Genomic DNA, 72089 nt, shown 5'->3' with positions numbered 1-72089 from the left:
GGGTCCAAACTCAGACAAGCACCGCTGATTCATGTGCTTAATTTGTCTTTATAATTCATCTCGTACTCAGCGGTGAAGGAAAACATCGTGAGGAAACATGCATGTGGCAAATTTCATAGGAATTCTGCCACATGCGTATTCCACCAACCTGCATTGGAACAGCGTCGTGGAATATGCCCAACGCTCTCCTTAGTGGAAGGAGAGGCCTTATCCCAGCAGTGGGAAATTTAAAAGCTGTTACTAATTAACATACGATATAATGCACAATTCGTTATTTTTCAATAATTATTATTTATGTTCTAAGTTCAAACATCATCTATTTATTTATTAATACCAGGAAAAAGCATAAGCTAGTTCAGTCTGTTGCGACTGGCCCGGTTCATTAATTCTTTATTGTTCAATGTATTCGCTTTCACAACAGGAAGCGTTCAAAAATGTACAACTGTAAAATTAAAAAGAGATCGTAAATCTACTGAATTTTGAATAAGATACGTTTGGGAATGAACGATCGAGTCAGAGTAAATTAATAATATAAAAACAATGGTTGATTTCGTTGGTTCTTCTGATGTTGGCGTATTTCTTTCCATTGAATAAAGGCTGACGATAGATGAGAGATCATTAATGAGAAAGTTTTTGACCTTGCAGAATAGCCTTAATTTGACGATACGTTTTGTAGAGTAATTTTCCCATATTGCGGGATTTTTCCAAATGAAAACAGGATACCCAATCATTGAGCATGTTATAATCAATGTATTGAGTATCAACGACGATATAAAGGATGTGGACGACCAAAGAAATGATGGATGGATTGTGTGAAAGACTGGAAAGGCTGGGAATAATGTTTATTATGATGTGACGTCAGACAGAGACGTTTGGAAGAAGAGGATATGAAGGTAAGGTAAGAATTTCACATGTTATTCTTATAATTATAGCTTCTTGAAATTTATATAAGTTATGAATCAAATATGTATATCATATTAAAGACTTAATTAGAATGTAGTACTTGTTATAAAATATAATATTAATTATTATTGTCTGTAGATTACAGGCGAGTATCTGTATTTTATGTGTTATTTATTGTTATATTAATATTTTAATCTGGCAACATGAACACTGACACTTACACCATGGCGAGAAAATTGACGAATATATTGTTAATTATATATTTGTACATTGAGTAAAACATACTTTGTAATTCTTATACAATTATACATAAAAACATAAAACAGCATCGTTTTATTTCTAATTTAAGACCAAGTTCTTACACATATGATTAATTATTACCACACATGTGCATTGTGCATACCTCAGTTATCATATCAAGAATAATATTGATGACTATTAGATTACAATCGCTTATAGTAAATTATTATTATTCATAGTATTCATGTATATAATGTAATATGGACCCCTTCACGGGTAAAGACCTCCTGCAGTTTATAAATAAATAATAAATATATAAATATGAGACAACATCACATACATTACTCTGATCCCAGTGTAAGTAGCTAAAGCACTTGTGTTATGGAAAATCAGAAGTAACGACGGTACCACAAACACTAAGACTCAAGACAACATAGAAAAACTAATGATAATCTACATTGACTCTGCCGGGAATCGAACCCGGGACCTCGGAATGGCGTACCCATGAAAACCGGTGTACACACCACTCGACCACGGAGGTCTGATTTTGATCTATCATGTGCCTTTTTTAAAATCCAATATAAATATTGATCAAAAAATTATTTATATAATAGCTTAAGGGAACTAGATTTTTAATCTACATAAATATGTCATCACAAGCATGTTTCCCTCATAAGTAACGAGCCATGACATACATCTTCGAAATTCCAAGGGTTCATCCCTTTTCATGGGCGACAGTGTAGCAGCTCAAGCGTTGATAATACCCGTATTTGGCCAGTTGAAGGTGTTGCCATTTTCACGGTTAGTTGGGCTCGTTAAAGCGGCGTGAAATCATAGGAAATGCTCGTAAGTGGGCCTTGTTACGAAGTTTATTTTGCATTTTTACACTTAGGTATACTTTGAAAATAACTTTTCTAGCGTCTTTAGTAAAAATATGAGAATGGAATTTCATATTTCTGTAGTTTTATTTGAATGTCGTTTCAAATTTTACAAGTGGTCCTTTTTTATTTTAGTCATTTGTGTCTTTCATCATATGCATTATATTCACGACTACACATGTAATTAAATTTAGTTTGATTCTCAATTATAATATTTTTCCATGCATAAACATGTGTTGATTTATGTATAATATTAGTCTGTTTACGCGCCACTCTTGGCCAAAAGCCTCTATTAAAGAGAAGATTGGAGCTTACTCCATAATGCTGATCCAGTCCGGATTGCTAATTTTTCCATTGTGTAGCAGTTTTAGTCCTAAAAATTCTTTTTCTCTAATTTTTAAAAATGATTTATCAAAAATTATACCATTGTACTTAGTCTCACTGTCAGCGTTTCGGATAAACGGAAACCGGATAATTGAAGGTGTGTGCAGTGGCGTAAATAGGTGCCACCGATGCCCAGGACCAGGGCGTAGACCCTCGGGGGCGCAAGAATAGACAGACTGGGCAGGACTATTGTTTTTTCGTTTTGCTCTTGTAACGATTCCGCTGAGCCCCTAGTACTCGATTCCAATACAAACGTACTTACAGGCAACTATCATTAAAAACATATATCGCGTTCATTTTTTTGGCAGCGCATGAGCGTATTTGTGTTTAGTGTATATCGTTAATGGGCAACGCATTTGCATCAGTGAACCAGCGTTTAAGTTTAGTGAGTGAGACAGTAAAAAAGGCAAAGAGTGTACTAAAATAGGGCGCAGAAAAGGTTATTTACGACACTGGGTGTGTGTATAACTTATACATATTTCAGTAAATATTGTTTAGTTGATAATCCGATTTTATTATTCTCTAAATAAAATTATTGTAAATGTTTGCGTGAAGTCGATATCTTAAAGTTGCTTTTCAGTATAAATGTTAAATTATAATAGCAGAGCCGATGACCAGAACGAGGTCAGTGGTTCTGCGTATTTTAAAAAACAACTACCAAAATTCGATATTTACATTTCGATTTAAAATTTTCTCTGTGACGTAATATTGCAACATTCGCAGATCTGCCATTGTACTGTCCATCCTTTATTCTAGAAAAAACACCCTAGGGTCACATGCAATGGTCGTTATCTGTTTTAGTGATCTCTTCGGACGCAAGAAACTTTAAATGTTTTTTTTTTGTAGATATTTCTTTCGGTCCATTGTAAAAATATAAAAGCGAGATTTTTGATGGCTACATGTTGAAGTTTCTCGCAGAGATTCCAATTAAGTTTCAGGTCACTCGAAATAGACACCTTGCCATATTTAAAAAATGTTTATTTTTAGCACCTAATGTTGTAATATCTTGTACCAATTAAAAAAAAAAACATGTGATTGCCTGTCACAGAGGTTTGAGTTTATTTTTGGCGCGAATCTTGGATACTTCAGATACACTATTTGGAAGCCATAGAAAATTTGTTTTAATTAAATTTATGTCCGTTTTAACTTGTTTTTGTTATTAATTATGATTGTTATAAAGTCAGGTCGTTATTTGTCTGGTTGGTAATATTATTTATTATAATGATAATTATTATTTTAGTACTAAATATAATTTATGCAAAAGTAGAACTTCTCACGCGCGAACGAATGTTATTTAAAAATCTCGACTACCGAATATTACCTTGAACAATAAGACATAACTCAAATTAATTTAAAAATTTGAGTAGCAAGCAATTTTTTGTAGTCATAAGACTGGCATTATTTGCCAAAGACTGCCACTAGACGAGAGAATCTGTTACAATTAACCAGTGTAGTATTAGCCTCATCATTTATTGATTGGAATACCGTAGCTCAGACAGAAGGCGTCTTTGAGCTGCAGCAACGTAATTAATTTGTCTCTGGCATACGGAGACCTTCTGTGAAGCTTTGACTATATTTTGGAATAGTTTTCAAAATTAATGCCGTTATAGGACGTCGTTTCAACTTAATAATACTTTTATTGTTTTTATACAAAAATGCAGACAATCTTGACCAAAGCGGCTGACGTAGGAAATTACGCAAGATTACAGGAAGCGCAAAGTTCCATGATGTTTCTTTATTATTTATATTCAGTTAAAATTAAATGTAAATATAAAAGAGCATGTATGTATATAGTAAATTTGTGGTGAGGATGATGGTGAATACGATGGACAGTTATTACTAAAGATAGATAGTTAATAATTGCCATTACCTCAGCTATGTAATGCAATGGGATAGCGATCCTAACCAATGGTAAACAACTTTTGGATTGCCAGTGTAATTATTTTTGTAGAAAAATCCTCTGATATTGTTAAGTAACGATGTGAGGAGATAATAAGGGTTCCTTTTTTAAATCTAAAGCCCTTCTTGGCTTCGCATACACGAACATACCGCCTAGGTTAAGGATACATTATAATGATACAAAAATAATATATTGTTGTAGATTCCTTTAGTTAAGAGTGGGATTACGGTGACGACTGCTAGATAAGCGGCTGAATACCATCGCCTCTTTCTACTGGGTTTGCATCTGTCGGGCGAGATAGACGTGTGTTGTAATTTACGTCTTTGCATATCTTTATCATTTTTACTTGTTTTAATGTTTAAAGAATTTGTCTCATTTAATTTTAAATAATTTGTTCTCTTGTAATTATAAATTTTAGTTTTTAGGTAATAAATTGTATTTTTTTTTAATTTAAACCGCTTCTGATTTCTAATAATATATAATATAACTAACTAAAAATATATACTTTTAATAACTTAAAAGTATCTTAATTAATTACAGGTCTTTCACATAATTTGGATCACACTTTGGGGAGATTTGACATTGGAACAAGGATTTAAATAAAGTCTAAATTAATTTAACCTCTCTTGATACAGCAGGCGATGGTGATTTATAAACGTCTCTTGAGTTCTACATTGACAGTATAAAGGCACATTTGATTATTCACCTACTCTTAAAGTAAAAGTAAAGTAAAGTAACAGCCTGTACATTTCCCACTGCTGATATAAGGCCTCCTCTGCCATTAAGGAGAGGGTTTGGAACATATTCCACCACGCTGTTTCCAATGCGCGTTGGTGGAGTTCACATGTGGCAGAATTTCGATGAAATTAGACACATGCAAGTTTCCTCACCATGTTTTTCTTCACCGCCGAGCACGAGATGAATTATAAACACAAATTAAGCACATATATATAGTGGTGCTTGTCTGGGTTTGAACCGGTAATCATCGGTTAAAACGCACGCGTTCTAACCACTAGGTTATCTCAGCTCACTGGGCCATCTCAGCTCCACCTACTCTTGAGCATTGGTATACTAAGAGCATGGCGTTGTACCAAGCGATTGCTGAATCCTTGGTATTATGTTCCATCGACGGAAGGTCGTATCTACGATTATGTTTAGTTTGTGTTGGGCTGTTTTCGTTGTTTATTTATATAAATATTATACCGAGAATATTGTTAGACACTGTTAGCTGCTGAATTATAATTCTGGTCAAAAAATAATTATAATTGACCCTGCTGTAACTTTGGAGATAAAATATTCTCATTCATGGATATTTTAACTTTTATTTGTATAGTAAGTAATGTACAACGATCTTTCTATATTCCAACCCATATATATGTTAAATTTTATTTTCAAAAAAAAGAATATTATTTACTTGATTACATTTTGATACTTCCATATTTATAATTGATCTTGGCCTTTTAATAGTATATAACTGTGAATCTTGCTGCAATGAGAAAAAAGCCTTCTCATCAAACATGAAAATTTTCAGTCATTAGTTAAACGGTGTCAAAATAAATTGTCTCCAAGCGATCATTAATAAAATCAATTTCTATATATCCATAGAAAAAAGTTATTTTAAATTCCAAATTCATGTTTCTAATTAAATAAACGCTTGGCTTCTGTTTCAGTATACCGCAGTGCGTATTCATCACAGATTCGATGTAGGCTAGATATCGCAAGCGGACAAAGTGCGCTCGGTATTTGCGCTATGCACAATCTACTACTTACTATGCCGCTTTTTGCTAAATGCATATGTATACATACGTGTGGTATCTATCTAGATATACACATGTTTAGTGCCATCATAATATAAAACCCACACCAGTAACGTTAATAAAGCAGTCTTATATCAACATTCGGGCGTTTCATTTCCCTCGTCCTTATACACGTTTCATATACCAAACTAATACTTTTTACAATTTTTTCGCCTTTTTATTCCAGCCAATCTCTGGAACAGCTGGATCGATTTTGATTGGACGGTCACTGGAAAATAACAGATAAAGAGTAACTAAGGCTACCTTTTTTTATGGTGTAGGTTGGCGGACGAGCATATGGGCCACCTGATGGTAAGTGGTCACCATCACCCATAGACAATGACGCTGTAAGAAATGTTAACTATTCCTTACATCGTCAATGTGCCACCAACCTTGGGAACTAAGATGTTATGAAAACAAGACATTCGTAGACAATGTCGAAATATCGAGCTCCACCAAACAAAAATAAAAAACATGGTAAATATCCCGAAATTAATAACTTTAATAATAAAAATAACCATGTTAATTTAAAATCCTATATAAGATGTTATGTCCCTTGTGTCTGTAATTACACTGGCTCACTCCTCCTTCAAACCGGAACATAACATTACATAGTACTGTTATTTGGCGGTTGAATAACTGATGAGGGGGTGGTATCTACCCAATAGTTTATTTTAGAATTGCATAAAAAGTCATGCGGTAATGTCCAAACACTGTCCAGTTCTGTGCGGCCATCACGCTTGCCCCCACCGACATGTCGATTGCATCGCACCAACGCCTTAATATCACAAATGCTTCTCTCGAAGTCACGGTTACTGTTTAAAATATGGCTGTACTGAGATCATAGTTATAAAAAAAAATAAAGCCTCGTTTTTATACTATCTCACGAACATGCGGTATCTAGTGTTCTATAAATCTGTGGTATTTATAGTTCATTTTGTATAACCATCTGGTGGACACGATTGAGAACAGAAACTAGATTACTGAATTTTATGATCTGGCAATGATCACGTTAAATTTATGTATTAGATTTTTCCTTTTTAAAAGTTAATTCTAAAATACTGGATTTTAAATGCACGTCCTATCATTATTAAGTACTAGCTGTGCCCGCGACCTTGTACGCCTTTGAATATAACAAATACCAGTTATCTGCCAGCGAATGTCCCGTCAAAATCGGTCTAGCCGGTCCAGAGATTAGCCGGAACAAACAGACAGACAGGCAGACTGACCGACAGAAATTGTAAAATATTTTATTTTGGTATATGTACCGTGTATAAATACATATGCATTGAGTAAAAAAGGGCTAATTTAATATTACAAACAGACAATCCAATTTTATTATATGTAATAATAAGTATTATAAAACGAATAAAAGTGACCTTCAAAAATCAGAGACGAGTTCATTCATTTTAGGTTATATTAAACTGAGTTAAACTTTCTCACTGTTGGTCAAAAAATTTCCAAACCGCTATTAATTTGTATCAACAGTTTGGAAAACAAATTTTGTACGCAAAATATGGTCCATTTCTTAGTGATATTGCTTACAAGTAGTCTCCCGACGTTCAGCTTGTATTTTAGGGTGATGGTCATATATCAGGAAAAAAGTAGCCTATGTTCTTTCTTGGAGTTTAAGTTTGCTTCTATCAAATTTCATCAAAAACAGCTGTTTGGTCGTGAAAGATTGACAGATAGACAGCGTTACTTTCACATTTATAATTTATCACAGCATCGTATAATTAAATACTTTAATTGAAATCACTTAGTTTAGAGATTTGATTCTGGATGGCTATTTAGAATTATGTTAGAAAAACAAGGAATGTCAGCGGTCAAGAAGAATATGACAGAGGGTGTCGTGGCTTATATAATACTAGCTACTCACCCCGGCTTCGCGTGGGTACAATACTAATACTAAATGTACTACAGAATTTGTTTATTTACGACACCAATTACAGACATCTAAAATTCTCAGCTTTCTTTACTATATTGTCCATGTATATACAAAAACCTTCCAGTGGAATCACTCTATCTATTAAAAAAAACGCATCAAAATGTTTTGCGTAATTTCAAAGATACTAAGCAAGTTTTATACAATGTAATGATAATGATTAATGAATGCTGAAGCAAACAAACAACCATATATTCTTCTTTTATATCAAATTAATTTGAGTCCCATTTCCTATTACAACACGCCACACAACCGCATTGCTTCCGATGGTTTCCGATTCAACGGCAAAAAATGCCACTAGTAGGATTCTTGCCACCATTTCACGCAATCACGTTTTATAGAATAACTATTATTAATATTTATATATAGTCTAAATGATAATAATTCTTATAGTACAACATAATAATCATAAGTTTATGAATTTATTTTCTTACATGCGAATGAGAAATTTTCAAATTTTCTATTTAGTAATAAAAAAAACCTGTAGCAGAAAGCATCACTCTTTATACGATAAATTTATATTAACATTAATACAAACAAATAAAAGAAAAAGTTGCGTAGTTTTAAAGATTCAAGCATACATAGGGATATGTAGACAGAGAAAGCGACTGTGTTTTATACTATGTAGAGATTGTAAAAATCAATATATAAATCCAGCTATAGATTTACTGTATTATTTCGTGAATATGCATATTGTAAATGATGACTCTAAACCAAACACTTTGTCGGCTACCCGTCATATTAATATAGATAGAGCAGAATTCATACGAGGTTATGTGAAGTAGCACACAGTAAGTGGGGCAGTTCCTTCCTTACAAATACTTTAAAGGAAAGATCCGTAGCAGCGACAGTTGTAATCTCCGCGTGACCGCTCATGCGTGATAACGTATGCCGTGCAAAGGGCTCCTTTGCTATTGTCTTTTGGTATACGGACTTCGTACCTAAGGGAGGGCAGCAGCTTAAGGCAAGAGAGATAATGGGAGTATGGAGTCTTTAACTTAAAAGCTATGATGTATATATTTTATATATGTTTCATATTATATATATTTAGCAGACAGAAGTGAAATAGATTTAACAAAAGACAAGAACATAAATAACTTTAATCAGAATATAAACAACTTCAATCATTTACAAATAAACCAAAAATAGTTCAAACTTCGAAAATATATTAACATAAATAAATCACCAAATCATACATATCGAAGTAAATTACTTACTCAGTTGAGATTACAAATCCAAATAAGTTACGAATAACACTTATAACAAAATACAAGTCGCGCCAATATTGACCTTACTGTTCGCACCCAAAAAGAAAGAATAATGACGGCTTGATACGGTTTCGCGCGCTTTTTTTTTTTTTATTTTATTCTTTCCAGCCAGTTATATAGTTAAAGGAATCTCCTAAATAAACATATTTATTAATTAATGTTACACCTGATGGTATGTGATCAAAAGCATTAATTATATTCAATGTACATATATACCAAAAACTGTCAAAACTAAGTTGATCCTTACCTGTAGTTTCACTCGTAGTTTATCCGCCCTTGTAATGTAACTCAATAGTAAAGACCTAATAACAAGTATTATTACTATTTTTATTTATAACTTTTAATTTAAGTATATATATTATCTTATGTAATTCGTTATATAATTTTGAGTTATTTACAAATGTATTATCACAAATGTCCTTCATTGTTTTTCACATAATTTTCGAATCTCTATAAAATACAATATAATGATGTGACTTGATTTTTTTTATTGAAGAGAAGTAGGCAGACTAGTACAGAATGAATTCAAACCATTCGTAATAATTTAATTTAATTTATAGAATAGTAAATAGAATGTTGAATCATTCTTTGTTTTATGCTCATGTAGGACTTTGAGCCAAATTTTACACATAAATTCGGATTAACTTAGACTTACCTCCTCTCATCGGTGCATAAAGCCTTTTGAAACGCATTAATTCTCCAGTTTTAAACGCGCTAAAGAGAAACGTCACTTTAAATTATTTCTTTTCATTTATTTGTAAGCTGAGATGGCTCAGTGGTTAGAACGCGTGCATCTTAACCGATGATTTTGGGTTTAAACCCAGGCAAGCACCACTATATACATGTACTTAATTTGTGTTTATAATTCATCTCAAATTCTGCCACATGTGCATTCCACCAACCCGCATTGGAACAGCGTGGTGGAATATATTCCAAACCCTCTCCTTAATGGAAGAGGAGGCCTTATCCTAGCAGTAGGAAATTTACAGGCTGTTGCTTTACTTTTACTTATTTATTTGTAAGCTATTATCCTATACGAAATGATCGAAAGTATACTTAATTCTCCAATATGTATTATTAATAATTTAACGTGGATGAAATAATTTTGATAGAGAAAAAATGTAAACATATACTATGCAATTTGTACCCACTTTCGTAGTGATCGGCTATACAATATCAAAGTCTAATTTTCTTAAAGAATATTTAATCGAACGAAGAATAGATGTTGCCACATCAAAATATTATAATTAAAAACATCTTTCTTATGAATAGTGTAACACAGTCCAAAATTTATTAGCCCAAAAAAACTTAACAGCTAAATACATATAAATTTAACAATTGTTTTTTTATTTAGTGTTTTAATATCATTTTATATAATTTGTTTTTGTTTATCATTCTTGGAGTTTATCATGTATGCGTATGAAGCGATTAATATTATAATGTCTATATGTTGTTTAAGCAATTTGAAATTACAAGCCATATCACAGCGGATTGTTTTAAGAATATTCATTTCGAATGTTGGTAGCATTGAAAACCACAATCCGCAATAAATATTTCGATTGAATTGAATTCAAAGAGATAAATCTACATACATTTTTATATATAAGATAAACGTGCACTTTGGTTGATATTAAACTCTTTCTTCTTTTTTATTAAAACCATATTCATATTTAAAAAAAATGAGAGAATAATTAAAATTTTCAATATAAAAGGTGATACGATTTTACAAAGAAAATTGTTTGGTTAGCATGTCCCCGAGGAACGCCTCAGGGTCAGGTGTCTGTAAACAATTTCCTTATCAAATTTTCTTAGAAAAATATTCTAAAATTACATTTTTATAAAGAAACAAATAAAATGAATAACAAGTAAAGTGCGTTTAAAAATATAGTCTATTTAAATATCCACCGAACTTGTATCTCCGCCTTTGTGGAATTCAGCTTGTAATGTAAGTAAGCTTCGTGAGTTTTTAATCATTTACAATAATAATTAATATAATATAAGTAATAAATTACGGATATACAATATAAATTACTAAGAAGCAGTTTGAATAACATAGGAAGGTAATAGACTCCAAGGCAAACTCTTGATCCCAACGCTAGACTTTCCGACTTTATATTTTGAATACCGGGAAGCCTCCTTGTGCTGATACATTTAATTACTATAATTTGTTAAAATAATCTTTAAACTGCACGCTCATGTCCAAACGTAAGGTTACGCACATACACACAAACGATCAAATTAATATCTGTCCCGAGTATTGCAGTTCGAGTATTCTTAAGGCAAGAGTCTATGGGTACGGAATCAGTTCTTACCATCAGATACGTCTGTGATCCATCGTAAGCTTATAGTCAGTAAAATTTCACGATTAATTCACTAGAATAGGTTGTTGATTTTAAATATATATGACTCTATCTAGACATACATACCAGTAATTAAATCTGACTTGTGAAGAGATAATCCGGGTAAATAAAAAGACTGTTTGACCTGACCGTGTTGATCTGGAAGGAATACCATCAATACGGATCAGATTTATTAGAGATGTTTCCTCCGTTTGATCGAGAATGAAGTATAGAGTCTGCTGGTATCAAAATCGGAATGTATCGACTGCCAAATTGGCCATCGTCCAGTATTGAACCTCTTGGTAGTGTTGTCGAAAATATTTCTCGTCTCGATACGATATTTGGGAATATCTTCAGAACACGTACCGAAATCAATATATATATTTTTTTTACTTCTAAAAGCCTTTTTAACCGACTTCAAAAAAAGGAGGAGGTTCTCAATTCGTCGGGGCCTTTTTTTTTTTTTTTTTTATTTTTTATGTATGTTACCGAATTACTCAAAGATGGCTGGGCCGATTTTGACAATTCTTTTTTTGTTTGAAAGGGCATGTTTTACAGGTGGTCCCATTATCAGGAGATCAGGATCTGATGATGGGATCTTGGAGAAATCAAGGGAACTCCTCAAATTTTATAGGCACATCTATAGTGATTTCGGTTTTATTCAAAGTGCCTTGGTCATATGCTCACGAAAAGTGACATTTGATGAAGTGGAACTGATGATAAAGACCACAACTGGTAATCAGAACCTATTAGTAAGTAACTATTTTACGAGTTTAGTTCTATTTCTTTAAGATAGTCGTCAAGCAATTGATGTTAGTAAACATGCCTATGATGAAGTCTAGCTGATGGTGGATTACCAGGAGAATTCCTCAATGATTAACGGCATTGCATCGGGAAAAATGGTATTGTCTAATTGGCGATGAGCAGTTAACATTAGGCTATTATAACTTAGGTAACGCTTAATTTGAGTTGCAGTCCACATCATATTGAAACGGCGTTGAGTTATGTTTAGAGTCGAAAGCCGAAATGTACTGAGTATAATAAAGTGAATGACAAACACTACCAATTGTAATTATAAATAACAAAACAACACTGAAAAGCATTAAATAAATTTTTATAAATAAAAAAAAACCGCCTTCAAAAATGAACTAAAAAGAAAAAAATAATCAGTTACATCCATATCCAATTTACGATTTTTTAATCACCTTTTGAAGTCGGTGCCAACAAAGTAAATAAATTCCTACATTGAAATCATTTTATTTGTATCGATAGTAAGGTTTGTCTAATGGTGTCATCTATACAATAAATAGATTTAGTTTTTGTATGTATGTATTATGTATATATATTAGCAATGTTGGCACTTGGCACCGACTTTGAGAGGTGATTAAAAAATCGTAAATTGGATATGGATGTAACTGATTATTTTTTTCTTTTTAGTTCATTTTTGAAGGCGGTTTTTTTTTATTTATAAAAATTTATAGTAGATCAAGTTACCATCAGCTTAGACTTTCGATTATACTTAGAGAAACCGGCAAAATGGTTAAAAGTTAAGTAACTCTTTCGACTATTAGTAAAATTAAATGTATCAAAATGTTTATATATACTTTTTTATGGAATAGGTTGAGTCACCATCACCCATAGACAATGACGCTGTAAGAAATATTCACTATTCCTTACATCGTCAATACGCCACCAACCTTGGGAACTAAGATGCTATTCACAGTCACTTGTGCCGGTAGTTACACTGGCTCACTCACCCTTCAAACCGGAACACAACAATATTGCGTACTGTAGTTTAGCGGTATAATATCTGATGAGTGGGGTAGTACCTACCCAGGCGGGCTTGCTCAGAGCCCTACCACCAAGATATAGAAGTGATAGTAATATATAATTGAGTAGTGTCTTTCCAATGGCCTCTCATAAAATTAAATGCCACATCAGAGAAATTTATTCTTTCATATATATGATAATTAACAACATATTAAAATTTATGGGGACTATCTCAATAGGAGTTGAAGGTTATCCTCAGAAACAGTAAACTCTTAAGAGAAACATTGCAAGTTTTATCTAATAGGCTGATACTTGGGGGCATTACTAGCTTATATTACTAAGTTGGAGAGTTTGTCTAGTCGAATGCACTAATCTCAGAAACTAGCAGTCCGCAATAGGCATACATAATCCAAATTGACGCTACCAAACGTCTTCAACATATAAGGTAATAACCGACTTTTTGAATGTTCCCTGAAAAATCTTTATACTGAACGCTCATATTCAAACATAAGGTTACGCACATACTCACAAACGAATTAATATCCTTCCCGAGTATTGCAGTTCGAGTATTCTTAAGGCAAGAGTCTATGGATACGGAATCAGTTCTTACCATCAGATACGTCTGTGATCCATCGTAAGCTTGTAGTCAATAAAATTTCACGATTAACTCACTAGAATAGGTTGTTGATTTTAAATATATATGACTCTATCTAGACACAGATACCAGTAATTAAATCTGACTTTTGAAAAGATAATCCGGGTAAATAAAAAGACTGTTTGACCTGACTGACTTTTTGAATGTTCCCTGAAAATTTCACTGTGACGTTTCTATAGCAATGTTTTAAACGGTTTCAGATTTACTGACACCACTAACTCGAGACTTTATAACTCGTTCTTTGCACGGTCAATATTTAAAAATGACACATCTCTATTGAATTTCGTAAAATTCAATAACAAATATATTTTTGGGTCCTTTATTTTTTTATTTCTCTATGTATAATTTTGAGTTATTTAAAATTGTATTTTCACAAATTTAAAGGGTGTTTTTCTCATACATTTCGAACCATCATAGAAATCTTATAATGTGACTTTTTTTTATTGAAGAGAATTAGGCGTACTAGTATAGACCGGATTCTGTATTCAAATCGTTCGTAAAAAAATACATTAATAAAAAAACACAATTAAATATGATATAAAAGCATGGTGTAAATACTTGTTAACTTCCAGGCTGGAACTTTTATATACACATATAACTGAATTGAACTAAGGATACTTTGTAATTCAAATGTTGAAAAAGAGTAACTACTAAGTGTTTTATCGACTCTTCTCGGTAGAATCTACGTTGCGAATCGGTAGTAGCTTCACTTATTATGGTTTTGATAATGACGATTCAAAAGTCCTTATCAAAGCCTGAATAAAGTATATATTGATTTAAGCAAACAGTTCATTTGTGACGGTAAATATCGCAATCGTCTGTTGACATGGTACTGTTAGAAATATTGCCAAATCTTTACATTTTCTAACAATCTTAGGCACCAATATATTTCACAGAAGACTCTCTTACGCTGTCATGAACGAATGTTTTGTATAACCAAATATATATGATATGGAAATGACAGTATCTATCCACTAGGCAGATTGGGCACTAGAGCAGGCTGTGTAGTGCGGATTCTTTTTTGTGTTGGTCACATATTTAATATTGGACAACATCAAATACATTACTCTGATCCCAATGTGTTATGGAAAATCAGATGTAATGACGGTACCACACACACCCAGACCCAAGACAACATAGAAAACCAATGAAATTTTTCTACATGGACTCGCCGGGGACCTCGGAGTTGCGAACCCATGAAAACCGGTGTACACACTACTCGACCACGGAGGTCGTCTAGTAGTATTTGTATGAGTATTGTGACACGTAATGGTATTATAGTCATCAATTGCACGCGTAAACACATGTGCACATGAACACATGTGTAATATTTGCTCAATTTTGCAACAGCAAAATTGTTCTCTAGAGTAAAAGTTGCTACTCCTCCTTCCTGCATATCTTGTATTCTGTTTCTAAAATCATATTCAAACTCAGAGTAGCAAATACTCAACGCTGATTGGCTGAACTATTTCGTCATCAATTGAAAGCGACCAATGAACATTGAGATTAATCTGAGATTAGTTAATTTGACTCAGAATATCACAATAGAGTCAAGTAAAGCGACAATGTAAGGATTACACTATTCCAAGAGGAATATTTAGCCAAAAGGAATTACTTTGTTTAGTATTCCAACAAAGAATTTTAATTTAACGTAATTAAACTACAGGCTACAAAAACACCTAAATAATACTTAGTAGCATGTAATTTATATTTGTAATTGTAAAACCTATTGCGGAAAAGATTCGTTGCTTATTATACTATCACGCCAAGTTTTCTGATATGATTTTCCTTAATTATAACTCAAATTAAACACAAGAATATTCAGTAGTGTTCATTCGGTTTTGAAAACATAATCATCGGTTAAGATTCACGTGTCTAACCGCAAGATTTTGAAATAGGTTTTTATTTGTGCATTAATTTAATACTATACTAAAGGGAATAAAACAATTTCCTGCTTGCTTCTTATTAATTTCGAATTCAAACCCCCAACGACTGGTATATGATTATAAGCTTGTATGAAAATTAAGTCTAAATTTTTAATTGAATATCAGTTATTTTATTTTAATTGTATCATTTAATACTGGACAAAGTTCAATTTATAATTTGATATTTATTTTTTAACATTCTATATAACGGATTTTTTTAAATTGCTATTCTGTAGTTACATGTTCAAATTCCTGATACTTACGAAATTTGAGTTTGTCTATCGTTCACTAGCTCTTTCATTCTTCAGAATGCATGTAAAATATTGTTCCTTTAACGTCGGATCTTCCTCCATCTGTACTATGAGTTGGAGTTGCAGAAAACACTTATGGTTGAACACATTCTGCTCATGTAAAATTGTGTCACCTCGCTCTCGACAGTAGTCGTCGAGGCTGTAATCTATATGAATATTATAAACGTGAAAGTAACTGTGTCTATCTGTCGCTCATTCACAACCAAACTGCTGAAATGAATTTGATGAATATTGGAATGAAATAAACTTGAATTCCAAGAAAGGACATAGGCTTTTTTTGCTTAACACATGGCAACCAACATCCTAAAACGCGAGCGAAGCCGTCGGCGAAAACTAGTATATATATGATATATTTTATACATGCATTTAGTATATTTTTAAAAGGCATAGGTGGCAAACGAGCAGGAGGCTCACCTGATGGAAAGTGACTACCACCGCCCATGGACATCTGCAACAACAGGGGGATTGCAGGTGCGTTGCCGGCCTTTAAGGAAGGAGTACGCTCTTTTCTTGAAAGTTCCCATGTCGTATCGTTTCTTAAAAACCGCCGGCGCAAGCTGGTTCCACAAAGTGGTTGTGCGAGGCAGAAAATGTCTAAAAAATCGCGTCGTTGTGTGGATTTTCGGACAACAAGGTGGTGCGTGTAAAACTTTGACGAGATGTCTGGTACAGGCAGTCCTTATACTTACGGCATGTTAGGTTCGAAATACGCGACGTAAATCGAAACGACGTAAGTCGAGACATATGTCTTTATCTTCTTGCATTCTTCTTATGACATTGACTTCGCGATAAGTAAATTCTTCTGTGCTGGAAATCGTAACAATCGACATATGTTTGAGGAATGGTATAACAACATTGTTGGACGTAACTTGAAACGACGTAAGTCGATACGTCGAAAGTCAAAACGACGTATGTCGAGGACTTCCTGTATTAAAAATACCACATTCTTTGCTATATGTAAAAACAAAAAATATATTTCCTTTGTCGTTTAACTGTGGCACCGGCATTGTAAATAAAAAATACGTATCGTTTCGTGAAAATTCCTACGTTGTTTTCGAAAGTTTCCCTTCAAAAAACTGCGGCGTTTTTAAGCCTGTAGAATTCTTTCATTGCGAGTATTTCAGTGTGCTAAATACGTGAAATAATTTAAACTGTTAATGTTTGCTAGCAATGTATACTGAATTTTAAATGTTTCGACATGATGCGTTTATGTATAGTTGTATACGTATTTATACTTTGCTATATAATGAGTTGAGCTGACATGGCCCAGTGGTTAAAACGCGTGCATCTTAACCGATGATTATGGGTTCAAACCCAGGCAAGCACCACTGAATATTCATGTGCTTAATTTGTGTTTGTAATTCATCTCGTGAAGAAAAGCATATAGCAGTTAGGAAATCGGCACGTGTCTAATTTCATAGAAATTCAGCCACATGTGTTTTCCACCAACCCGCATTGGATCAGCGTGGTGGAACATGTTCCAAACCTTCTCCTTAAAAGGAGAGGAGGCCTTGACCCAGCAGTGGCAAATTCACCGGTTTTTTTGTTGTTGTTGTTGTATATAAAACAAAATTACGGTCACACATGTATGTGTTGATATGTATTCAATACTCACACATATATAATTTATATTTATCCCGTGTTTCTCAGTGTGTGTAGTCTCACACGAAACAAAACTTCCTCTGTCCGTCCCTTGACGACCGTTTTCTTTCAACTGTACCTTCACTTCTCTTTATTATGTATGAGTTAAACCTTGCAACTGAATTTTAAAGCAGTTCCGCCTCTCTGTTTAATCGGTTTCCACACGATTTTGCGATTTCTAAGACATTTTCAGCCTCGCACAACCACTTTGTGGAACCAGCTTTCGTCGTTTTTCCAAACCGATACGACATGAGAACCTTCAAGAAAAGAGCGTACTCCTTCCTTAAGGGCCGGCAACGCACCTGCTAGCCCCCTGGTGCTGCAGATGTCCATGGGAGATGGTAGTCACTTTCCATTAGGTGAGCCTCCTGCTCGTTTGCCATCTATATCACATAAAAAAAACACAAACATTACATTAATAGTCTGTAATTTTCCCATTGCTGGGCCTCTCCTGCCTTCGAGGAGAAGATAAGGAGCATATTCCACCACGCTTCTCTAGTTCTGGTTGGTGGAATTCAAATGTGGCAGAAAATTGTTGAAATTAGACACATGCAGGCTCCTCATCTAATCAGGAATTCAGGAAATGAAAACAAGATGAATAGACTATTTGACTGTTTTTTTTAAATCCATTCTATATTATTTTGTAGAGGTCAAGGAACCCAGTAAAAGTTATTTTTTTTCTAGTACATATTTGCCGAAAAATATCATATAAATATATAACATATATTTATATGATATTTTTCATATATATAAAATTCCCTATTTAAATGGCGCGCGAAAACGCTACTTGGACAACACGGCGCTGCAATGGGGTCGGTGACGTCACTTGCCTGTATTTTAAGTTGTGGTACATATAGCAGGCAATCAAGGTTAACAAGCAAGTGACTTCGTCATAAGCCTGGCCAATCGGGAGCGTTTTGTTTCACGTGATAAATGTTTAAAAAAACGCATTTTTATTTATGGATTTCACAATAAATTAAGTATTCTTTTCAAGGTTATTTTATAAAAATTGTTAATTTTTAAAATAATGATACGCTGATTACTATAATTGACACTTTTCGCATTGTCAAATAGCCTTTTATAAACACAAATTAACCACATGAAAGTTCAGTGGAAGCACCGCCGAATTTTAATTGGTGGTTCGTACCCGCAATCATCGTTTAAGATGCTCGCGTTCTAACCACTGGGCCATCTCGACTCACGCATGCAAACAATTATGCTAAAATTACTCTTACTTTTGTTGCTGGTGACAAAACAGTTTGGGACACTATATGTTATTTTTTACTAGCGACCCGCTCGGTTTTGCACGTGTGCAATCCTGATACTACAGATTTTTTCTTGTTTCTTTACTATATTGTCAATGTATTATTACAAAAACCTTCCGCTCGAATTAGTCTATCTATTAAAAAACGCATCAAAATCTGTTGCGTAATTTTAAAGATATGTTACATAGGTACAGAGAGCGGTAAGCGACTTTGTTTTATACTATGTAATGATAATGATGATGCTACATTATTAAAAATTAATTAAAAAGTTTGTTCAATGATTAAGTTTTCTGTGAAATATTGTTGTATTTTTGATTATTTTGGAAAACAGTTGAAAGAAATATGTCTCTAGGTAAATATATAAATACGTGAAAATGTACCGCTTTTTATGTATACTGCATGCATTCGGCCGTGAGATTCAAAACTGTTTTACATTGTGTACAAAAATTAAATTTATACATTATTGACGAAACTATGCCTATGTATTTTTTACATATTCAAAATTAAAATCATAAATAATAACATCTATAAGTATCGAGTTTGATTTTTCGGTCGAATATTGACCGATCATTGGTAATTACGAAACAGTGAGTAACTGTAACACCTAACTTAGCTTTGATATATTTTCATTGTCAGCGGTTAATTTAAACTTTGAATTTAGTTTCAGGGATGCACACATACAGAGAAGACTCGTGTGTGTGTCATATAATGCACCTGACGTTGGCAAACAGCCAAATTGATGCAGCCTCAAGATGAGTTCTATGTATAACGACCGTGCTTATTTTCTTTGCTTTATCGTCGCTGGAACGCTTGAAATGGTTTTCCCATTTATATAATAGGACATATCTTTAGAAACAAGCCTTTGTGCATCTAAAACAATACTCGGTTCAAACCAAGGAACACCTCTGAGTTTTGTTCGAGTGTTATTGTATTTAAAAGCATAAATATTTTGTCATTGTCGTCATCTTTTAGCAAAATATAACGGAACTCTTTATATTCTTATTTTATTTCGATAAATAAATACTAAATTTCTTGTTAATTTATAGTTTTTTAGTCGGGTAGGTACCAATCACGCATAGTATATTCTAGTGGCTACTAGTAGTACTGTATATTTTAGTATTTTGGTTGAAGGGTGAGTGAGTCAGTAGTGGTGGCGAAAGTGACCGCTTACCATCAGATGGCCCATTTCCACATCCGCCTACGTATAACATAAAAAAAAACTGTTACTAAAAAATGACAATCGATTACTTGATTTGCGGATCAAGCTTGGGCCTTGGATATAATCTTTTTTTATGGTTTAGGTTAGCGGATGAGAATATTGGCCACCTGATGGTAAGTGGTCTCCATCACCCATAGACAATGAAGAAATATTAACTATTCCTTACATCGTCAATGTGTCACCAACCTTGGGAACTAAGATGTTATGTCCCTTACATTGGCTCACTTACTCTTCAAACCGGAACACAACAATACTACGTACTGTTGTTTGTTTGGCGGTAGAATATCTGATGAGTGTGTGGTATCTACCCAGACAGGCTTGCACAAAGCCCTACCACCAAGTAAAAAAATTACGAGTGGTGAGGGTTATATGTATTCGTTCTATATTCGTATTTATTGAAAATAGTAGTATAATTAAATTAGGATCTTTAAAGAGTTCAACGATATAATAATTTTGTGGCGCTTGAAACAATTTCACCAAAAATAAATGATTTTTAAAAAATAATCTTAAAAGTCACGTGCCAGCATTCCTTACAATTCCCAAAACACCATCGACCTAGTACTAAGACGTTATGCTTTGTGCCTGTAGTTATGAACACAACTATACTATTGCTTTTTGGTGATAGACTATATCATGAGTAACATTAAATGTTTCAATATATACAAATATGAAATAAAACTAGTTACTGTATAAATCTTGACAAGCATGCTAGCAAGACGTGGCAAGAATGCTAGCGGCATTTCCCCGTTGAATCGCAATTCCGATGCAACTGACTCCTGTCACCAGCCGAGGCAATGAGGCGAGGTGTTATACTTTTGATGAAACTTTTTGCACCATTACTCCAAGGGCCATTAGATATAATATATAATGAGTAGGTGATATCTACTTAGACAGGCTTGCATGACACCATACCACGAAGCAAATATTTTGGGTAAATATTATTTGTCCAAGTATAACTACAGCCAAACTCATGCCTAACTATTTAAAATAACAGACTAAATAGCATTGAGAACAAACTTTAATATTGAACGCCGCATGGAAGATCCAGTTCTCTATAAACCTATTAAACTCAAAGGACTTAGAATAATGATTCTCGAATACAAAGCAGAATAAGAATAATAGAGTTGAGAATAGTGTGTCTCGTCCATACGGGTCGGTTCTTCGTTTTAATGACTGTCTAAATATAGCAAACGTGTAGCGGTATTTTAGCTTTGTTCAGTCGCTCGCGCTTCATTTAGTGTTTCACTTAGACTCAAGATCTCCATTAATTGAAATGTGATGACATATTCTGTCTCTCGTGATTCGTAGAGTCGAGATGGCCCAGTGGTTAGAACGCGTGCATCTTAACCGATGATTGCGGGTTCAAACCCAGGCAAGCACCGCTAATTCATGTCCTTAATTTGTATTTATAATTCATCTCGTGCTCAGCGGTGAAGGAAAACATCGTGAGGAAACCTGCATGTGACAAATTTTTTAGAAATTCTGCCACATGTGTATTCTACCAACCCGCATTGGAACAGCGTGGAATATGTTCCAAACCTTCTCTTCAAAAGGAGAGCCTCCTTTTGCCCAGCAGTGGGAATTTACAGGCTGATGTTGTTGTTGATTCTGTCTCTCTCGCACAACTTTGACAAGAGTCCTCATAATACAAACATCTCAAAAAGTTACACGATCTCATGTAATAGTTCGGGATAGAAAAGGACGATAACAATTTCAGAGAATACTATGCATTCTATTTAATTCCTTTTGAAGAAGATATGAAATGCATTATATGGTTTAGGTTAACACGTATATTTTTTAATCTGTTCTGGTAACGATTACCGACAAAAAAGCAATCCATCAGATAATTACAATTTAATGTCCCTAATTTATCATGTACCTATTTTATTTGGAAAAGTTTTAGGCGACCATTTCCAATCAATCGTTGGAAAACAGACCACTCCAATCTCCGATTTCTAATCAATACCGGAAATAAAAATCTTCTTTATAATTAGAACGATCTTTAATACAAAACGTGATTGCAGAACAGATCCTTAGGGGTTCAGACATTTCTTCGTATCTAATTAGAATGATTGGCATGGGAGCAATAAGTTTGAGGAAGGACGTGACTAAGAAAGACATTGATGAACGAACAGTCAGTTGCAGGATCACAATCTCGCTCATAATATTTTTTGGATAAGGCTTCATATTGTTTTCAATTCATTTATCATTCATACTGTAAAAATTAAAAGGCATTTAACCCTAACACTTGAGAAACAAAAAAAAAATCTTTTATTCATGCAATCGGCAATAGAAAATGCAATCGTTATGTATCCTTAATATAATTTGCCTAAAAAATAATTGCAGGATTTAGAGGAAGTTAATGATTCACTCCCAATTATATCTTTATCTAATTGTTTTATTCATTCTCAAAATATTTATGACTCATTGAGCGAGGTTAAGTTTAAGTAAAAGATGTGAACAGCAAGTTAAGGAGGAAGGCAGGCAAATCGGCAAATAGAGCGTTCGGAGTATATCGGGCGAACGGAAGAGGTGCAAATATAACGACCTCACGAAGTTTGCCTTCATTTTCTGCACAATAAAATTCCAATCATTTCGACAGCCTTACTATAATCCATGCAATTTAGAGATTCCAAGAATTTGCATTTCATATGTTTCCGTGTCAGATTTAATTACTAAATGAGATATATTGTTTTGAAAATATAAATATTTTTTTATATAATTAATACCATCTATCTTAACTTCGCATGGGACAAATGATAGCTAGAATGCATATCGTTTCTATAAACAATGATATTGAAATAAATCTTACAAAAAAGGGAAAGCGATTTAATAGTGTAGTATATATTAAATGTTCTTTAAAACAACTTATAACGCTTCGTAAATTATCTTGTTATTCAAGTGGCTAGCTGACTTCTAACGCTTTCACGCCTTGAGCTCACCTTGAGGGCGCTTTCGCATCTGACGCGAATCTCGTTATAGACTATTCGTTTATATCTTGTAGAATGTCCAAGGGCGGAAACCGCACAAAGACTGCTACGAAGGTAATATGCTAATTGATGGATCTCAGCTCTGCATCTGTTGACGCCCAATAGTTTGAAACACCAATGACCGTTGCCAATATGACGAAAATCCTCCTTATAGACTGCAGTCTCTACGTATCACTTTATATTAATATTCTATTAACATACCGCGTAGAAGCTGCTACGGTTAGTGCTACGAACGTAGCACCTGCGTCACGTACGCAATGTACATGCATAATAAATATAATTTATATTTCTTCGTTACTTCCGCCTTCATATTAAGATATTCGTTATATTTCAGTCGGAAGAAATTTTACAGACACGTTTCAATGGTAGATGTTTCTCTTAATTTTGGAAACAAATACCAAATAAATTTTGAAGTAAACTCTAAATCTCACCGCAAACTCTACTACGCTTGTTTCAAAGCCAAATAAGATAAAACTGTTCAACCACATAAAGAGCTACTAACGCTAATCGCTTGGATATATCAAATATTTTTATATTTTATATCAATTACGTTAAAGTAATTCAATCGTTCTTATGGCAGGTCTAACGATAGATTCGCGTTTTATTAATATTTTTAAGTGATATGATGAAATGAAAAAACATCATAACATTAAGCATATATCCATACAATTTATTACTAATTTATTTATTGTTTTCTACAACGTATATTTAGGTTAATAATAAAAATGACTAGGCGGTAATGATTGTAAATTAGGTCTTTTACTCTTGGTGATTCCATATCCCCAACTTAAATAACAACGAATTTTCATACAATTCTGTTTACAATGAATGTTTATTCACGATTACAGAAATTGGCCAGAAAGATCACTATCATCACAAACTAGTCTGAATTTCAAACTATACACAACTTTTTAGCTACCTACATTGGGATCAGAGTAGTGCATGTGATGTTGTCCAATATTTATTTATTTATCTATCTAATATATGCGCAGTAGCATTGACATATACACTGGTTGTAGAGCCTTACGACGCGTCCCTGCAGAAAGTTTAACTGCAGTGAATACGCAAAATTGAAAACATTTTCAGCTCACTCTCCTCAGATTTCATTTACTTCAGCGTCCTTTGATGATATGAAGCTTTTATGTTATTCGTGCATTACTCATTTTAAAAATTAGGAACGAAATGTATGCAGGCATTTGTATACAAGTTGTATTTTGCTGCGGTTGAAATTATGTAAACAATTTCGTAAACAACAGGTTGGTACTTTTTTAACCAAGATGAGCTGAATTGTGATTCAACCAAGAATGTCTAAAAGTCAGTTTAAGTGTAAATGTTTAGGTAGTTGTTTTTTCCTTTAAGCGTATTTAAATAAAAACGACTTGTTTTTTTTTCTTTTTATTATGTGATCGTTGCTATTAATAAATTGTTACATATCAAAATCTTTTACGCTTTATTTTATTATTTCAATAAATTGGTGATAATGGTGGTTACCAGTGCTCATTGAGATCATCGCTGTAAGGTATTAACTTATGACCTTTTAACTTTAGTTACACTTCAAATCGGAACACAACAATACTTAGTACTGCTGTTATTGAATATTTGATAAGGTAGTACCTACCCAAATACTCTTGCACAGATCCCAACTTGTGGTATCATTGTTAATACCACAAAATCAAAATAAACTTTATTCAAGAGGGCTTTTACGAGCACTTTTGAATCGTCATTTGACAATTAAGTGAAGCTACCACCGGTTTGGAAAGTAGATTCTACCGAGAAGAACCGGCAAGAAACTCAGTAGTTACTCTTTTTCAATATTTAAAAAATACAATCATATTAGTTAAATACAATTATATAAGTATGTAATGTATCCTGCCTGGAAGTCAACAGATAATAATTCCAAGATTTTTTATCATCTATAAAATCTTGTATCGAATAATATGCCTTTTTTACCAATAACCAACAACTTTTATACTTGACTGTGGAAGTCATGCAAGACCCTGTGGGTAGGTACTATCCACTCATCACATATTCTACCACGATGTTTTTATTACAGTATTGTAAAGGTAAGTAGAATATGTGGCCAGTATAACGATTTGTGTGCATTAACACAAAACATTGGTGTTTTTTTCCGATTCCTTGCCGAAGATTAAGCGAAAAATTTGTGATGTTTTGTCAAGTTCTGTTAGTAAAATTTAGCTGTAGTAGTTATTTTGCTTGTTATGTGATATTCTTTCTTCTTTTGTTATCTGTGTGTACGTCTGTAATTGGTACATACATCAGATAAGTGTCAGTTTTAAATGTTTAATGTATGGACTGTTGATGTGCCATTCAAATGAATAAATAAATAAATAAAAGTATGAACAATTATAACCACTAACCATTCGGTAGATATTTTGACAATTTATTCTAGTCTAAATAATAATAAAAAAGTACTTACAACTACTTGTAAAGTAAAATAGCAATCACAATCATTTTCATATTAAAAGTATTCTTGATTATGCGAGAGAAATGGGTTAATCTATGATTTTTCCTTTTAAAGCAGTTCGCTTCATCAGTTAGATTAAATACGAATGAGTAATCTTTAATGCAAGTGTCTTTATTACAAAATACTAGTTTACCGCGCGGTTTCACGTGGGGAGTTTTAGGTGCTACATCTGCTTAATTTGTGTTCATTATTAATTTCATGGAGGACAACATCGTGAGGAAACCTGCATGTGTGCAAAGAAACATGGTTGAACATGATCGTTATATTATCCTAAAATGGAAAGAATAGCATAGTCTTGTAATGGGATTTTTAAAGACTATTACTTGATTTATTTTATGCCAATTTGGACTTATGGTTGGAACACATGCATCTTAAACCGCCAATGATTTGAATGTGGCATGTGTCTAATTTCAATTAAATTCCGCCATATCGGTATTTACCAAACCACATTAGCATAGCATGGTGGAATAATCTCCAAACCATCTCCGCCAAGGGAGGTGTTGCTTTAATTTTGAAGAGTTATTCAAAATATTCAAAAACATACCCGTTTATACCCATGAATTTTCTCATCTTATATAATAATACGAAGCCTTAAATACTCTTAGATACAAAGCTTATTATAACATATTCGTATTGTGAATTCAAAAAGAAGGTAGTACAAAGAGCTTACATCAATACGAGGTATTGTGTGAGATCGCTGCCCACAATACTGCTATTCGAGTAACAATGACCGCATGTGAAATATTTACTTTCCTCATGCTATATAAGTAAATTCTGTGATGCTGGAAATAGCAACTCGAAGACATCAAACTATCGAACTGTCTTTTGATGACAAAGATGAAAGAAGATATTCTTTTTGTCATGTACAAAGGTTGAGTTACTATGTCATGTATATGTAATTTTTTTTATTGTATAGGTTGGCGGACGAGCATATGGGCCACCTGGTAAGTGGTTACCATCACCCATAGACAATGACGCTGTAAGAAATATTAACTATTCCTTACATCGTCAATGTGCCACCAACCATGGGAACTAAGATTTTATGTCCCTTGCGCCTGTAGTTACTCTCACTCACCCTTTATTATGTCATTGTTTATCTCATGCTTGCTGTATCACATTACACGAAAATGCCCATCTGAGTAACTACATTTTAATAAAGAATACCATCCAGACAGGCCAATGAAGAGAATCAAATTCCCGAATCCTATGAAGACAAATAAAACCATTTTTCGGTGACCTCCGTGGTCGAGTGGTGTTTACGCCGGTTTTTATGGGTACGCCACTCCAAGGTTCCGGGTTCGATTCCCGGCCGAGTAGATGTAGATTATCATAAGTTTTCTATGTTGTCTTGGGTCTGGGTGTTTGTGGTACCGTCGTTACTTCTGATTTCACAACACAAGTGCTTTAGGTACTTAAATTGGGATCAGAGTAATGTATGTGATGTTGTCTCATATTTCTAGGAACTATTCAGAATGTCTGTCTAAAATCTTCTTTGCAAAAATATTTATTTGAGACTTTGAATTGCTTATGCTATTGAAGTGAGGTGATTCTCGCTGTACTGTCAATTAGTTGGCACCTCAATGGAGTGTGTTTAAACATTTCAAAATATTTTCCTTCAAATATAATTTACAAAATGAAAATTTAGATAATCAACTTCAAGAACTCTTATCGATAAAATATCCCTTCCCTGGATTTTTCTTCCTCCCACAAGACTAAACGCAATTAGTCGAATTTACGGACATTCTCAGAGATATCGTAAATTTTGACGTTACTCGTAACCGAGGATTTCCCCCGGGAGTTCCCGACCTTTGCAATTTAACTTAAAAAATATTTAATTTTATACTCGTCCCGTTCCCCACGTAAGCACTAGCCTATCCAACTGAAGAATCATAAATTCAAAATATACTTGTATATACCTACGACCTCCATGGTCGAGTGGTACATCTGTTTCTATAGTACATCATCATTGTCATCTGTTTATATAGTACATCTATTTTCATGGGTACGCCACTCCGAGGTCCTGGGTTCGATTCCCGGCCGAGTCGATGTAAAGTATCATCAGTTTTCTATGTTGTCTTGGTTCTGGGTGTTGGTGGTACCGTCGTTACTTCTGATTTTCCATTACACAAGTGCTTTGGCCACTTACATTGGGATTAGTGTATGTGGCGCTGTCTCATATTTATTTATTTATTTACACAAACTATAATTACTTTATTGAAGTAGGCTTTTACGAGCACTTTTGAATCGTTATTTAACAACTATATTAAGTGAAGCTACCAACGGTTCAGAAAGTAGACTCTACCGAGAAGAACATACTGAGAAATCAGTGGTTAATGTTTTTCACCACTTAAAAATACAGTTTGTATATATCCTGTTTAGATGTCAAAAAGTATTAATTTTTGACATCGTCTGTATAAACTTTTTTATCGTCTGTATAATCTTATACTGAATAATATGCTTTTTTTACCGATGTATTTTTTTTACAAATGATTCAAATTTATTTAACGGTAAAGTTAAAAAAAGAAATAGTATAAATTGTTCAATTCAGTTGTGCGCGCGGCTCTATGTGTGGGTAAACCTTGTACATATACAATGACTTTGTGTGCTTGACAGGGGGTACAGTTCTTAAAACAAATAATATATATTTTTTTGTAATTTAATGTCTATTTATTGAATATTATTCTGAATCGCTATTTGAAAAATCAAATAATGAATTTTCGGATTCGCTGCTCTCACCAACGTTAATTATGAACTCTGATTCCATGTCAAAATGCCGATAGTATTCTTCTTCTTTCTGTTGTACATGTCGACAAGTGTTACCCCACATCCCTTCATCAATTTGACTTAAACGTTCATTTATTAAATTCATTATGCCCATCACATTTTGGTCAACATTATGCGAAGCAATGTAATTTTTTAAAATTCCCCACACATTTTCTATGGGGTTTAATTCAGGATGATATGGTGGCAGTCGAAGAACTTTTACGTCATATGGTTGAAGTATGTTGTCAATCCTATAACAGATATGGTTTTCTTTATTGTTTTTAATCAAATCATACAGTTCAATTTTTTTCATGTATTGATTAAAAGCTATATTTTTTTCTGTTAGCCATCTCTGCATTTCTATTTTTTTGGAATTACAATTTGGGACTCTGTCATTTTGAACGTTATGGTATGAAGCATTATCAAGCACAATCACAGACTTAGGTGGAAGATTTGGTACTAGACGCTCCTTTAGCCACTTTTCATAATTTTCTGCGTTCATGTTAGAGTGGTAATCACCAGTAACACTATTCGCATTGTAGGTCAGTAGTGCGTTGGGTATAAAACCCTGTTCTGAACCAGCATGTACAATGATAATTTTTTGTCCTTTCGACAGGTTTCTCTTTAAATGTGGTCCATCTTTATTACCCCATCCTTTGTTTTGCAAATGATTCGTTAAGATGTAGCTCTCATCTGTATATACGATACACCTATTTTCTTGACGGTATCTTATTAAGTTTTTCAGGTATGTAAATCGTTGTTTTTGAATATCGTGCCGCTCTATAATAACACGTCGGTTATCCACAGTTTTTCGTCATTTATATCCCAACTTTAACAAAGCTGTACGCAGAGTCGATACACTTCCATCATAATTCAGTTTCTCTTGAAACACTCTTTTCAACTTTGCTAAAGTAGGTAACTCGTGATGTTCTAAATGATAATTTTGAATAGTGGATCGAATAACATCAACGTTGAAGTTGTCTAATTCTAACTTCTTTAAACGTCTTTTACGGCCTTTATGCGGAGATTTATATTTAGAGTCAGATTATTTTCCTTCAGCCAATATATTGTTCTCTCTGATACCCCCACTGCCACTGCTGTTCTTTTACGTACGCTACATAGATGTTCATTTAATTTCGATATTAATGTTGGACTTGCACTGCAAACTGGATCACTTACTAATTCCAATATATCTTTCGCATCTTTTTTCAGATATTCGTATACCTTAGCAATGGTTTCTCGAGTCTAAAACAATAACATATGAATGTTAAGTAGGATATCCTTTTCCTACATTGAATCATAATAAATATTAATTATATCTAAATTTAAAATTAATAAATAATTACCTGGCTCCTTAAACATTTTCTCCGTGAAGAAGTAGACATTTTTGCTAACAACTGTACCCGTAAGAAAAAACGATAGGGACACGTCTTACACGGACGACGACTGACGCGTCACTGTCATACAAATGAAAATTATATAATTACAAGCGTACGCATACATAGGATCACGCGCACAATTGAGTTGAACTATCTATACCTAGATTGAACTATTCCATGTAATATCTTGTTAGGTCTAAAACAGCGGCGTAGCTAACATAGGGCCTGGTGCATTACACCAGGCCCCCGGAGTTCAGGGGGCCCTCTAAACTAAACCTTAAGCCTCTAAAGCTAGAAAAACACGATCCTACGCACAAGATTTCTTATCTGGTACCCATATTTTTAAAGGGTAATTATAAGTTAAAGAGGAATGGGAAAGAGGAGGTGAGGGCCCGATTATTTTTCTATGCACCGGGTCCCTTCCTCACCTAGCTACGCCACTGATCTAATATAAGATTTTAACGAAAAAGGACAAATAATGCCCTCGGAAAATATATTATACATATAATATATGTTGTTATATGTTGCATTGTTTTGAAATGAAATTCAATTATGGCTATTATTCGACTAACTGTTTCGATGTATTCGATTAAAATTTAATCCAACGATTAATTTAGTTATAACGCTTTTATTTTTAATCAATCTAGAGTTATTTTTGTTAATAAAATTCGAAATCTCATTTCGTATCATAATAATGAAATAATTATATTATAATATGATAATAATTATCGTATTTTATTATTTCAGATACATACTATAATAATATGTAACTTTGTACAGGGAAAATAAAATACTCAAATAGTACTTTATTCAAGTAGGCTTTTACAAGCACTTTTGAATCATCGTTACGCAATGTAACTACAGGCACAAGGGAAATAACATATTAGTTCCCAAGGTTGATGGCACATTGACGATATAAGCAACAGTTAATATTTCTTACAGCGTCATTGTCTATGGGTGATGGTGACCACTTACCATCAGGTGGCCCATATGCTCGTCCTCCAACATATACCATATAAAACCAAACTATATTAACTAAAACTACCGGTTCCGAATATAGAGTTTTCCGAGAAGAACCGGCAAGAAACTCAGTATTTACTTTTTTTCATCATTGAAAATAGAATTACAAATGTATATGTCTGCGCGAAACCACGAATTTAAGAAAAACACGTGTCCAGGAATAATAATTGAAAACTGTTTGATTGTTAAATTAATATTTTTTATTGAATTGTGAAATGCTAAATTTGAAATATTTTAATGTTTGTAAACAACTGTTATCTTGAGTGAATAAGTCTACCCACTACTACTATTTTTGTTATAAAAGTTCATGCGCCCGTCGGTATCGACAGACTTGGTCGAGCCGTCGGAGCGATCGGACCGCCTCATATTGGAATAAATCAGAGAGGATTATTTTCTGAGTTTTATTTCATGCCACCGAAGATGGTTAAAGATCGAAACTCTGACACTCGTGACGTCAGCTATGCTAACGTCATGTTTTTTAAATACGGGCTCTGACATGCTGCTCCGTTATATATAATATATCTTGCTTGTAAATCAACAAGTATTAGTTTCACGCTTTGTTAGCAACTATTTACTATAACTATATAATCTTGTATTGAAAAATATACTTTTTTATTCGTTTATTTTCTAATATAACGGCAAAGAGGTTTTATATCCAATAAAATATAAACCTTCCCTCCGATATATTCGCCTGCACTGGACTCGCTCAAGCGTATAACACTCAACGAAAAAAATTGTAAGACGTGTAGTCTCCTTCTGTCATAATTGATTTAACATTGGAAAGAAAGAGACGGCATTTTTTTTTTTAGTTCATCTTCAAAATATAATTTTCAGGTAAAGCAGTGATTGATTAAAATTGTAATTCTATATTCAAAAAGCAAAGAGTTTTGTGTAATTATCAAAAAACAGGTCTTTGTTTTTTGTTAGTATTCTATATTCAATAGACAATTAGAACGTATTGTGTGCTTATCACAAATATGTCGTTGTTTTTTGGTAGTAATATTGTTTTAAGCAAGAATTCGTATTTTATTGCTCAACTGCGGTTGCGGCCACATGCATCGCTAATTCTTCGCCAACTTGCGGTTTTCTTTACGGCGTTAAATTTCGCTCTAGAATGCGAAATATATTTAGAGTAAATAACTAAAGTTGTAGAATTCCTTCCTAATCGACATTTTATTTTAAACGCGCTCATATTTCGATAAAATATAAAGAAATAAATCTATCATTTGTATTGACAGGGCTATGATCTAAAACCACCTTCTTGGGGTTATCAGGCTCGGTTTAGTGAATCTTGAATGAGCAACAGATAGACAGATAAAAAGGTACTTTTATGTTTATACCATTAGTGCATATTTCCGTCTAAACACCAAACTTTAGAATTTTTAATCGAGTTTAGCTTGAACCGTGACCTTTATTACATTTCTTTGATTTTTCGAAAATGGGTTTTCAATTTACAAATAAATTTGACCTTTCCGTCACGGCATGCAAATAGAAAAAGACCTTCTAAACACAGAACAAAGATTTATTTAAAAGTGGGAAGCTGACTTCAAATGTAAGTTTGAGTGTTTATTACAAAAGCATGGATCTCATCTATACATATAATATAATTGGAGTGTTTGTTTGTAATATTAAAGTAGCCCTCTTTACTCAATGCATATGTATTTATACACGGTACTCTTACCGGCTTTATATATTTACATTTAAATATAATACGGTAGAATAGGGTACTTAAATAAAGCTTGAACTATATCTTACAATGTTGTAGTATTTCAATTGATTCTTTCCGTTTAGGTTTTAATATTTATTTTGACTAATAACATGGTTTTTATTTTGACTAAAAACTAAACTTATAATTAAAATCGGACAACCAGCCATTCGTTTTGCTAGACACGAGCAAGAAAGGAGTGCTGGTTAATAAATTCCTATAGTATCAAAGTAGTAAGTGTTTTTTACTATAACTAAAATCTTTTATCTTTTTACTGTGTAGTGTAAAAAGATAAAGTGTTGTGAAGTTAGAGTGATTTAAATAGTAAGGACGTAACAGTACATACACCAAAATAACATTTTTTACAATTTTTGTCGGTCTCTCTGTCTGTTTGTTTTTCCGGCTAATCTCTGGAACGGCTGGACCGATTTTGGCGGAACTTTCACTGGCTGATAACTTATATTATAGGGAGTAACTTAGGCTACAATATATTTTTTAATTTAAACGCGTACAAGGTCGCGGGCACAGCTAGTTTTAAGTAATAACGAAGTTGTCACGACAATGTAGTTGCTGTAATTTGCTGTATTTCAATTTAAATTCAACGACAAATTCTTTTATTTCTTCTTCAGGTACATTAGTTGACAATAACCAATTGATATGAAGTATACAAACATAATTATGATGTTTAACAACGTTGATTGTGCCGGTGCTGATAATTTTTTTTTATATGGTATATGTTGGCAGACGATCACATGGGCCACCTGATGGTAAATGGTCACCATCACCCATGGACAATGACGCTGTAAGAAATATTAACTATTCCTTACATCGTCAATGTGTCACCTTGGGAACCAAGATGTTATGTCCCCTGTGCCCGCAATTACACTGGCTCACATACCCTTCAAACCGGAACACAACAATACTGAGTACTGTTATTTGGCGGTAAAATAACTGATGAGTGGGTGGTACCTACCCAGACGGGCTTGCACAAAGCCCTACCACCAAGTAATTAAATAATTAAAGATTGTATTTTAGAGCGTCCGACTACTACAAAAATCCACGAAAAGGATTTCCATCAGATATGTATATTGTACATTGTCAGAAACAAAAAAATGGCGGTAGTCTTCTTGGTAATTAATCAAAATTGCTAAAAAAAATCTACTAGAATAAAGTACCTTTTGATTTTGAATATCCAATTGTTATGGGTGTAATCACAGATATTAGTGTACATTTGATGTCATTTCCAGCAAATATCTGAGTTTAAAAAGCGAATCGTACAAAGAGGTATATATTTTTCGCTTTTAAAAACTGCGGTGCATAAAAATGAACAAAAAGTTTACTTCTAAAAATACTACGGTAGAGTGGTCTTCGTTTAAAATTTACAGTCTAGCAATTCGCTAAAAAGAAATATCAAATAATCGAAATTGAAGGAAAAAACTATACTTTCTTCAACTAAAAAATGTGATTCAATTATCCTGTCTGCTAGCAAGTTACACTAATAATGTAGAAGTTGTTTTAAAAAATAATCCTAAATAATTCAGGCGACAGCAGCCATTCTCAATGAGGAATGCATCAATTGTTTTGCAAACTCAAACTCAAACTCCTTTATTCAATATACCAATAGTAATTATTGACCCAATTTGATTTTTGAACACCTCAGGTTGAGCCTTGTCGCCTATGTTATACTAGCTTAATCACACTAAATAGATGCAACACCGGAAAAATACTTAGTTTTTTTGCTCGATAGTAACTACCCAGACGTGCTTGTAAATAGTCATAAAATTTGTTGGTAAATTGGTGATAGCCCAGTGGTAACGAGACGTGAATTACAACCGATGATTATGAGCACATCTGCAAGCAATGCATGAAGTTATGTGTCTAATTGTACTTAAAATTTACTGTTTTTCGGCGGAAAAGTAAAATAAATAACAATTTTCGTTCCTAGATGATCTGATACTACGATTGGTCATTGATTAATTTTTAATACTATAATATAATAAAGAAGGAGAATTGAAAATGTATAAAGTCTAGGAGATAGCGTCGTATCTTTCGTTTAATTAACCTTAGTGTATAAGATACTACTATGTATAATACGGTTTTCTTTCACGATTATTTTTTATGATATCTACAAAATATGGTGTTCATACCACGCGAGTGTGCCGGATGCGATAGTACAGACGAGCAACTTTCGTATTATTTCCTCGTCGAGGCCTGCCGATAGTTTACGTGGAAAGAGAATTTGTAGGAGATAACGATGAACAATATAATAGTTAATAATTAAACGGAATATTGTTTGGCTCTGGCTCCATATAGTCGTATAATAAGTACTCTAAAGTGACGATGGCTGTCCAAAAAAGAAGTGTAATTAGATTTCAAACCCATTTATGCTTGTGGGTTTCATTTTACCTATATTTCTTTTAAATTTCTGAACAGATTTGGATGTATTGGAGATTCTCATCATCATTTTAAATAGGATTTTGAGAGGGAAAATCGTTATACTTAGTTATTTCAATATGATTATGTTGATTTGAAAAACATTTTTCTTTTTATCGCACAGCTAGTAAATGCCGTTTCACTTTTCCGTTTCCTAAAGAGAAGTTCTGTCGTGCCTGATGATATGATACACCAAGCTTTTTAGATGTTTTGCTTACACTTTTAATTGACAGCGGAACAGAACTACGCTTGAAATATAGAAGCCAAATTCTACTACAAGATATAAGCTGTAGTAACAAGGGGTATGTTCCCACATACGTTCAATGGTGACGTTTTATTGGATTTAAATCGGACGAGGATTAGCCAGCCCGGTCAAGGCTTCTGCAAACAAAGACTCAATTTCAGACACAGTTTGATCCAGTTGTCGTCGGCGTGTTCCCGGAAAATTTATAGTAACAACTTACGAATTATACTACTACACTATATACATATATACATGCTTAATTTGTGTTTATAATTCATCTCGTGTTCCGCGGTGAAGGAAAACATCGTGAGGAAACCTGCATGTGTCTAATTTCATCGAAATTCTGCCACATGTGCATTCCACCAACCCGCATTGGAACAGCGTGGTGGAATATGTTCTAAACCCTCTCGTTAATGGGAGAGGAGGCCTTAGCACAGCAGTGAGAAATTTACAGGCTGTTACTTTCCTTTTTTTACTTTTAAATATACTTACATATATATTATTTTTATATATTTATTATTATATATTACCTTTTAAATTGACATTCAAATTTTCTATCTTATCAATAAGGTATTTCAATGGTTATTCATTAGGTAAGTTATTTGTATACTGAATATTTTTAAATATTGTGTCCAGCCCCCAATACGGTTTTATGTCATTTGATTCTATATTATTAATTATATCAGATTATGAATTTAACAGAAGCTATCAAATTCACTTTATTGTATATACAATTATTATCAATAATTTGTAAATAAATAAAAATTTTAACAAGAAGAAAAACCGTATATAACAATAATTATAAGTATGTTATATAATAATCGTTAATCGACTTTAAGTAGTTTAATGTTTTTCATCTCGTTTTACTTAGGAGGACTCTAAAAGTTATTTTGAATACGCAATTATTTTTATTACTTTTTAGTGCATGTTCATTTGTTTTAAAATATTTTTTTGTTTAAAGTCGGGATTTGATTTGTTAAATTTTTTGATGATTATAAAACTTCTGATCTACTGAGATTACTATTGTTTACTTTAGGTACCAGTTTAATTAATTTAAATGTCTTTCTTAATTTTCATTAAAGATATATTATATTTGGTATTATCTATTACTAATAATTAAATCCACGAACGCTTACAGTTGTCTATTTGTCTGCACTACAAAGCCTTATATTAATTATTAACGGACAATCGAACTTCGTTCAGCCACAGACCTGATACGCTGTCAAACAGTTTATGCTCATTTAGAGAACATTTTGGAGATAATTATTATTAATAATACTTTTTAACAAACTATTCTAAGTTGATGATGAAGTGATGATATCTGTTTAATTTTATATGTCTTTGTACCATAAAATAACCGTCTTATAACTCATTTTTTTGTAGAGCCAAAACCGTTTTCTGAATCACGCTAACGTTTGGTTCACAGCAATATATATAAAGGTTCGACTGCTTCCACGACATTACAAGTCCTTACTAAACTATGACTGCTTCCTCGTCGCTGACGGGCGTTCGCTGGGATTCAACGCCGAACTTTTCTCCGACAGCTGTACCCATCACATGGTCACACCACAACGGGATCCGCCAGATTGCCGATCGTCGAGGCTCGACCACTCCGTGACGTGAACCCCACTTTTTATCAGACACCAAGGACAGTAATCCAGCCATCTAGACGGCGTTGCCACTACTCTAGGGGTATCACTCCGACCTGTTGGCGTTGCCTGAGCCTTCGTGGACGTGTCTCTATGACGTTACAAGACTTTTTGGAACTTTTCCTTTAAGTATAGTCACCATGTAATGCACTCTTAGGCACAAGTTTCGTTTCCTCTTAGCAGAAGACATAAAGGTCGCCTCACGCTGCATAAGTTCGATTTGGTAGAAAAAATTATAGCAAATCCAAACTTAAATGTTAACCTACATGAGGTTTCCTGATCATTTTTCCTTTTACAACTTAACATAAGATAAGTTATAAAGACAAATAAAATATACGAAATCATTGCATAAGACTTAGCAATTTTATCCATTTGGCTACAAATAAACTGACAAAATTAAAAACGACAATGAGCTAACGGTATGTTAAATGGAAAAATGGCATTTAATTTAGTCGATTAAACATCGGTAACTGAATTTCAACATTAATTACTCAGCACATGTTGGAGAGTGCTCGCGAATCGTTCCACACATAATACCATCCCTATTGAATTACTAACTTCTCATTAACTAGCTTAATTGCAAACGTCAGCTTATAAAATTTAATCTTTTTTTAAATTAAGCTGCGGCTTATTTGTACGGCTAATGGAAAACTATGTCCAACGTATTGCGACGCAATCTTACACACACGTAGACAAGGTGAATTGTAATGTTAATGGATATGTGTGCGTGACTGTAATGTTTACTACCTATTATTTCACAGGAAGTTCTTAAGTTGTTAGTATTATATGTATGTTATATAAGATGTATATATGTAGGTATACAGGTGTACAGTATAGGAGATATAGCGGTGAGTTTGTTTTTGGAGTCGGGCTGCGAACTCTATTTAATTGTATTATCAAAACTATTGATTCAGTTAATTTTCTTCTAGTATGTAATAAGATACCGGGAAATATTATCAATTTCCTATGTACAAAATTTAATTTTTTTTTTCCGAAACGGTGGTAGTATTTAAATATCGACAATTCAAAAACGCTTCGTTAGGAAGTTTAATTGAATAAAATTGATTTTATTTGATTAGATTTTAAAAACATATTTAGCAAATGGACCACCTGATGGCACGTGGTCACCACCATCCAAAGGAAATGGCGCTTTAAGAAAAATTAACCATTCCTTTCATCACTTTGTTTGACTCTAAACCAGAACACAAAAATATTGAATATTATTGTTGGATATAATACCTGATAGTAACCTACCCAGATACGTTTACCAAGCTCGACCGCCAAGTAAATACATATGAAATTATTTATCTATAAATATTCTGAGTAACAGCTCCTAAATAGCCTCTTATTGTCTATAAAAATATAAACTTCAACTTTTTTCATTCGGATATAACAAAATAAATTAATGAACTTATAATTATTATTTAAAAACATAAGAATTAGGTACTATCATTTAGGCATAGAGAGCTGAGATGGCCCAGTGGTTAGAACGCGTGTATCTTAACCGATGATTGCGGGTTCAAATGTGTGTGTGTGTGCGTTTAATTTGTATTTATAATTCATCTCGCGCTCGGCGGTGATGGAAAATATCGTGAGGAAACCTGCATGTGTCTAATTTCATCGAAATTCTGGCACATGTGCATTCAACCAATCCACATTGGAACAGCGTGGTGGAATATGAAATCATATATCAATAAAGTAACATAACAGCCTCTATTTTTCCCACTGTTGGGCTAAAGGCCTCCTCTCCCTTTGAGGAGAAGGTTTGGAACATATTCCACCACGCTGCTCCAATGCGGGTTGGTGGAATACACATGTGGCAGAATTTCTATGAAATTTGTCACATGCAGGTTTTCTCACGATATTTTCCTTCACCGCTGATTACGAGATGAATTATAAAGAAAAATTAAGCACATCAATCGGCGGTGCTTGCCTGGGTTTGAACCCGCAATCATCGGTTAAGATGCACGCGTTCTAACCACTGGGCCATCTCGACTCTTTAATTAATATATATTTATTCTAATATCTCGGGTAAAGATAAAATGTTTCAAGGGTGGACTCATGATTATAAACGAAATTATTATTAACGAAGGCTTTCATTAATAGGTAAGATTAATTATTAATATGGGTCTACCTTGTCTATATGCTTAATAATATAACAGCCTATGTGACGTATCTGCTTAAGTACACAATATATGTCGGACCAATTATACCTAACATACAACGATTAAACAATTGATTTGATTGGTTGTTAATTAATTAGATTTACACAGACCTCGGCTTTGTACGGTTAATTAATCGATATATTAGCGTCTTAGATCCCGTGGCCATTTATTGTACGTGTAAGAAGTTGTTGTAAATGTATAAATGATACATGTTTAAAGGTATTGCTTTGCGTTTACGCTTTTTCTTAATTAAGAAACAGATATTGCGACTGCTTGTATAAATGATACATGTTTGAAGGTATTGCTTTGCGTTTACGCTTTTTCTTAATTAAGAAACAAATATTGTGACTGTTTGTATTTAAAATGATACATGTTTGAAGGTATTGTTTTGCGATACGCTTTTTCTTAATTTAGAAATAAATATTGTGAGTGTTTGTATAAATGATACATGTTTGAAGGTATTGTTTTGCGATACGCTTTTTCTTAAGTGAGAAAGATTTGAGAGGACGCTTGTCAATAGTTATTCCATTTTAGAGCCTTTTCAGTTAGTTGATCTTTTACACGTAATTACTGCAACCTAAAATTACTGGATGCGTTATGTCAAGTTATAGAAATTTCTAAATCGCGATGGTAAGATTCGCGAATTTTTTTGTATATAATTCAAAGGAATGTCTTTGATTTTCTTTCCGCCGATGGAAACGAGGACCCAGACTAGCGACGTCATGGAGGCGGCCGTGACGTCAGTAAATTCATTCAGTGCTTAGATTCACTCCCCAACTACGTTCTGAGCCGAGGTGTGATCTCATAGGAGACTACAGGGCTGAGTATAGTACTTGCCCGAACGTCCGGTGACGTTATAAAGGCCAGTAGGGCAAACAGCAATACTTTACATATAAAAAATATTATCAACCCCAACGACTATGTTCAGAGCCGAGATGAGATCTCATAGGAGACACTAACAGGACGAACGTCACTTTCGGGCTAGGGCACAAATTTCAAGGCTGAGACCAATACTCGCCCCGACGTTCTGTGACGCTCGAAAGGCCAGTAGAGCCAACAGCGCTTCTTCATACATGATACAAAAATAAAATTGACTGTCAGATTCACTTATTATTTTTATTAGTAAACAATAGTGTCGTGCATTCTTACCATCGAGTGATCTAATTTGTTCAGATCTCACGCCTAATCTCTTTACTGTCCTGTAGAATTAACAGAACCATCGATTTACTATAGATCAATCTAAATATTAAATTTAAATTTTTGGACAACATCACATACATTACTCTGATCTCAATGTAAGTAGATAAAGCACTTGTGTTATGGAAAATCAGAAGTAACGACGGTATCACAAACACCCAGACCCAAGACAACATAAAAAACTAATGAATTTTCTGCTTCGATTCGGCCAGTATGATTTTTCTTTAAGAAGGCCGCCAGTAAGTCGTAATTGCTGAGGGCGACATCATAATACAAAACACTCTTTGGTTGTAAATAACGGGAAAGTGACGAAACAAGATCTTATTCCCAAGTGTGACATCCATAGCATTTTTTGAGATATTGTTACGTTTATTCGGCCAGTCTGCTATAAACGGATTTGTAGACGTGACCATTTTACCAATGTTATGGTTGTAACAGTCAGGAGTTTTGTAGGCCCGACTGGGTCGGATATATTTACCGCCAAATTTAGTATTGTTGTATTCATGTTTGAGCTCACTCACTCAAGTGAGTCAGTGTAAATTCCATAGTCATTTTTAACTTTGCCCTTTCTTAAATTTAAATCATTTGTAAAAAATATTTTGGTAAAGAAGGCAAATTATTCAGTACAAGATTATGCAGATTATAAAAAAGCGTGGAATTAATACTCGTTGACTTCCAGGCAGGATAAATTACACACACATATAATTGTAATTAACTAATATGACTGCATTTTTAAATTTTGAAAAAGAGTAACTGAGTAACTGAGTTTCTTGCCGGTTCTTCTCAGTTCAACCGAACCGGTGGTAGCTTCACTTGTTAAATGATGATTCAAAACTGCTTGTAAAAGCCTACTTGAATAAAGTATATTTTCATTTTCATTTTGATTTTTGTAACTAAAGACATAATATCTCAGTTCTCAAGTTAGTGGCGCATTGACTATGTAAAAAATGGTTAAAATTTTTCATATTGTCTGTTGGCAGTGTTGATCACTTAATAGTAATAATTAAGAATCATATGTTACGTACATATGATGTGCGCAATTACAAATAGATGCATCAAATAAAAACATATATTATCAGTTACATGGTATAGTGAGTTTCATTTTGTATTTACACTATTTAAATAGTATTTACAGTGTTTTATTTACGATACAATTGATGTACAGATAAATTCTATAGGATTTTTGATACATCCAATCCATTCCAAGCAGGATATATTAATTTAAATAACTGTATTTAACTAACATGACTTTGTATTTTTTAAATGTTGAAAAAGAATAACTACTGAGTTTCTTGCCGGTTCTTCTCGATAGTATCTACTTTCCGAACCGGTGGTAGCTTCACTTAATTGTAAAATGACGATTCAAAAATGCTTGTAAAAGCCTACTTGGATAAAGTTTATTTTGATTTTGATAGTAACTGTTGAACATAAAATAAAATGTATATTTAATAAATAAAATTTAAAAAAAGCAATAAAAATTAAACAATATAAGTACTTATCTCGTTCGTTCGCTTCTACTGAACCAAGTGTTCATTTATGTTGGTTTCCACGATAATTCGTCTGGAAGGATTGGCTAATCAGACATACGCCTGACCTATAAAGCCACCGTTTCTACAAAACATCCTTTTTTAATTTTTCGTTAATATAAATAGATGTGGCATTTTTGTCCAATCTTGTGACTATTATTATTTCTGTATTATGCAGCTTTTGTGGTATTAAGTCGTTGGTAGAAGGCACACGAGGTGACAGCTGAGTGGTGACAATTGCAAGGGCTAAGCGAGGCACTGGACAGTATTTGGAAATTGCAAGGGATTTTTATTATTTCGAAAATCAAAGAAGCCTAAATTTGTTCTTATTACATCAGTTCAGTGAATGTCCCGCCAAAATCGATCCAGTCAGGATCGATTTGACGGAGATTTGACGGAACAAAACATAGAAAGAAATGTTATTTTGGTAAATTTTTCTTGTAGACATATTCAAACTGAAATTCCTTTATTCAATGAAGCATTACATTTACTTATTGATGGTCAAATTAAACAATACCACATCCATTTGCATTTAGTGTAATGCGGTTATTTTAGTATTACAAACAGACACTCCAATTTTATTATATATTCGGATAAAATGTATCCAAAAAGGTTTTAGGCTACGTTAATATTTAAATACGTAACTATTAACGTTGAAAAGCACGTTCGAAAAAATATTAATTATGTAATGCGTATTAGGATTAAATTAACAGACGCTAATAAATTATTCCATACGTAAGGCCGTCAGACTGCCTTTATTAGTCACTTAATGAGGCTCTAATTTTTGCTCTGTCCTTATTAACTGTCTAAAAAATAATTTATATAAAAAAAAATTAAACCGACTTCAAAATTAGAAAAGTCTAGTGAACTTAAAATATAATGAAACTAGACCGATTTTAATGAAACTTACACTGTTCCTTAGGTTGAAGTGTACGAGAAATTCGTGGACAAACAAACATACAAACAGTCTTTTTTAGTCCACTGCTGGACATAAGCCTCTCCAATAGCCGGCCACTGTGATTGATCTTTTGGCTATTCGCATCCAGCTCCTAGCCGCCTTGCGTAAATCGTCAGAGTACGTCCTACATTACGTTTGCCGAGACGCGGTCTTCACTCTAGAACACTTTTGACCCAACGGTTATCAGTTCTGCAACAAATATGGCCAGCCCACTGCCACTTCAGCTTACTTATCTGGTGGGCTATGTCAGAGAACCAAAGTCATACAAACATACATTTACGAAATTAGACACTGTTGGAAGCCTAAATGGATTATCATTCTCAAACAAAATTCAATTCTAAAATTCATTTCCATTGTCATACAATACCGCAGCATATTCTAAATGTTTGACGCATGTACATGTATGTTCAACGATTACTTGTAAACAACTAGACCTACAACGTAAAGAGATCCTCATATTGTTTACTTCTTACATACAAGACAGATCATTTATCCCCCAAAATTAATGTATATATAAGACTTGGTGGTTGGGCTTTGTGCAAGCCCGCCTGGGTAGGTACCACCCACTCATCAGATTCTACCGTTAAACACAGTACACAGTTTTTTTGTGTTCCGGTTTGAAGGGTGCGGGAGCCAGTGTACAGGCACAAGGGACATAGCATCTTAGTTCCCAAGGTTAGTGGCGCATTGACGATGTAGGGAATAGTAACTATTTCTTACAGCGTCATTGTCTATGGGTGGTAGTGACCACTTATCATGAGGTGGCCCATATGCTCGTCCGCCAACCTATTCCATAAAAAAAGATACTTCAAGAAAGGACATAGGCTAGTTTTTTGCCTAAACATGATAACAACACTCTAAAACGCAAACAAAGTCACGGACTACTAATAACTTCTATAGCAATTATTTTTAATCTAGTTCAATAAATACCATATAATTAATTCATTTTACTAGTAAAATTTTCAACAACCATTTTTTTATTCATTTTAGTCACGAGCTGGTCTTTTCAACCTTTTGAAGTCATATAACCATATTGATCAGATGTCCCTTTTCAGTTACATAGAATAATTTTATTAAATACAATTGTCCCCACTGATGACAGGAGGGCTGGTTCGTTTTTTGCCCATCTCAATTGTGATTCAATGGGGAAATGCTGCTAGCATTCCGTGTGATCAATCATATAATCAGATAATTTTTATGTAAACATTGAAAAATATCCATATTTAATCGTTTTTATAAAACAGTAGAAAAAAGAAGATTTTAATTAATACTTTTTTTAACTAAATTTTTGAAGTTTGCATATTTGACATATTTTGAAAAAAGCTAAAAAACGAGATAATTCAAAAATGGTTAATTTTTGCACTATGCGTATGAGGGTTAAAATTATTGCAAATAGGCAACCCTATCACCTCCTAACGGGAATACGTCGCATTACCAATAACCCTGTATATTAAGAAGTTTTTGTTAGATTAAGATATCGCTGGGAGGCACACGATGTGACGGCAGCGTGTTGGTATACGCGAGGGCAACGCGCGTATATTGGGCAGTATATGGTCAGTTTATATATAATTCTAAAATAAAATTAACCTAAGTTACTCCATATTACATCAGCTACCTGCCAGTGAAAGTATCATCAAAATCGGTAAAGCCGTTCCAAAGATTAGCCGGAACAAATAGACAGAGAGACTATAATTTTAAAAAGATACATATATTTCTGTATATATACCGTGTTACCGTGTATTTTTATATTATTATATGAATAGATTATTGTACTATGATACCTTTTATCGAATAGGACAGCTTATTAATGGAAGTTTTCCTAATAATCCGACTTTTTACTACATCGGTCTGATAACACATCTATAATATGCTAAAGGAAGGAAACTCGTTAGGAAATTAAACTTTGGCGATGAATGATTAATATGTTTACGCCGGCATAGGGGGAGATAAACATTAGTGAGATTACATCTATTCATACCAAACACGTAGTGTTAGATAATTGTTTTATTTTTGACGACCTTCGTGGTCGAGTAGTGAGTACACCGGTTTTTATGTGTACGCTGTTCTGAGGTTTAATTCCCGTCCGAATCGACCTAAGAAATTCTTGGGTCTGGGTGTTTGTGGTACCTTCGTTACTTCCTTACTGATTTTCCATGACACGAGTGCTTAGTAATGTATGTGATGTTGTCCAATATTTATTTATTTATTTATTTATTCGCTTTAAATTCTTGATGGGATGGGTTTGTGCAAGCCCGTTTGGGTAGGTACCACCTATTTATTAGTTATTCTATCGCCAAACAACAGTACTCTGTATTAAAGTTATTAATTTCGGTATATTTACCATGATTTTTATTTTTATTCGGTGGAGCTCGATATTTCGACATTATCTACGAATGTCTTGTTCAAAAAGTACTCTGTATTGCTGTGTTCCGATTTGAAGGGTGAGTGAGCCAGTGTCACTACAGGCACAAGGAAACAACATCTTATTTCCCAAGGTTGGTGGCGCATTGACGATGTAGGGAATAGTAACTATTTCTTACAGCGTCATTGTCTATGGGTGATGGTGACCACTTACCATCAGGTGGGCCATATGCTCGTCCGCCAACCTATTTCATAAAAAAAAAAATATTTTTTATTTCGTTGTAGGGCTTAGAATGGTAAAAGTACCGCTGACTATCATTCGTCAGTTTTTCTCATTAATGTCCAAATTGGTGATAGGTTTTTGGCTATCAATTTTACTATAATGTACCAGTTCCATATTGAATAAAGATTTTTGACTTTGACTTTGTGCCTGTCTTAGGCAGATACTACCAACTTACTCATTCTACGTCCAAAAATTATAGGGTACTAAGTAAAGCTATGTTACAATTTGAAGGGTAAGTCAATGTATGCAAGTCATCTTATCAATACACAATTCATATGATTGGTGTAAATTTGATTTAAGGGATGATTAATATTTCTTGAACCTGATCTATTACTATGATATTACACCCGTGCGAAGTCGGGCCGGGTCGCTAGTTCTCGTATAAAATTTGTAAAATAGTGTATTTCTTAAAGTACCTATTCTCGTATTATTTTATGCTAGATGTATTGTCTGTTGAGAACTCTAAAAAATATTCTAATACGCAATTATTTTTGTAACCTGTTGGTGCACAATGATTTGTGTGAAATCGTCTTTTTCTTGGTAATTTTTTTTAGTATTTAAATTAGGAATAGAAAAAATAGCTACTAGTACTTTAAATTTTTTATTTTAAATATAAAAAATGAACAATAATATTATGATTTGTTATATTGTTTTGATGCTATATTATCAAATCGTTTTGCTAACCAATATTTTATTCATTTTTTTATATGTTTAGCAATGTATTCTGTTTATCAATGTTAGTATATGAAAAGTGTAATTTTTAATTTATGTTGATGATGTAATCAATCAAAAACCGAGACAGCATGAAATTAATGGTGACGCTTTGTGCAAGCCTTGTCTGTCTGTACGTGTTTTACTTGATATCCGTTCTACCCTAAATAAAATTATTTTATTATTTTATGATTTATTATTTTTAGATTATATTTTATTAGCGAACCAACTTCGCACTTGTGCAATACTAAATATACGACAGAAATCGTTTCTTTACAAAACCATTTTGGAATTTTTTTTTGTTAATTATTATCAGTGTGTTTTTACCATATTGTTTGTGTATTGCATACAAAAATCTTCATCTCGAATCACTCTATCCATAAAAAAACCGCATCATAATTGTTGCTTAGTTTTAAATATTCAAGCATACATAGGGATATGGAGCAGAAAAATCGACTATGTTTTATACTATGTAGTAATTTCGATTTATTAATAATAATGCACTAAATTTATGCTTTTCAGTGATCTTCCATTACGTAGTACTGATCTAAGAAGTAGTCGTCATCATAGGGATATACTGCAAAAAAAACAAAGAATTACACGTAAATACAGATATATCTTAACGTTATTCACTTGTTATGTTTTAAATCTTAAGGCATAATATAAAATACCAGAATTTGACGAATAGATAAAAAGGTTGAAACAATTAAGAAGATTTACTGAGATTCTAAATATGTCAAAATATATTTATGCTGGGCTATGGCCTCCTCTCCCATTAAAAAGAGGGTTTGGAACATATTCCAGCACGCTGTTCCAATGCGGGTTGGTGGAATGCACATGCGGCAGAATTTCAATGAAATTAGACACATGCAGGTTTCCTCACGATGTTTTCCTTCGCACCGAGAACGAGATGTATTATAAACACAAATTTATAGTAGTGCTTGCCCGGGCTTGAACCCGCAATCATCGGTTAAGATGCACACGTTCTAACCACTGGGTCATCTCAGCTTATAAATATATTTATTTTATATAAATGTGTATATATTTAAACAAAAGACGAATTGAGTCCTTATTTTTACATCGATCTTATAAATAGGAACACATATAGAATAAAAACAGTAAATTCGAATCTCTTTTGACAGTTAATTGAACAGTTTTGACAGGTCGGTCATTCAAATTAGAACGAATGAAAGGATCTGAATGAGATTAAATACAGATATGGATTGTAGCCTGGAATAGCATATAAGTGTAGCAAATAAACTAGCAAAGCTGCGGACTTCATAACGACACACTTGTAATATTTTCCTTAAAATTAACTTTTATAATTTCTGCAGTATTTGATGTCAAAGATATAATCGTAACCGATGATTGCGGGTTCAAACTCAGATAAGCGCCGCTGATTTTTCACGTTCTTAATTTGTGTTTATAATTAATCTCGAGCTCAGTTGTGTAAGGAAACGTCGTGAGTAAAGACAATCGACTATGTGAATTCACCAACCCGCACTGGAGCAGCAAGGTGGAATATGCTCCTTACCTTCTCTTCAATGGTGGAGGCCTTAGCACAGCAGTGAGAAATTTACGGGCTGTTGCTGTAGTAACTACTTAAGATATAATGTTCTCGTTTTCATCTCGCCCATCCTTATCTTGTTTACAATTAATATCATATGTCAGACAAGGACACAAAGTTACCTGAGACAGATGAAGACTACTTACCTAAATATTCACTTAGTTCTGTAATGTTCAAACATTGCCCCATGTGGACTACTTGCCATACTGGAATAGATGGACAAGTTGTGTTTTAAGTTATGGGTTTCATAGAATAATAATACAGTTATTAGGATAAGTTATAAGTTAGAATTTTAACAATTCCATGCATCCATGTGAGCTAGCATGTTAACACGTTCCTTGTGCGTATGTTTACACTTCTCGCTTACTCTTGACGCTAAATATATCTAATTGTGCCTAGTATGCACATGGACCACCAACACATGGACCACCTGATGGTAAGTAGTCTCACCCGCCCATCGACAGCGCGTAAGGAATATTAACCATTCCTTACATCACCAATGCGCCACTAACCTTGGGTACATGTTATGTTCCTTGTGTAGTTACACTGGCTCGCCCTTCAAAATGGAACACAACAATATTGAGTATTATTGTTTGACGGTAGAATATCTGATGTGTGTGTGGTCCCTACTCAGACGGACTTACACAAAGCACATCAAATAAAGTCTAGTCTAGTCCTGAGTTCAAACCCCAGGTTGGGCTGAAAGCGAGGGAATACAGAACAATGTTTGCGAAATTATTATGCGCTATAATATTTTTTATGTAGTCTGGTCCCCCTTGAGATTCATCGCCGTAACTGAAAACGGTCTGGCGTTATTATTTAATGTGTGAAAATTACCTATCTAGAAGAACTTGCACGAAGCCCTACCAAGAATAAGTAAAATCCTGTTAAATACAATCTTAAATATAGCAAGGAATGCTTTCCAATATTATGGTCGTAGAATATCTGGCATGCACGTGAATAATGTAAAACGTTTTTTTTTTTACAATAATCAATTTCAAGATTTTAATTTTGTTTGCAATGAATGGATGAATGAAAGAGTAGAGATGGCCCAGTGGTTAGAACGCGTGCATCTTAACCGATGATTGTTGGTTCAAACCTAGGCAAGCACCACTGAATATTCGTGTGATTAATTTGTGTTTGTAATTCATCTCGTGCTCAGCGGTGAAGGAAAACATTGTGAGGAAACCTGCATGTGACAAATTTCATAGAAATTCTGCCACATGTTTATTCCACCAACCCGCATTGGAACAGCGTGGTGGAATAAGTTCCAAACCTTCTCCTCAAAGGAAGAGGAGAATTAGGAGGGAATTTACAGGCTGTTGTTGTTGTTGTTGTTGAATGGATGAATGCAAGATAACCTAGGGTAGGTGACCTCAGTATATTTTTCATCGTGTCACGAGTGTTTTTAAATTACCATTTTATAAACTCAATTTTTTATTTAAAAACGAATACTGGTCGAATATAAAAGTCACAGAAATAACTATCAAAAAGAACGGAGTCGATATTTAAATCCTCTGTTTAATATTTTGCACCAATTATATTACACGGCTGTTTAAATAAAATAGAATAATATTAAATTTAGAATTGACGAAGACCAATCTTTTCAGCATGTCTATTGATAAATACAATATTTGTGATTCTTTTTCAAAATTGAATTTAAAATTGGCAGTTAAAAAGCATTTGGGGAATTCATCGTGCTATCAGAACGGAAAGGACGTAAATCGGAAATGTCAGTTCTTGGGCGTAGCAGCGATAACAAAAGAAGTATCGAACAATTATTATTCGAAGAGTTCGTGATGAGTCGAGATGGCCCAGTGGTTAGAACGCGTGCATCTTAACCGATGATTGCGGGTTTAAGTCCAGGCAAGCACCGCTGATTCACGTGCTTAATTTGTCTTCATAATTCATCTCGTGCTCAGCGGTGAAGGAAAACATCGTGAGGGAACCTGCATGTGACAATTTTTATAGAAATTTTGCCACATGTGACACCAACCCGTATTGGAACAGCGTGGTGGGATATGTTCCAAAAACCTCCTCCTCAAAGGGAGAGGAGGCTTTTAGCCCAGCAGTGGGAATTTACAGGCTGTTGTTGTTGTTGTTTGTTGTGTTGAGTTCGTGATTTTAGCATATAACTCCTATACTGTTAAGTAAATGTTAAACGATTTGTATGTATGCATTTTTTCTTGTCTTCCAAGTCAGAATTATATTAGATCTTTTATGTATAGATATATATAAAAAAAAAACATATTCCGCTGAGTTTCTTTCGCCGGTTATTCTCAGTTCCGAGGTGTTAAATTTCCGAACCGGTGGTAGATTTTTGACTATTAATTAGAGAGTGTAATCACTTCTATGTTGAATAATGATTTCTGACTTTGATTTGGCTTTGACTACGATATAGGTAGACTACCTGACTGTTTGGTACAGTGACCACCAGCATAAAAGAAATAGCGCTATTATTAATATTAACTAATTTTTACATTATCAATGTGCCACTAATCTGAGAAACTTAGATGTTATATCTCTGCCTGTTACACTGCCTCACTCAGTCTTCAAACCGGAACATAAATACCAAGTAATGCAGTTTGGTGGTGAAAAAATAAAAATTTCAACAAAAAGAAAAGCCGACTTCAAACAAAATACTATTTTAAAGCGAATAAATATGCACTAAAAAGTAATGTATTTTAATAATAGTGTTTTGTTTGAAGTCGGTTTTTCTTTTTGTTAATTTCTTTTTTTGTTATTTTAAATGATGCTTGCTGATCTAGACTAAGTAATTTTTTTTAATATGCATAGATTAAGCATGCCGTTTATATGAGTCAGAAACTACTTCGAGGACATTTTAATGAAATTACAAAAGAAAACGTCCTCGATGTCTCTTGGTGGTAGGGCTTTGTGCAAGCCCGTCTGAGAAGGTACCACCCACTCATCAGTTATTCTACCGCCAAATACCAGTACTCAGTATTTTTGTGTTCTGGTTTGAAGGGTGAGTGAGCCAGTGTAACTACAGGCACAAGGGACATAACATCTTAGTTCCCAAGCTTGGTGGCACCTTGACGATGTAAGGAATAGTTAATATTTTTTACAGCGTCATTGTCTATGGGTGATAGCATATGGACATAGCCTTATGGTAAGTGGTCACCACTTACCATCAGGTGGTCCATATGATCGTCCCCCAAACTATAACATAAAAAAAAAGAAAGAAACTTGCGAATAAAGCAAAAATAGACTTTCGAAAATGCGGCTTTAATATTTTACCCTCGAAAGAACTGTAATAGACCTCAGTAAAAAAGAGCCAATATACGAGTATCTCTTACATCATATGACATCACATCACATACACAAAATTTGATTAAAGACAGTAAGAAATTCTGCCCCATATCGCAGCCTAACTGTGAGCCGTTTAGGAGTTCCATTACTACATAATATAAAACAAAGTCGCTTTCTTTGTCCCTATATCTTTAGAACTACGCAACGGATTTTGATGCGGTTGTCTTTAATAGATAGTGTGATTTGAGAGGAAGGTTTGTGTATACAATACATGAACAATATAGAAACAAACATTGATCATTTTAGAAGCTTGCAATGTGATGTCCTTAATAAACAAATTCTGTAGTATATTTAGTACCAGTATTGCACCCATACGAAGCCGGGGCGGGTCGCTAGTTGATTATAATATTTGACTATAACAATTACACAAACATAACCACGTTACGGAAGGTATCTCACGTACTCAAATATCCAAATAACCTATAAATAAAAGATGATCCCCAGAATTGTTCGGTTCCCTTCCGTTCCGTTACTTTGTCATGGATCCTATTCTTAGAATCTTACCAAACTTTTACCAAACTACCCTTGGACTATATCCTTTATAATAAAAAAAAGAAATCATCAATTTTGAGTTTTTAACCTATTTATCGTGCACATACATAATGCAAATATAAGACTTATATCACGGGAAGCACTAGCTTTTAAACAAAAGAAAAATGATCAAAATCGGTCCACCCAGTAAACGTTATGAGGTAACAAACATAAAAAAATACAGACGAATTGATAACCTCTTCCTTTTTGAAGTCGGTTGATAAAATACGAGTAGGTGGTACCGATCCAGACGATACCGTAGCTCTAAAACTTTATTAAAGTTATTGTTCAATAAAATAAAATCTTTTAAATAATATCGTAATAAATCAAAGATACCAAAATGTAAGAATACATCATATCTATATTTATATTATAAGTGTGAAAGTTCTCTGTCTGTCTGATCACGGCTAAAACTCCATGCCACTTCTCCCCTACTAAATAAATTTAAATAGTAATATTTTCTGGTAAAGTGTCATATTTTTCTAAGACGTTACAAATACACATGTCTCTTCGTTTCAAATCTTTTTACGGGCAAAACATGTAAACAAGAGTTTCCATCTTCAATTTTTGAAACTAGGTAAGTTTTGTCACGTTGATGACAAGAATACTTACATAAGCCCACTATTCATGTTTCTCGAGAGTAAAGTCTTGCTGTGGAACGTCCCAAACTTTCAGAACTTTGCTCGAAACTTTGAGTAGTTTTTGACATAATAACGTATGTTATTCGAAAATTTGGGAGAAATGAAACATATATTTTAAATGATATCTTGTAATTATTACACGATTTGTCGCCAACTCACGATTTTAGAGATAAAAAACCTGGTGCTTTAAATCAACTTTCATCAAAATCGGTTTAATAGTTTGGCGTATAACTGTAACACACAGATGTAATCTTGGTATTGACAATCATTTGAGTCTAGTTCGTGATATTGTGTTTTGGGAATGATGTCCAAAATATAATACTAAGTCGTACGTTTAACTCCACGGTGAATACGAGCTAAGTCAGAATAAATGTAATACCAAAACATGCTTCATTTGCTGTACCACTCAAACGCCAAACGACTACCGAGCGACTATTGATTGACCATAAAACATTTATTAAAAACATTTTGTCTTATTTTTATCATCTGCAAATACGAATGAGCATTGCTGAGCGAGAGTAGAGCAGCAAGATTTAAAACAAAATATATCATATCTACATAGATAATATGTGCATTTTTGATAATGCGTGCATCTTAACCGATGATTGCGGGTTCAAACCCAGGCAAGCACCATTATATATATGTGCCTAATTTGTGTTTATAATTCATCTTGTGCTCGACGGCGAAGTAAAACATCGTGAGGAAACCTGCAGGAGTCTAATTTTATCGAAATTTTGCTACATGTGCATTCCACTTTGGAACACATTACTACATTGGAACAGCGTGGTGGAATATGTTCCAAGCACTCTCCTTAATGGAAGAGGAGGCCTTATCCCAGCAGTGGGAAATTTACAGGCTGATACTTTACTTTATAAAGAAACGATGGATGGATTTTACTTATGAGACTACACTAGATAAGGAAGTATAGAAGAAGTAGAAACCCTGCTCCGACCCCTTGGGGTCTATCTATCTATCTATATTGGGATTAGGGCAGGAGGATGATCTGCATAGATAACAAATGTCTTGTGATGCAGTTATCATAGAAGTCGTGCAGCTGTGCGAGATTAGTATGGCTTTCAAACAACTCAAGAATAACAAGGCGACGGGTGATGATGGAATTATGGCTGAGCTGCTGAAGGCAGGTGGAAAGCCGGTTTTAAAAGCCCTTCAGAAACTTTTTAATCCCGTCATACTCGAGGGCAAAACGCCACAAGCGTGGAGCAGATGTGTGGTGGTGCTTTTCTTCAAAAAGGGCGATAACACCCTACTGAAGAATTACAGACCCATCTCACTTTTATAAGTTGTTTTCGAGAGTCATTACGAATCGTCTCGCACGTAGACTTGACGACTTCCAGTCTCCCGAACAAGTCGGTTTCTGTAAAGGCTTCAGCACCAAAGACCACATACATACACTGCGGCAAGTTATACAGAAGACCGAAGAGTATAACATGCCATTACGCTTAGCGTTTGTGGACTATGAGAAAGCTTTTGATTCGATCGAGACTTGGGCTGTGCTACAGTCTCTCCAGAGGTGCCAAATTGACTATCAATACATCGAAGTGCTGAAACGCCACTGTTTGTACGAAAACGCCACTATGTCAGTCCGACTACAGGACCAGAACTCGAAACCTATCCAGCTGCAGCGAGGAGTGAGACAGGGAGACGTTATTTCTCCGAAACTGTTCACCGCTGCTTTGGAAGATGTTTTCAAGCTTCTGGACTGGAAAGGATCTGGCATCAATATTAACGGCGAGTACATCACTCACCTTCGGTTTGCTAACGATATAGTAGTCATGGCTGAAACCATGGAAGACTTGACCACAATGCTCGATGACCTCGGTAAAGCCTCCGAACGAGTTGGTCTTAAAATGAACATGGATAAGACGAAGATTATGTCGACACAACGACATAAATGTTGTGCCCACTCCTATAAAAATCGGCGAATCTACACTCGAAGTTGTCGACGACTACATATACCTGGGCAAACGATCCAATTAGGTAAGTCCAACTTCGATAAAGAGGTCACCCGTCGAATCCAACTCCGCTGGGCAGCGTTCGGGAAGCTACGAAAAATCTTCTCGTCCCATATACCGCAGTGTCTCAAGACATAAGTCTTTGACCAGTGTGTGTCGCCAGTGATGACTTACGGCTCTGAAACGTGGTCCTTCACAATGGGCCTCATTAGAAGGTCATCCAAAGGGTATTGAAGAGGGCTATGCTTGGAGTTTCTCTGCGAGATCGAATTAAAAATGAGGAGATCCGCAGAAGAACCAAGGTCACCGATATAGCCCGAAGAATTGCCACACTTAAGTGGCAGTGGGCGGGGCACATTGCTCGAAGAACTGACGGCGGATGGAGCCGACGAGTTCTCGAGTGGCGACCACGGACCGGAAGACGCAGCGTGGGTAGGCCCCCACGAGGTGGTCCGACGACCTGGTGAAGGTCGCGGGAAGACGCTGGTTGCGGGCTGCACAAGACCGGTCGTTGTGGCAATTTTTGGGGGAGGCCTATGTCCAGCAGTGGACGTATCACGGCTGAAATGATGATGATGATGATGAGTGCAGCTAAATAACAAATTATTACAAAGTGCGTGTGTGTGGATGATTAATGTACATGTCGTATTGCTTTACACATAGAAAACATTCTTTACCCTTTACTTTATTCAATCTTACCACAGCTTTTTGTTATTAACCATTGAAACGTTATTTTTTTAACCTTATAATATTGGTACGGGATCAATGTTAAGCATTTCTTGCCTTACTAGCGACCCGCCCCGGCTTCGCACGGGTGCAATACTGATACTAAATATAATACAGAATATGTATATTTACGACATCACATTACAAACTTTTAATATGATCAGTTTCTTTTTACTTTATTATCCATGTATTATATAAAAAACCTTCCCCTCGAATCACACTATCTATTAAACGAAACCGCATTAAAATCCGTTGCGTAGTTTTAAAATTTGTTTTATAATATGTAGTAATGGAACTCCTAAAAGGCTATAGTTAGGATGCGATATGGGGCAGACTTTCTTACTATCTTTAAACAAATTTTGGTTATTCGATGTTATGTCATGTGATGTACGACATATATTAGCTGTTTTTTACGAGGTCGATTACAGATCTTACGAGGATGGTACCTTGTAGTTTATCTAAATGTTTAACTATTTTTATTACTTTTTAGTGCATATTTATTTGTTTTAAAATAATATTTTCTTTGAAGGCAGTTTTTCATTGTGTTATTTTTTTTTATTTATTAAACTCTAATCGTTACTTTGTTGAAGTACAATCAAAAACAAAATATTATATTTTCAATTAGGCTCCAGGACTTTTGAATCAAGTTACAGTATTAAATTGAATCAAAAGCAACCACTGCTACCAACCAATCAACCAACCATATTCACTAAAACACATAGTATTACATTTAATAAGCAAGATTGGATTAGGTTCAAAGGTTGGTAGCGCATTGGTGATGTGAGGAGTTATAAATACTTCTTAATTTCCAATGTATTGAGGTATTTCATTGCCACTGGAATCATTCGATCTATTAAAAAAAAATCGCATTAAAACCACATCCGTTGCGTAGTGTTAAGGATTAAAGCATACATAGGGATATAGGGACAGAGAAAGCGACTTTGTTTTATACTATGTAGTGATGATGTTAAAACATTTTTTGCCTCTCAATTTATTCACACACTAGCTCAGCCTCGTTTTCTACTTTTGCATCGATTTGAAAACGTCATAAAAATAAGGCGGCGAGTCTGTATGCGAAATGCAAAGAAAAAAATTAGAAAAGCGTCCAAAAGCTTTAAGCGCAGCAATTAACATACTGACATTTTTATTTAAGAGATCAGATTGCAGATGTGAATTATTTAATTAAAGCAAATGTCGTCCTAGTTTCTGTGGCCTGAAGTGTTTTTAGTTTTTCTTTAATCTACGTCACTGTTTTCATATATCGAGTTGTATAAAGACTAGATCAACCTGCGTAATACACGAAATTTTGTAAAACCTATACAACACAAAGTGCGAAAGAACTTCTTTTTTTATGTTATAGTTTGGCGGACGATCATATGGGCCACCGTAGAAAATGACGCTGTAAGAAATATTACAATTCCCTGCATCGTCAATGTGCCACCAACTTTGGGAACTAAGATGTCATGTCCCTTGTGCCTGTAGTTACCCTGGCTCACCATTCAAACCGGAACACAACACTACTGAGTACTGTTGTTTGGCGGTAGAATAACTGATGAGTGGGCGGTACCTACCCAGACGGGCTTGCACAAAGCCCTACCTTTGATAATTTGTATATTTTTAAAACGTATTAATATAAATTCATTACCTTCGTATCTTTCCATGCAATTCACATAATCAAGTAAACAGTAGTTTTTGAAGGTGTGGTACGTGTAATATAATGTTCTGGCGCAGAGTGTTCCGGTACTGAAAAAGTAATATTGTATCGTATTATTTGATATGTTTTCCAAATTTCCATTAAATCTTATATTCATTTGATAAATTATTATTATTATTATAATTACATTTCCTTACACGCGGCCCAGACACGCATGCGCGCAAATTCATTAAAACACAGGCAACGAATTATAATCTAATAAATAATTAACTGGTATATAAGGACCTCCGTGGTCGAGTGATGTGTACACCGGTTTTCATGGGTAAGCCACTCCGATTCGATTCGTCTCGGGTTCGATTCCCGGCCGAGTCGATGTAGATTATCATTAGTTTTCTATGTTGTCTTGGGTCTTGGTGTTTACATTCGGATCAGAGTAATCTATGTGATGTTGTCTCATATTTATTTATTCAAACATTTGTTACATATATCGATATGGGTGGATTATATAAGCATAACAAATGCTTAGATAATATAAAACTTCTTTTTTTTTAAATCCTCAATATAGGAACTCAGATAATATCATAAGAAATATCCTGAAATGATGTGTTGAACATATTACTTAACCCATTTATGGGCAGCTGTTTAATTAAACTGAGGAATTGAGGTCTTGCACCTTTATATTATGATTCTGACGTATGACCTATATTACTGTAAAATTCATCCAAATCGGTTCCGTAGTTTTCTTCCTGAAAGTGTAACAGACATACAAACATACACCCTCACAAACTCGCATTTATAATATTAGTAGGAGGTAGACTTAGAAATGGGCCAACTCATGGTACGAACACAACGGTCAGTCCCAAGGATCAGCGCTTTAGGCATGTAAGTAATGGTTAGCTTCTCACAAGGTCATCTATACGCAGTGGCGATCACTTACCATACGGTAATACCATATAATACAGACCTAACCGTATCCAATGGGCTATCCATAAAGTTTAATTATGCATACTTATAGGCTTTTAAGCAATAATGTGCCAAGTAGTCGCAACTCTCTTCGAACGAGACACGAAATGGTGTTGTGCGCGGTGTACGTCTCCTTGTTGTGGTCCTCGTCGTATACTTGCGGCTGGAATAACAGATTTATCTTATCTACGGTATCCAAACTGATGCGTTCACATCGCTTGGGGCATTCTGAATAGTAACCGAAGATTGTGGGCTTCAATTCGGACTATAAATAAACATTTATGTTTATCTCGTGCTCACTGGTGAATTAAGGCATCGTGAGGAAACCTAAATTTGTGTACTTTTGGGGAAATTCAGCTAGGCGTATCAATAAATTGACTTTGGGGCAGCAGTTGGGAGTCTGCTCCAAGTCATATGGAAGGGAGAAGAGGCTAAAGCAAGCATTTGAAATATAATACCTCGTATCATTTCTTGTTTCTCCGGTTTGTGTTGATTGAAAAAGATTTTTAATATCGTCCTCAGAAGGGGTCGAACCTTTTGTGTCTGCAATATAATGAAGTGGTTTTATATTTACGTTGCTCTCCTAACTCCACTCGGCTTTATGAAAGATTCTGTCATGCACGATTTTCCCCTATAGACACCCTTTCTCGAGATATGATTTTTTCTTCAGCAGATGTAGTGTATTGTAGTAAAATACGAAATAATACGTAACTGCTCAATTGATCGTCATGAAAAACAACAAACAAGAAAATACAACAACATCGGCTTATTTCAAAAACGAAAAAATCCAACTTTGAGCCGACAGTTGTAAAAAAACTTTTTACGAATTAGCACAAGCGTGGGTAGCTCTTTATTACAAAGAGTTCCCGACCAGGATGACTACCAGGAACTTTATCACGGACCAATTATCAGGAGATGTTTCGGATCAGTGCGATAGTAGCACCAAAATGAAACCCTATCACGATAATAAACGGAAAATGCAAATATAATATTTTTGAAAATGTTGCTATTAAGAGTGTTAAAAAAATATAAAAGACTATAAGTTATTTGCAAGGTTTATATTTGATACAAATTTGTTTTTTAACAATAATTAGAACGTATAACAAAAACACTAATTAGCGTTCAATGACGTCACTCCTGCTACGACTACTTATTTGAGGTTATAGTTGTAAGAAAGTGAACATTGAAACCAAAATTAATTGCATTTTTCGAATTAAAATGGAAGTTAGGTTTGTAAAAGAAGACTCCAGATTCCTCTCTCCAGCTTGAAACCACTTTTATCTCAGTATGTGCCAGAAGGTCAAGTCAAAAACCATTTATTTGAAAACTTTGTTAGCTGGTAGATGAACACATTCGCACAAAATATACGTCAACACCACTCGTTTCCAAGACAAAGACAGTTTATTGAATGAGATATCCACGCAGGCCCGCATAGGCCCCGGTGTAACTGGTCGGGGCGATGGCCCCCTACAGTGGTGGCAACGCCGACTGCAACTACAGCCGGGTCACTGGGTGGATTGCAATCCATGGTGTTCGATCCGGGTGGGGTTCAGGTCACAGGGCGATGGAGCCTTGGCAGTCGGCGACCTGTGGTGGATCCCGCTGTGGTATGTCCGTGTGATGGCTTCATCCGTCGCGCAGCGAGGTCGAGTTCGTCGGTGGATCCCGGCGAACGCCCGTCAGCCGGCGACGACGAAGCGGTCATGGTCGAGTGAGGTCGTAATTTAAATTTTCCAGTCTTATATATTTTCCTTTGACAAAGGATATCGCGATTTAGAAAATCAAACTTTTTGAACAGTGACATCTATTGACAAATGTTTAAAAATTATACAGTCCGTTTTCATTTTTTACAAAAAAATATCTCAAAGATCGAGAAAAAATAAGTATGAAAGTCAGTAAGGAAAAGTATGATCCAGAAAAAGATAGCAGTGACGTCATACGAAATATAGCTCCGTTTTCGCGCGAAAATTTAGATTGACATTTTGAAATCGCATTTTTTGTAGTAAATTACAGTGTTTTGAATTTTTAATATAGTTGTAGTCTATCCTATGTGGAGTTCTTTAAAATAAACACAAAGATAAAAAATATCGCATCTTCCCTATAAAGGGGATCTAAGAGGTGCCTCTTGTGCACTGGATGAGGATAGGAGCCTCAGAAGAGAGGCCACCCCGATCAAATGTATGAATGTCCAGAAATGGAAAAAGTTTGATTCACAAGGCTTCGCAAAATCTTCAGCAACCTTAAAAACCATTTAGATAAGATATGCCAAGAGGTTAAAGAGACAAAATCCAACACACTCTCCGGTTGTATGGACGAGAGCCTCAGTGAAGAGCTGGATGGCAAAAAGGCAATTGAAAAACCAACGCGAACCGACATCCCATAAATACAAATCATGTAATTGAACTGGCCTTAACTTTTCTTCTCCCTTTCTTTCCTGTTGTCTCTTTCTACACAAAGAATAACAGTCAGGTATAAGATGAGAGCAAGATATTTGTCAAGACGAAATACGACAGAAAATGTTATTTGCATTAAATCTATCATTGTAATCGTTTTGCAGAAGGCACCATTATTAAGAATAGTCTGTTATATTCTTACCCATGAATAATAGAAACAAAGAAATCGTATAATATTCTAGATAATGAAACATATTACTAACAATCATATTGATTTTATAATGGAAATAATAAATGCAGTCACGCTTGTGAACATAAATACGAACAATGAGGGCTTCAGAAATGGAATCAAACATATTTAGTGGCACTATTTTCGTCTCTCTCACACCCGTTACATATGACATCTATCGCTTTCAAAAATTAATCTGAAATTTTGACATTGACAGATGTAACTCAAATGATGATCGTGTGTTCAAGGGACTATTGCTTTAATTATTTAGTTTCAATAGAGTTTTTTAAGGTAATCGTGTCTTTATATATTATATATTATCGAGTACAATTTATAGAACAACACTAAATAAAAAAGTTAAAAATTTGTTGATACATCTCTGTGATGTTTATTATGCTTTACGATATACTAATGTCATGAAAACGAAATTAACTCTGTATGTTGCTTTTACGACCAAACCACTGAACCAATTATGATGTAACTTTCTATGAAAGAACTCCAAACGATAAAGGCTATACGATCTCTTAAAACGAAAGCGAAGTCGAATTCAACAACTTGTATTCTTTAAACAAAACACAGTGTTTATATTTCCATAAATACTAACAAAAAGTTTGTATTTATTTAATCTATGAGAAGTTATTCAATGTTAAACACCTGACATCCCCTGAGCTAGCGAAGTCGTTTGTGACAGCTAGCTTCTTCTTTTCTACGCATTTTTGTGTGTTTATAAACGTTATATTAATTTCTACAAAAAAAAAAAACCATGAAATCAAATCCACAACAGCGCGATTTCTAATTGAAATTTTCTACCTACAACCACTATGTGGAACCAGCTTCCGCCGGTGATTTTTCCGAACCGATACGACTTGGGAAAAAAAAGAACGTACTTCCAGGCCGGCAACGCACCTGCAACCCCCCAGTGTTGCAGATGTCCATGGCCGGTGGTGATCACTTTCTATCAGTTCAGCCTCCTGCTCGTTTGCCCCCTATATACATGAAAGAAAAAAAAAGAAATAAATAGCATCAACAAATATACGCTCACTTATACTCCCTGTTCTGTAATCTGAAATAATTATTCGGTTTGATTTTTTAATTCGAATTCAGACGTAATTATTAATAACTCAGTTAGTTAACATATGAAATTTTTATTGCATATAATTGAGTAAAGTTTAAAAATAAGACAAAAAGTGCTTGCTTCTCAGCACGTTATTTAATTTTAATATATCGCTAATTCAAACTCAAATTCCCTGATTTGATATGGAAGCATTATACCGGTGAACGGTCATCATCATCATATCAGTACCCGACCACTGCTGGACATAGGCCTCTCCAAGTGCACGCCACTGTGGTCTTTCTCCGGCTACTCGCATCCAGCTCCTGCCTGCCGGCTTGCGTAAATCATCACTCCACCGTGCCTGAGGGCGTCCTACACTACGTTTGCCGAGACGCGGTCTCCACTCTAGAACGCGTTTTCCCCAACCGTAAAGCCGTGCGTTTTGTAATTATATTAGTCTTTTTCTCTAATGCCATTCCTTTAATAAATTTAGTGATTGTAATAATATTTTGCATATCAATAATGAGAGCTGAGATGGCCCAGTGGTTACAAGGTTGTCGGGTGAACGGTGGTAGTCTTTAATTCAGCACACTGATCGACAGAGTGATCTCGTGTACTGTTTTTGTCAAATTAATTAAATACATATATTGAATATGAATAGACATCTACGAATTAACTAAATATCTATTTATTTATTTATTTATTTATTTATTTATTCGGGTTTAACAAACAGCGTCACAATAGGTCTAAATACTAAGCTTAGATTTAAAAATACATAATTGTGAAACCAACACCGTTAACCACAGATTACTACTAAAGTTATTGAGAGATAGACGATACAATTTTTATATATTTTTCTTAATTTGTATGTATAAATAATTTATTTATTTAACTGAGGAACAAAAAAAATAAATAAAAAGAAATAACAAATTTTAAAGTAGACAGAATAAATTAAAGTATAGTAAATAAATAGAAGAATAACAATTTTGGTAGCTCAAAAAAAAAAACAAAAAAATAAACAGAAAATAAAAAAGAAAAATAAAGTGGTGTAATTACTTATTTACTTACATAAGTTTATTTGACTTCTGTTATAACAGTGAATTAAAATCTTGCAACTTATCCAGAATAGATTTTTATAACAACCAGGGGTGTTCATAAAGATATCTACATCATTGAAATATTTATTGTATATTTCGATCAGGCGATACATGGGCGAGCGTTTACCAGTATTAGTACGAGTTTTTGGTAAAGAAAAAAGTGATGCAGTGCGGCAAGCTCTTATGTGTGGCCTGATCGGTACTTGGTAGCAAATTTTATTTATAATATTAATACAGTCGTACTTGTTATGGCATAAGTCATACAATAACATCGCTTGTAATTGTAATCTTCTAGATACTAATCGCGTTAAGTTGTATTTTTCTAAAAGTATGGAATAGGAAAGGCGGCTGTGGTAGCACTTAAAATGAAGGTATCGTAGGAATTTCCTTTGCGCTCTTTCAATTCTCTCAGCATATGTGTTATAAAATGGATCCCATGCAGCAACTGCGTATTCTAGTTGAGAACGTACCAACATTTTGAAAAGATGGACAAGTGTGGTCGGGCGTTTAAAATCACTACAGGCACGAACAATAAAAGCGTAAATTTTGTACGCTTTATCACAAATATTGTCAACGTGTAGGTCAAGTGTTAGCTTACTATCCAAAATTACTCCAAGGTCTTTAATATTCTGAACCCTTTCAAGAGTACTATCACATATTGAATAATCGTATATACTTTCCTACCTTTCTTTTCTTAGTAAAAGTTATAATTTTACATTTACCTGAATTGAGTTTGAGTTTATTTTTGTTACAATATTCGTTAAGTCTAATTAAATCTTCCTGAAATTTGTAATGATCAGAACTGTCAGTAATATTACGATATAATTTAAGGTCGTCAGCATATAACAAATAATTACAATTAATGAAACAGTCACTAATATCATTAATAAAGAGAATGAATAGTAGTGGTCCAAGAATAGATCCCTGAGGGACGCCCGAGGTAATTGTAACAGTACCCGACTCATATCCATCTATAACAACTTTCTGAGTTCTATTTGTAATGTAAGATTTGAACCACCTCCAGAGATTACCTCGAATACCGTTAAAGGCTTTTTTATCTAGTAGTATTTTATGATCTACACTGTCAAATGCTTTCCTAAAGTCCGTATATATACTGTCTGTTTGTACGTTGTCATCCAGATTCTCAAATAATTCAGTTGTATAGACTAAAAGATTTGTAGTAGTGGAACGTCTACAGACAAATCCATGTTGTTGCGGAATTATGCTGTCATGAAGTAGAGGATAAATGCTACTGTGTATAAGTTTTTCAAATAGCTTCATTAAGGCTGGAAGGATGGAAATTGGCCGATAATTAGTTACGTCTCTTTTTGAGCCTCCTTTATGTACCGGGGTAATTCTAGCAGATTTCCATACCGTTGGGCATACCCCCTCCCTTAAAGATTTATTATAAAGTTCGAATAATGGTATATAAATTGTTGAAGCAGTATTTTTAAGGAAAACGGACGGAATGTTGTCAATACCAGCACTTTTAGAGGGATCTAAGTCGTTAAGCTGTTTTTTTATTTTATTCTGTGGTATAAATATATCAAATATGATATTTTCAGTTCTGGTTTCTATATCCAGGTTATTAATATCAGTGTAACTATACGACTTGGATATGTCAGTTGGTTGGAATACAGATTGAAAAAAAAAATTGAAAAAAGCTTACATGCCTCCAGGCCAGTTTTGGCAACGGAACTCATGTAGTAAATATTGGTAGGGATCTCTGATTTATTTTTGCGATTGTTAATGAATGTCTGAAAATATTTTATATTTACTGTTACAGCATCTTCGACTTTATCAATATATCTGTTATAGCATATTTGCGATTCCCTTTCAAATCTTTTACGATACATAGAAAATACTAGGTAATCAGATTTGTTTATGTATATTTTCCATTTTATCCAAGCGTTATTCTTGTTTTTGAAAATGTGTATTAGCGCAGGGCTAAACCAGACAGGAAAGCCAGAGCTAGATACTACTTTAAAAGGAATGCGTTGGCGTATGATGTTATATATGTGTTCATAAAAGATATTTGTACATAGTTCAGTGCTTTTATTTTTAAATATCTCCTCCCAATTAATTTCAATAATGTCTTGATTAATTTTTACGTAGTCGGCATTTTTAAAGCAAAACTTAGTTTGTGGATTGCTTGGTATATAGTTGTCTATACCATCAAAAGGCATTAATACACAAAAAGGAGGGTGATATGCATCCACTGGCGTCAACGCTATCGTTGGAGAATAAGTTTTGGAATTATAGATGTTTGTAATAAATAAATCTAGTAATCGACTTATATTATTTTTGAAATTATTTATTTGTACGCAATTAAATAAAGATAAAAAATTGACTAAGTAAGATTTAGGAGGGCTATAAATACTTAAATTTGAAGGTTTTGTTGTATTAACATCGAAGTGCCAGTCAATGTTAGGTAAATTAAAATCACCAACCAAGCAAAAGTTTTGTATATCCTAAAATTGAATAAAATCACGAATATTATTGAAGTAAGAATGATAAACTTCGTTATCCACTCGTGGTGGAATACATACAGCACTTACCATATATCGACATTTTCCAGTGCGCAATTCTATTAGCAGATGATCAATAATTGGGGGTAGGTGCATGGGCGTGGCGGCCGAGGGCGCGCTGAGCACGCACAGCGCCGAGCGGAGCGAGCGCAGCACCGCCACCAGCACGCCGCCGCCGTCATGGCGTGATGTAGCTTCTCGGTTCCGATCACTGCGATACACGTGATAGCGGGAGTCGACAAACTCATTGTTCGCTATATCAGTATGTAGCCATGTTTCCGTTAGTATAATAATATCGTAATTATGCGTTAATATATTCATATAAATTGTATTTAATTTAGTTCTTAATCCGCGACAGTTTTGGTAATATATTGATAATGTATTGTTATTCAAAGTATCGAATTTCGTTGTTGAAAGTACAAAGTATTGTTACACAGTTTAGTATACTTAGTTATTAAGGTCTTACTACTATATTTAGTCATGATTCCTAGAAAATAAAATGATCCACAATGCTGAAATATATTTATCAGAATGCAAAGGACACACCGTACGATATAACTTATTGACACTATTCTATGTTCGTTGCTAAATATTTTGTTAATTACTACCCGGATAATGTAACAAAAAGTTAATTCATGATAATTTTTGTTATATACGCCTGACAGAAGTATTTTTCTTAAAATTTTACAATAAAAATAAATAAATACCAAATGATACCTGTTAATTAACTGCTACTTGATTTTTGCCATATCATGTTTCGAACGTATAGCAAGCACTGGTGATGTTTCAGATTTACGCACAAGGATGACACCATGCTTTGTCCATACGAATCTGTGTTCATGTTTCTTGGCTCGTTCACGGCATTCCCGAAACAAGCGTTTGTTCTCTAGTGTTAAATGTTCATTCACATAGACCTTTTGAGTAGAACCGGATATACCCAGTTGGTCGGCGTTAAGTCCTTTCACTGAACGGCTTAATGCCAAGACATTGTCCCGCAGCATCCTGGAGGTAAACTTCACAATAATGTTCTTGGGTCGGCTATCTTTCTGGTCAGCGTGAGGGACACGATGTACAGCAACGATATCTGACGCAAGTATCTGTTGGTTAATAACTGACCCTAGTCGCATCATGATATTGATGAGGTTTTCATTGCGTTTGTCTGGCACGTTCACAATCTCGATATTACACTCCCTTGCTTGTTGTTCCATTGCCGCTAACTTGTTCTCTAACTTTTGTATATAGCCGGGTAGGTTACTCGTTAGTGAAATTTGACTTTCAATAGTGTTTAATTTTTTATCCAGTAAGTCTTGTCGCTGGTCAACAGCGCATATAGATTTATCAACTTCTAAAAATTGATTTGTTAGGCTTTTAAAAGATTCTTTTAGGCTAGCGTTATCGGTACGCAGTCCTGCGATAGCAGTATTTATTATGTCCAAGGATGAGGATATCTTCGAGAATTCACTCGCGATGGTGGTCTTCAATGACGCAGATACTGACTCAGAAATAGTTTTATTAATTTTACTGCTTAATATAGTAAGCTGATTTTCAAACTTTTGTTCAAGCGCCTTTATACGCAAGTCGATATCGTCGTGAGGCAGTTTGCGCTTACGAACATTAATAAAAGAATCGTCTAAAACTTCCACGTCATTGGTTGGTAAGTCCGGGTTAGATGCAAATTTAGGCGTTGTGCACGAAGTCATAGTTTCCACAATAGAAAGCAATTAAACGCATAAGCTTGAATGAGATGAAAAATTGCAACTGTCCTTTAACCTCGAGGGGGTGCGGTATGTCCCTCCGCTGCAATGTTCTTACGATGCGGTGCTAGACAGTGATAGCAACTAATATACACACTTTTACAGGAATCCACTATTTTGTAAAAGCATGTAATAATGACACTTATAATTAATATGCACAGTTTCTATAATTGGATGTTTATATATTTAAAGCAAAAGAAATAAGGAATAGCACGTCTACTCTCAACAAGTGACCGACGACGAATGAAAATATACTGTATAAAAATGTTTTTTTCGTTTATAACAACTTATTACACGTGTATAATATCAGCCAGTTTCAAACTTATAATATTTTGGAATAAAAATGATGAAAGTGGTTACAAGACGGAAATCTTAAAAGGGGTCCACTATTTATATAGTAAAATAACAGCCTGTAAATTTCCCACTGCTGGGCTAAGGTCTTCTCTCCCATTAAGAAGAGGGTTTGGAACATATTTCACCACTCTGTTCCAATGCGGGGTGAAAGAAAACATCGTGCGGAAACCTGCATGTGACAAATTTCATAAAAATTCTGCCACATGTGTATTCCACCAACCCGCATTGGAACAGCTTTTTGGAATATGTTCCAAACCTTCTCCTCAAATGGAGAAGATGCCTTTAGCCCAGCAGTGGGAATTTACAGGCTGTTGTTGTTGTTGTAGATAACGTCCATCTCAGGCTATAAAGTTTCCTACACTACGTTTGCCTAAGCGTGGTCTTTTACCTTCCTTGAAGACAATTCCATAATTCCTCTACAGCGATCAAATCTATATTTAATATTATAAATGTGAAAGTGACTGTCGTGCTGTCGCTCTTTCATAACACAAGTGCTTTAGCTACTTACATTGGGATCAGAGTAATGTATGTGATGTTGTCTTATATTTAAAAAAAAAACTTGTACTCCAAGTAAGGGCATAAGCTACTTTTTTGCCCAACATATATATGACAACCCTTAAACGCGGACGAAACCGCGGGCGACTACTCGGAACAAACAAATCTTTACTGCATTCTTATAAAAGCTACTCTACTCGTATATGTCTTCCACCTATTTTTGTTATAAAACATCAAGCGCCCGCCGGTATCGACAGGCTTGGTCGAGCCGTCGGAGCGATTGGACCGCCTCATATTGGAATAAATCAGAGAAGAATATTTTCGTAAAACCACTTTGTGGAACCATCTTTCGCCGGCGGTTTTTCCGAACCGATACGGCTTGGGAACCTTCAAGAAAAGAGCGTACTCCTTTCTGAAAGGCTGGCAACGCACCTGCAAGCCCCCTGGTGTTGCAGATGTCCATGGGCGGTGGTAGTCACTTTCCATCAGGTGAGCCTCCTACTCGTTTGCCACCTTTATAATAAATATATGTACATTGCCACCTATCTATAAAAAAAAAATATTCAAGTGAACTTCACAATGAAGTGTTTTTGAATCGTCAACAATTAAATACTACCACCGTTTCGGAAAGCAGCTTCTAGCGAGAAGAAACGTCAAGAAACTCGCATAGTTGCTCTTTTCAAATAAACAGATTTACAATGCTACTATTTACAGTAATTAGTGTCCTATGATGGAACCCGAGCCTAACTCCAGGCGTTTCTTTCTAAAAAGTACTCTTTTAATGAATAATATGATTTATTTATTAATTTAGTTAATTATATATAAGTCTATATAATGATACTGTTATGCGAAAACACCCTATTGAGATTAAGAGATACCTCAGTTTAGATTTGCATTTTCATGAAATTCAAATACATTTTACTTGGGGTGTTATGTGATAAGGCTTCTATATCGGAAGCGTTTAAGTTGAGTCTGTTGGTTCGAATTATTCTGTAATCATTCTCAAGTAAAATTGTATTTCATAATTACATAAACTACCCGAGTTCGCACCGTTGATATATTTGAAACATTTTTATATTTTGAATAATTATAATTGTGTTGCATAAATTCAGGTGATTTGTTAAAAAATCATCAAAAAATAAGGCATTTTATTCAGCATGAGAAGTTATTAAAAACTGTAATATCAATACTTGATTATAATCAATGATATTCTAATAAACAGATATGTTATATCCATACTAAACAACATAAAAAAGTGTGCCGCGACAGGGACCGTTCATTTTAGTTTATTTTTACATTTCGTTAAAAGTAAAAAGGATAACTTGATAAAAACAATAAGTAAAAGGCATAACTAGATGTTTTCATTACACAAAACGTATTACTACGTAATTATGATGTATTATAACGTATTACTACGTAAAACGACTAAAGGCAAACGTCCCAATTAGGACGTTTCCTAGTCTTCACTTTTTGCGCGTTAATAACTTATCTGTTTACTAAAACATCATTGTGGTGGTTGTGGTGCAAAAAGCTTCGTTAAAAGTATTGCCTCCACAGGTGACAGGTCTGGTTAGTTTTTAGCCCAGAGGATCGGAATTGCGATTCAACGGGGAAATGCTGCTAGCATTCTTGCCACCATTCCATGTCGTCAAGATTTATTCAGTAACTATTTTTAATTCATATTTGTATATATTTAAGCATTCGTTATTAATTGTTAATAAAAATAGATTATTGATTATATTATATAAATGAATATGAATGTTTTTATTAGACCGTCGAACTTTGAAAGGTTTGTGAAAACCGCATGAAAATCAATAGGTTCAAATTTATTCCATTCAAACAGAGCGTTATATGTATTGATTGCAAAGAAGTCACATTATCGTACAAAGGCATACTTGAAAGCGTTCCTGACCATGTGTTGTTTTTGCGTTAGCGAATAATTAAGCGAAATACATCAAGCTTAAGCACTGTCATTAGGAACAGATCCGTGTTACGCTCATCAGCGGTTGCAGGTAACGCAACGAAATTATCGCTTAATTTAGAACATCCAGTGGGAACGTGCCTTTGGTTCTTTTTAAAATATCTTGTTTATATTTTGTTTCTTATCTTGCATTTGTTTCACTGGGTTTATTAATATTATCTCTATGCGTTTAGTGGCTGAGTGGCTTGTAATTCTGGATTATCATGAGTTTCTATTCGGTTTGAAACTAACAGTATGCCTAGTACAGTAACAGCCTGTAAATTTCCCACTCCTGGGCTAAGGCCTCCTCTCCCATTAAGGAGAGGATTTGAAACAATTTCCACCACGCTGTTCCAACGCGCCTTAGTGGAACGCACATGTGGCAGAATTTCGATGAAATTAGACACATGCAGGTTTCCTCACGATGTTTTCCTTTACCGCCGAGCACGAGATGAATTATAAACACAATTAAGCACATATATATAGTGGTGCTTGCCTGGGTTTGAACCCGCAATCATCGGTTAAGATGCACGCGTTCTAACCACTGGGCCATCTCAGCTTAATAAGATATATTACATAAAATATAAAAGATAAGATCTATTTCCTCTGAAATAATTTCGCAGCTTATTTGAAAATGGTCCACATTGCAAGCGGTTAAGATAAACAAATATTAATCATTCCTTACAATTCCAATGCGCCACCAACCTTGGGTACGAAATCCATTCCCTTGTGCCTGTAGCTACCGGAACATCGAAACAAAACAATACAAATTATACTGCTTGGTAAATTATAGTTAGCCAGTGTAACTACAGGCACAGGATATATTTTAAAAGCCATCCAATTAATTAATTATAGTGATATTTAGGCGCATGCGGACGACAAATTATTGACAATAAAGTCCTTCTCAAACAGCCTGATGCTCTAGCTTTGCGTTGAGATGTCGGATCATTCTGAATTTTCTACGAGAACAGGCTATTTGACAATGCGAAAAATAAATTATCAATTCTTGTAATCAGTATATATGAGTTTTTAAATGGGTTTTAATTAACGAAAGTTAAAAATAATACTTAATTTATTCAAACATCCATAAATATAAATGCTTTTTTTTTAAACATTTGTTACGTGACACAAAACGTTGATTGGGCGGGGTGATGAAGAGGGCTGACCTAACCTAACCTTGCTTTTCTTCTATATGTACCACAGATTAAATTATAACTATAAATACAAATTACTCAACGATTGAGTATGCATTATATAGAAAAAACCGTTCCCTTGAATTACTCAATTTAAAACACATCAACATCTATTGTATAATTGCAATTCACTTTGACGACCTCCATGTTCGAATGGTGTGTACACCGGTTTTCATGGGTACGCCACTCTGAGGTCCCGGGTTCGATTCCCGGCCGAGTCGATGTAGATTATCATAAATTTTCAATATTGTATTGGGTCTGGGTGTTTGTGGTGCCGTCGTTCCAATTTTCCACAACACAAGTGCTTTAGCTAATTACATTGGGATCAGAGTAATGTACTTGATGTTGTCTCATATTTAAAAAAAATACAATTCATTTAAAATGTATACAAAAATAGCTTTCTTTTTTAATCTTCTTCTTCTTTGATTCTTCTTTAATCTTCTCTGTCGCTGAAGCATCCATCGACTGAAGAATCAGTTCGTTTTGTGAACTCACAAGTCGGTGACGACAAAGCGTACTGATTCTAATGTCGGTGGTTTGCTGATCTTCTTTCTCTCTTATCTTCTAACTATTGAAGTGAAACATTAAATAACAAAATAATAATACTATAATATATATAACCAAATTACAATTCCTGAAGTCTTCGATAAACAGTTCTTCACTTCACTATCACCCAATAGACAATGACGCTGTAAGAAATATTAACTATTCCTTACATCGTCAATGCGCCAGCAACCTTGGGAACTAAGATGCTATGTCCCTTGTGCCTGTAGTTACACTATACTCACCCTACAAACCGGAATACAACAATACTGTTGTTTAGCGGTAGAATATCTGATGAGTGGGTGGTACCTCACCAGGTGACTGTCGTATCGTATTCTGTCGTAGGTACATAAAAAACACAATTATGTTTTTTGTTTATTGTAATATTTTGAAAGTTGATTCTTATAACACTTAATATACACATTTATAAATAAAAAGTTAATGAAAAGAGTATATACAAGATAATCAATTGCCTAAGTCTTTATTGAAACAGGAATCAGAATGTTATTCTATAGATGTACAAAGAAATTTAGTAGGTACTTAGCTAAACAACGAATTAGGCTTCATATAACTTTCACGCAAGCAGAGTGTATTAATTAAATTAATTAAAATTTAACATTACCTAAATAAATAAAATAAACTTTCTTTATAAAAATTTGATTAATACAAGAAATATAATTAGAAGTTAGTCGATAAAACTTGAAGTTTGTAATACATCGATGTTTGTCAATGGACTAGCGACACGACTCGGCATCACAAGGAGGCAATTTATAACTAAAGAGAATTAAATGATATT

The 72089-nt window shown here is 34.4% G+C and overlaps 2 protein-coding genes across 2 annotated transcripts; both read right to left on the bottom strand.

Moving 5' to 3' along the window:
• Positions 1–46769: 46769 nt before the first annotated feature.
• On the bottom strand, positions 46770–60395 carry LOC124539926. The gene is made up of 6 exons (XM_047117306.1): positions 60289–60395; positions 58152–58236; positions 57740–57856; positions 56722–56819; positions 48022–48081; positions 46770–46885 (listed from the first exon to the last, which is right to left on the bottom strand). The coding sequence occupies exons 1-6, from the start codon at positions 60353–60355 to the stop codon at positions 46827–46829; spliced, it is 486 nt and encodes a 161-aa protein (XP_046973262.1). The 5' UTR covers positions 60356–60395; the 3' UTR covers positions 46770–46826.
• Positions 60396–63823: 3428 nt separating this feature from the next.
• LOC124539609 lies at positions 63824–66694 on the bottom strand. The gene is made up of 3 exons (XM_047116903.1): positions 65730–66694; positions 65025–65205; positions 63824–63859 (listed from the first exon to the last, which is right to left on the bottom strand). Exons 1-3 carry the CDS (start codon positions 66692–66694, stop codon positions 63824–63826), a joined length of 1182 nt encoding a protein of 393 aa, XP_046972859.1.
• Between the last annotated feature and the right edge of the window lie 5395 nt (positions 66695–72089).

Source organism: Vanessa cardui, chromosome 23 (assembly GCF_905220365.1).
Source record: "Vanessa cardui chromosome 23, ilVanCard2.1, whole genome shotgun sequence".
Taxonomy (NCBI): Eukaryota; Metazoa; Arthropoda; class Insecta; order Lepidoptera; family Nymphalidae; genus Vanessa; species Vanessa cardui.
The sequence above is the reverse complement of the archived record's forward strand: the minus strand, read 5'-3'. Positions and strand labels throughout refer to the sequence as shown.

Coding starts and splice junctions, on each gene's coding strand:
- LOC124539926 (XM_047117306.1), bottom strand. CDS start 60,355: ATGATTGTTAGTAATATGTTTCATTATCTAGAATATTATACGATTTCT. Junction 57,857..58,151: donor GAAACAAGAAATGATACGAG/GTATTATATTTC, acceptor CTGTTATTCCAG/CCGCAAGTATACGACGAGGA. Junction 56,820..57,739: donor TATTGCTTAAAAGCCTATAA/GTATGCATAATT, acceptor TTACTTTTTCAG/TACCGGAACACTCTGCGCCA.
- LOC124539609 (XM_047116903.1), bottom strand. CDS start 66,694: ATGACTTCGTGCACAACGCCTAAATTTGCATCTAACCCGGACTTACCA. Junction 65,206..65,729: donor CATGATATGGCAAAAATCAA/GTAGCAGTTAAT, acceptor CGTGTATCGCAG/TGATCGGAACCGAGAAGCTA. Junction 63,860..65,024: donor CTGGAAAATGTCGATATATG/GTAAGTGCTGTA, acceptor TAAATCTTTAAG/GGAGGGGGTATGCCCAACGG.